At 34.4% G+C, this 72,089-nt stretch overlaps 1 long non-coding RNA gene across 3 annotated transcripts; it reads right to left on the minus strand.

Moving 5' to 3' along the window:
* Positions 1 to 7,053: 7,053 nt before the first annotated feature.
* On the minus strand, positions 7,054 to 59,137 carry LOC118250585 (uncharacterized). 3 transcript variants are annotated; one of them, XR_004779493.2, is made up of 8 exons: positions 59,048 to 59,137; positions 57,764 to 57,823; positions 44,526 to 44,602; positions 43,979 to 44,044; positions 34,848 to 34,916; positions 34,216 to 34,296; positions 8,997 to 9,052; positions 7,054 to 7,439 (listed from the first exon to the last, which is right to left on the minus strand). It is a non-coding gene; the product is annotated as an uncharacterized LOC118250585 (long non-coding RNA). The 3 variants fall into 3 exon arrangements; XR_004779495.2 differs by having other exon boundaries at positions 34,209 to 34,296; XR_004779494.2 differs by having other exon boundaries at positions 34,166 to 34,296.
* Positions 59,138 to 72,089: the final 12,952 nt, after the last annotated feature.

The following is a 72,089-nucleotide window of genomic DNA, read 5'->3' on the forward strand; positions in this document are numbered from 1 at the left end:
GTTTCAGTGCCATCTAAAAGAACTAACTGTAGGACAAATTGGAATAAAAAGGAGCCTTTGATTTTTCAACCTTTTCTTTGATGTGTCATTGTTGGTTAGTAGCAACTGGATTTATTCTGTACAGTGCTCCTTATTGTCTCTCAGGTATGCAAATCTTTAATTGTTTCAATTAAATTTCTAAGTGGCCATTTAAAAATTGTTTCCAGGACTCACCCATATCTGAAGATGATTGTCTTGCATGCCTCTGATGCCATAATTCTTTTCTTTGAACTGTCCTCCCCCCGCCTCCCCCAGCCACGAAATCAAGCTATATTTCTTTTATTTATAGACAATGGTAAAAGGATTAAAATAAAAATGTTAAGAATTGCCCTCTCAATTTGTACACTCTTCATTCTACACAGAATCATGCCTTGATGCCTTTTTTTTTGGAAAAGATATTCTTCTATGAACCATCTTTGTTCAAAGGAAGTGTTCTAGAATGCTGAAAAGTTTTTTTTAATAGTGCTGAGACTGCCATTTCCTAAGTAGTCAGCAAAATGATGTAAGTTAGTATCTCTGTGCAGCAGATTCTCTGAAATGTCCTAAGTAAATTAATCCCATTGAAACTTTCAGTCTTGATCAACCATATCAATCGATATTATTTATCAATCTATATTTTAGGGTATGTCTATTCTACAGTTAGTGTACTTCTGCTAATTTAATTAAAATACAAATTTAAAGAGCATTAAATTCCTCTATGGATGTCTCTTCCTTTCCCTTCCCTCAAAGTGATGAAGCTAAAGTCACGTGTCTTTTGAATGAGAAGGAGATATTAAGTATATTTTATATTCACATATTTAATTGCTTATTTTTCTTTAGAATAGAAAACCTGTAGTTTTAAGTTCTGAAATTTGAATCATATTATGACTTTTATGACTAGCCATTTTGCTATCATTTTCAATTAGAAAGTGCTTCTAAGCAATATTCTTTCTTTCATCAATTTTGCTCCCAAGGTATATCAAGGCAGTATTAGCATTCTTACTTCACGTTGACAAAGTATTGTTCTACTCTTCCTTCTTCAACTCATTTCTTTGTGTCTATTATTTTTTTTCATATCAAAAAGAAAGTAACATTCAAACAATTATGAGATTAGAGAAATGTGGAGTAGAATGGCACAATTAAAAATTGCATCAGGGAAGTATTTAGAAGGAAAGAAAAATTGAGGCAATTGAAATACAAATCCGAAGCACAGACAATAAAAAGACAGATATTCAATCAAATATTGCTTTTATTATGTTAACCTTGAAATGTAGGCTTTCATTATAAAATAATACATTTAGCATAGAGTGACTGGTCTGAAAGTAAGCTGACTACATTACTTAAAACATTTCAGTGAGCCTTTTTTTTTCTTTTTTTTTTTTCCATTTATTTTTTCCAAAAAAATGAATCTGTCTTAAACATATTTCTCACTTGTGGCAGGAGAGTTTCTTTGGATCCATACATAGATCTGAAAAATATAATGAATTGGAAGAGTGAGTGAAGATATGAATGATTTTTCTTATGGAAATAATGAACAGAGCTGTGTACAAACAGAGATAGAACAGAGAGGGAGCAAAAAGAAAAGAACAATACCATCACTATTTTGCTGGGGTATATGATATTGGATAGATAATTCTAGAAATCTGTTGCCTCATATTATATTTGGAAATAGTCTTATTTCTATGAAATAAGTAACATTATTTTGTGTTTAAACAATTTTATTTATATATATATATTTACTTTTTCTCTCCCTTTGTCCTTTAATTTCAGTAGTGCTCCATGAAATGGTCAGTATAATTTAAGCATTGTTGCTTTTCCAAAACAGGTTGCTGATTTTTGTATATATTTTCAGAAACTAAATAAGCTTTATGAGCAGAAACAAAATGTGGCTGAGACTAAGCCCAGTAAAATACTTTTCAAGTCCGTCACCAATATAAAGGAATAATTTGGATGAAGAAATGCATATGTAACATTCCTCAAAATATTACTCATTGTTTCAGACTCTCAATGCACTAGATTAGTCTTTTTAATTTTTTCTCTATTTGGTCTTTATATGTTTGCAAAACTAATCAGTTATCTTAGATCAGTGTGTTCTCAGGAATAAAGAACTTTTTTCTCCATTCTTCATCTGTGTTTTCTATATATTCCATATAACAGAAGGATGGAGAAAATTCCTCCATTTCAGAAGCATATCACATTTTAATAATCACATAGACATCTAAAAAGGTTACACATGAGGAAAAAGCCATCAAAGTTACCTCAGCAGTTTCCACTGATGTTGTGGAGACACTTCCTCCACAAAGATGTTTCATGGATTGTTCACGTACTGCTGTCCCTGTGGTTTTTGTCCTCTCACCCTCCTAGTTCTTCTTTTCTGGCCCAAGCCAGTGTGCCTTTTGCTAAATTCCAGATAGTATTTCATATAATTCAAGTTGTTCATATGGAAAACTGGGGGAATAATGCTCCTAAGAATCCATGGTTTTCTTTATCTGATCAAGCACAGATAATTTTAAGTTTGATTGAAATTTAAGGTGAAAGCAGTAGTAACAAGAAACTAAGAATCAGTTTTCAGGAGTGAGTGTAGAATTTTGCCCAGCTAATAATTTATATAACCAGTTATATTTTGTGGCAACTCTATAGAAATGAATTCTAGGCAGAGATCTTTAGTTAATCTAATTCAATTGAAACAAAGCATTTTATCTATGTAAGACTAATACCATTTGATGAAAATAAGTTATCTAGTTCTGATAACTCATACATACATTAATGATAAATTTAGGATGCACTGACTATAAGAGCTTTTAAAACTGAATAGAATCAAATAAACTCATTTTATTCCAAAACTCTCCTGTAATTGTTCAGGTTAGAACATTGAATGAAATCTCTTCCTTTTCCTGTCTATGTATTATTCATGAAGGCCTAAACCTGGCCCTCTGTGACCATGAAGACTACTTTTTTAAAATTCTAATGTAATCCTACCCTTATGTGCTGAATTATGGAGCCATCAGATCAGCACCCATGGAGTGAGGAATTTCAGATGATTAGAATTCTTAATGATTAGCTCCACAGTATAAGTTCTACATTGCCTCATTTGTATGGAAAAATTCCCCTGATGCTCAGCAGATGCCCTACTGTTGTATTTTAATGAACTGAATTTTAACTCCACATCATTTTAAAAAATCCATCTCAACCCTCATCAAGAATTTTTAATGGAAAATGAAAAGGATGCTGACAAAAATTTCACCATTCTTGTCTGACTCCAAGAAGAATTGCCTCAATCAAGTAACAAGAATTATATTAAGGTAACAGACACATGTGACTTGTTTACAGTTGGAAAAAATGATATATCTCCAATTATTTTGGACACCATCAAAACAATTTTCTGCCACAAAATGCCTCTTTAGTGAACCTTTTCTTTAAAAGTCATAGATTTTACATGATTTGATTTTTCCTTCAAACAAACAAACAAAACCAACAAAAAACAATGTTGCATTTCCATAACAAAAAGGTTTTTATTTATAAATTATTTTTCTATTAAAAATACATATATATGTGTAATATGTATAAAATGTAAGGTGATTATACACATACACACAAGGTTTTATATGTATACATATAATTTATATATATGCACATTATATATATAAAATTTAATTTATATATTTTTTGTTTCATATATATCCTATGCATATGAAATATACAAAGGTTTTAACTGATATAAAAACTTTCTTGTTCCCATTTCAGTTTTGTTAACTTTTTTTTTTTTTTTAACATTTGTTTAAGATTTGTACAAACAATAAAAAAACAACACTAAAAGTAAGTTAAGTTTTCCTTTAAAGAAACGTCATTTGCTGACTGGATCTGCTTGGCGTCATTTATATCCATGCAAATATAGAGCTAGTTGATTTGCTTCAATGAATAATATAATTGACTAATGCAATTGAGAACAAAATTTTGTACCCTAACCTTCCTAGAAGTCAGTTTAATTTTCCAGTGTTAGCAGTTTTATGGTCCAGGTATACTTTAACAGTTAGAAATATTCAATTAATTGTATTTAAGTGACTGTGATTATACTACTTAGTTTCATTCAATTATCATTCCTTCCACAGTTATTTTTTTTCCTCTCTCTCTCTTTTCAAGATGTAATCTATCCAGAAAGTACTGCTGCACCTATTGACTTACAGATCATGTAGGCTATCCAATGTTAGGGCTCATAATCAGGTTTGGTGTTCAATGTTTATAGAGGAAGCAATCATTTGCTGCTATAAATAAATGCTAAATTAGGCATTCCTTTCTGTCCATGAGACATATGCTTTTGTCCAGTCTGCATATTTTTTTCTATGACAAGATCATGACGTAACACCATTAAGAGAGTGTAAAAATAAATGTGTTTTGCATAACTTGATTTTCTAGTATTCAACACCTTAGAACAATCATGAAGCAAAATATTCAATGGGAGAAAGTTAACAAACAACATTTAAAATGAACTAGCTGAAAATTAGAACTTGTCACAGAAAATCAGTTGACCCTTTGAAATTATTGTGTTAACTGTTCCAAAATGAAATTAAATAAGTCTTCATGCGGAATGTCCATTGTGACTCCTGAAAGTTAAGAATATCTTATAAAATACTGGGATGTCTTTATGCAGGTGTTTCCAGATATACCAAGGGCTCTATTTGTTGTTTACTATGGTGGTTTGAGCCCTGCTAGTAATTAAGCCCCCACACAGCTGTTCACTCACTTCACCCCCCAATGGGATGGAAAAGGGAATCAGAAGAGCAAAAGCTGAAAAAATGTGGGTTGAGATAAAGACAGTTGAATATATTAGCAGAAATATGAGTGCACACAAAGCAAAATACGGTATTCATTCACTTCTTTCCATTGGCAGCCAGATGTTTACCCACTACCCGGAAAGCAGGACTCCATCACATGTAACTTTTATATGGAAAGTCATAGAATCATAGAATCATAGAATATCCCGAGTTGGAAGGGACCCATAAGGATCATCAAGTCCAACTCCTGGCACCACACAGGTCTGCCCAAAAGTTTAGACCATGTGACTAAGTGCACAGTCCAATCTCTTCTTAAATTCAGACAGGCTTGGTGCAGTGACTACTTCACTGGGGAGCCTGTTCCAGTGTGCGACCACCCTCTCGGTGAAGAACCTCTTCCTGATGTCTAGCCTAAACTTCCCCTGCCTCAGCTTGACACCGTTCCCATGGGTCCTGTCACTGGTGATAACAAAGAAGAGGTCATCTGCCCCTCCACTCCCTCTCGCAAGGAAGTTGTAGACTGCGATGAGGTCCCCCCTCAGCCTCCTCTTCTCCAGGCTGAACAGGCCCAGTGATCTCAGCCGCTCCTCATACGTCTTCCCCTCTAGGCCCTTCACCATCTTTGTTGCCCTCCTCTGGACACTCTCCAACAGTTTAATGTCCTTTTTGTACTGTGGTGCCCAGAACTGCACACAGTACTCGAGGTGAGGCTGCACCAGTGCAGAGTAGAGCGGGACAATCACTTCCCTCGATCGACTAGCAATGCAAAGTCAAATAAATAACCCTTATTATGGAGGAAGGAAATAACCTTCCTCTTCCTTTCCCTGGGCTTTTTTTTTGTTGCTGTTGAATGCAATGTCATATAACTATGGGATATCCCTTCAGGTTAGCTGTCCCAGATGTTTCACCCCAGCTTGCACACACACCAACCTTCTCACTGGGGTGGACAGTGTGAGAAACAGAGAAGACCTTGATATTGTGCAAGAGTTGTTCAGCAATAGATAAAAAACTGATGTGTTATCAACATTCTTTAAATCACAGATCTTTACATCACAACCATACAGGCTGCTATGAAGAAGATTAACTTCATCTCAGCCAAACCCATGAACATATAGAATTTCTTGAGATGTTCCAATGGGCCTCCAGATACCATTATGGGATAGTATCAGTATCCCTGAGGTCCTGTTTCATAACTTCTAATACAGTCTATATGTCCTGGCCACCCCAGGGCATATCAGATGGTTCTAGACAATTCTGTAGGTCTAGCTACACCCTAAACTCAGAATAGTTGAGTGAGTCACAACCCTTGTCAATGAAACCAAGGGAACCTGGAAGACATGTTGGCTCACTGGTTTGCTGATGTTTACTTTAAGATGACTTTCTTTGACAGACCTAACTATATCTCCATTTATCACAGCAAGAGACTAAACATTTGATTCACATAAAGACACCTAAAATCAAGATACCTAAGTTTTGGCTTTTTAATGAGATATGAGTCTCCTCCAGAAGTTTAACGCATGCTACTAGAAATGACACCAGTGACAAGCTGAATTGAACATGAAAAAGAATATATCACAGTATAGAATAATTTACAGAAGGGAGCAGACATAATGAGGGAGAATGTGGTACTTACACAAACTAAAGGTATAAAAACTTTAAGCATGTAAACAAAAAGACCAGACTTATTTTCATTGTTTTATTAACAAGACAATAAATTAGTCTCCTAAAAGTTACTGCTGATGCTTTTCCCATTTCCTCAAATCTTTTCAAATTGATTGAGCATCCCAAACACTGTTCAGAACCAGGAATGTCATAAATTACAGTGCTTATTTTTAAAGGAATCAGGAATCATTCCTCTAAGGAACAGAAAACTGTATATGTTCACATACAGGAAAAAAAGCTAAAAAAATAATTGCAAGTTTGCATTAATATGCACTTAAAAATATTTCATCACTCTGGATCCTATTTTATCTTTTTAGTGTTGATTTCTTCTTCTTTATTCACATTAATTTATTTACTTCTTGTTTCATTACCATTTGTCATTACAAATGATTTAGCTGTCTCTGTCCATTTCCTTGTGTTTAATTATTTGTGGGTTTAATTAAATTAAATTAAATTAATTAATTTTAATTTTAATTTTGTTTAATTTTATTTTATTTTATTTTATTTTATTTTATTTTATTTTATTTTATTTTCTAATTTTGGTTTGTTAAATATATGTACTTCTGGTCACATATATCTTTCATAGTATTGTTTCTCTTTTTTTTTTTCTGTTTAGCCTACTCTTCATTGTAGATTCCCCTGCCTCCCTCTCCCTCCCCATTTCTCTCCTTGTGTGTCTTCACTTGTCTATCTTTCATTCTTTATCACCTACAGTTCATATGCACATGCATAGATAGTTTCTCTCTCTCTCTCTCTCTCTCTCTTTTTTTTTTTCTTTTTTTCCCTGTCAAGGGCTCTATCTCCTTTCTTTCCATTTTGCTTTATCTCAGACACATTTTCTTGTGATTGCTGATTTCATTAAAGAATGGAGGATGTTGAATGTATTCTTGTTCCAATGACCCCTTTTCAGGCTTGCACAGGCTGAACACGTAATTGATTCATGTCTTAGTCCTGAATTCAAGCTCCTGTGGAACAGCTAGCTGAGATCTGAAACATAAGGAGGTAACATTTGCAGATAGCCTATTTTAATAGACATTTTGAAATATTTTTCATGATTTTGTACGGGACGACATGTTCATCAAAGTTGTACAACTTAATATCTTTAAGTTATTTGTTTAATGTCCTTAAGACATTAAGACACAGGATAGCCAAATCTGTATTACTTTGTCAAAGGAACCCTTTTAAAAAGATCAAATGTCTGAACACTGTGGAAGACTAGTTTCACTTTTACTTTTAAAAGATAAGATCAAGCATCTGCCAAAATACATTATTCACAATGAAACATTTCACTGATTCTGTACTGTAGATACCTTGAGGCCTATATCTTCTGGCAGTATTACTGCAGCAGCAAAGCTGCCAAGAGGGAAGGGTTATTTACAATCAGTGGGAACAACTCTTCTCTGATGCTGGGCAGGTTTTTGAAACTTAGCTTGTATATTGGAAAATTGAGAGAATTCCCCTGTATGTTTTATCTCAAAGGACAGCAGGGAGTTTCAGTGAATATTTTTCTTTCTTTGATTTTGCTATCCAGGTACCTCTGGTGACATGACCTGTTTCTTTTATCCTCCTTTCTTAAAAACAAATAAATAAATAAATAAAACCCACTTCTCTCTTCTACAATTTATCATCTTTTTATTAAGCATAAGTTTGCCTTCTTGCTTTTCAGTGTAGTGAAAATTCAGTGAGATGAGATGAGATAGGTATCAAAGTATGCTTAACCTTCTAAGTTGAATTTTATTTTTGGTTATGATGGATTTCCAAAATTGAAATGTTATATATACATTAAAAAAAATAGTTTCCTCCTATTCTTATCAGCTGCATGAGGTGTTATCTAAGATACAAAGATTACTTCTTGCCAGAAGTAATACAGAGCAAGATATTTCCTTTCAATCTTAGGTACTTTGAAGGAATACAATCTAAGACAAGTTTGAGTATAACTTAACCTCTCAAAAAATATGAAAACCAGGAGTTTGTACAAAACCTTATGTCTAGAGACTGTAAAAATGTAGCAACCCAAAATTCTTAATCCCTTTGGGAAGGTCCAGGTGTTGAATCCTATCCCTTCTCTGCAAGTCTTGCAGATCTAGAATTCTCTGTTCATAGTGCTGAGGTCACTCCTCTAAAATTGTAGTGTTCTGAAATTTGTTTTCTGGTATTTTATTTCCACTTGCAGTCATCAAATATTGTTTTTCCAACAAGCAAAGCCTCAGTGTACTTGTTATTTTGATGTCAGTTACACAGAAGCCAGAAGGCTTGGTATTTCTTACACTTAGCAGCATCAATGAGATAGCGTGGAGTTAAGAGGCTCTAGACTAAGAATATATTATTTTCTCCAATTAAAAACTACCCAGGGAGCTGGGTTAGACAAGGGAAATAAGAATTTCAAAGGAATTTGAATAAGATAGAAAAGTAAATAAATGTCAATTTCTTCTCACTAATTAACAAAATTATTCAATTTTCAGCCATAAATACTAATTAACATATGTACCATTTATAATCTGTGTTTGCGTACATAACAAAGTATGTAATAATCATAGTTCTCACCTGAGATAAAACATCAAGTTTAGGAGTGGCAAGCATGAGACAGTCTTCTTTGTTCTCTGTAGGGCCAGGGGAGATATGAAGGTATGCAGTAAATCATTCCAGCCTAAAACAACTATCTAAGACAAAAATAGCTGCTTCCTACAGATCTTTTAAAAAAGTTTATGATTATGAAAAGTTTAGATTGTCGAGGAGTCTAAATAGATTAGTTTATAGTAATCCCTAAACTTTAAATAGCTGGAGCTAGCTAGGAAGCCTCTCAGTTGGGACTAACAGATGGAAGTGAGTGCTGCTATCAAAGGCAGAAAGTTTAGAGAATATTTCACATTTCTGGCTATCATATCTCTTTGTATATTTAGCAGATTTGGCATCAAATATAGTTCAAGTGACTATTTCTTTTTATAGCGAATAGCATAGCATAGCATAGCATAGCATAGCATAGCATAGAATAGAATAGAATAGAATAGAATAGTTCAATCAGAAGGGAACTACAAATATCATCGAGTCCAACTGCTTTACCACTCCAGGACTAACCAAAAGTTAAAACATTATGATTAAGAGCACTATCCAAATGCCTCTTGAACACTGACAGACATAGGACATCAACCACCTCTCTAGGAAGTCTGTTCCAGTATTTGACCACCCTCACAGTAAAACAATTTTTCCTAATATCCAGTCTGAACATCCCCTGGTGCAGCTTTGTGCCATTCCCAGGTGTCCTATCACTGGTTACAAGGGAGAAAAGACTGGCACTTCCTTCTTCACCTCCCCTTCTCAGGAAGTTGTAGACAGTAATGAGATCACTTCTTGGCCTACTTTTCTCAAGACTAGACAGCCCAAGTGTCCTCAGCCTCTCCTCGGAGGACATGCCTTCCAGCTATTTTACCCTTGCCCTCCTCTAGATGCATTCAAGTATCTTATTATCCTTTTTATATTGTGAAAGCACCACTCCTGTTGTTTTTTGCTAAAATTAGACATACATATAAATAAAAGAAACAGTAGTTCCTTTCTGGCAAACCACATAATAACTGGTGGTGGTGAATAGCATCTCTGAATAACAACTTGTCTTTATCACTCTAATCCATCCAATAAGTCTAAGGTCTTGAGTTAGTCAAACTTTATAAAGAGAAGACTATACAAAGAGAAGATAAAATTATTCAAAGGAAGCACTAATTTTTCATTAACGTTGGGCATATAACTTATCAAAGTTTAATTAAGTATATTTTAAATATTTGCCTAATGGAATCCAAGTATCTCTGTTCTGATGGGACAAAAATATTGCATTAATATCACAAAAATATTGCATTAAAAATATATCTCAGAGCAGTTTTCAGAATTATTGTTATTAATATATACTTGTGCACATGGCTGTTGTAGACTCTCAGTTAAAAAATGCTGCCTAGAAATCACTAGAGTAATTTATTTCTAATTTATTTTAAGCCTCAATTAACAACAGAAAAAGTTATGATATTGATGATGATATTAATGATATTGATGATATTGAAAATGATATTTTTTTCTTAATCGTAAAGGGATAACATGAGAAATAGAAGGCACTGCTTAAATACTATTGCTTTTCCTTGCATGAGATTTTCATTGTAGTTGAGAACTTGCTTATCTGTTTCTATATGTTGATTATATTTAAGGATGAAGCCAACATTTCTTCCAGTTTCTATACCAGCATATCTCCCTTAGCATTTTTATGTGATTGTACAAAACATGGACACTTTCAATTCTGATTATTTTTATCTTTAAGAAAATAGAAGATAACATAAGTTTTCACAAAGAGTGAACATAACTATGATGGAGATATCTTGTGAATGTCTGAAGCTTGGTAGGATGTCTAACTAATACAGAATATAGCATTAATATTCCTGAGATATCTACATATGATTTTTTTTTTTTTTCAAACACTGATGTACTCCTTATGCTTTTATAAAATAATATCTCTCTTTCAGGTAGCAATATTTGCCTTTAAAAATGAAAAATATAACCACAGTATAATTTTTTGAATCAATAACATCTCAATGTTGATCACAGACCTAAGTGTGTTTTCAGTAGTGTCCAGTGATGGATTTCTTTTTGTTGTTGTTGTTGAAATCATTTTTAAAAATATTTTTTATTTTCATATTAGTTTTTTTCAATAAACATTTAAAATGTTTAATATTAATTTAAAATGGCTGACTGTTTTTTTATAGGATTCTGAGTGCATTTCATAGAAATAACACAGTATCAACATTTTATAGGTATCCTAGAATCTTACATTACAGTTTAAATTGTGCTCAGGAATGCAATTTTCCTTGCATGAAGGTTGCCGGGCAACAGCACTCACAAAATTTTTATTGACGAGAAACGTAGCTCTGTGTGGTCTCAGGAAGAACAATATATTTTCATTTTTATGTTTATAAGAAAGTAAACATTAACTTTAATCCCCTTGCATACAGATATAATAGTAAGAAAAAACTGACTGGTATTTTATTATACTTCCTTCACTTAAGCTACATTGCTTTTTTTTCATAGCAGTGCTTCAAGACACTTACTAATGCAGGGAGGTGTTGGTATCAGGAAAATGCACCTTAAATTTATGATCAAAATTAATTGTATGTTTGACCACTTTGTAAAATTTGACCTTTTAAAATGCTTTGGTTTTCTGGTGTGGGGAAAGAAAAAAAGCAATTTTGGATTAGAATATGTGACTATAGCTAAAATATAGTTATCTATGATAGAAAGCCATATTTAAAATGTGTAGGTAAAACCACATCCACACATATAGCTTTTACATCTAAAGTTTTATGGTCTGAGTGAAAAATATGAAGAAAAGCATATGCAGAATCCTCTGAGAAACATAAAACAAGGCAACTATATTCCATTTTGTATAAGTTTCCAGAGGAAAACAAAAACAAAAGCAAAAAATAAAATTATATTTTTTTATGAAGTTCATACTGATTATCTCATGAGTGAAGAGTTATTTCAAATTAATTTGAAGAAGGTTAGCTTGAAGAAGGCATAGGAATACAACAGTAAATTCAGGCATATGTAGAATGAGTGTAATTAAAAAAGAAATAAATGGAAATATTTTTAGAGATGTAATGGAGATTATACTTTTAATACTGTTTGATATTAGAGAAGAAAATTAAACAGAAAATATGATAGGTAAATAGCAAGCTAAATACAAAACTTTTGCATCTGGTTAGATAAAAATGATTCTTAATGCATTAGAGCCACAGATGACTTACAAGAATAAGTTTTACATTTCTGTATGGGTATTTCAAAGGTTGCATGAAATGAAGTTTCTCTTCTGATCCATATCAATTTGTAAAGGTAGGCAATTCAGCTCACTTCATGAACTATATTCTTATGAAGCATAACAAAATCCTATTTACCAGTAAAATCCATTTAAATTAAAATCAAAGTGTAATCTTCGTACGAATCACTACTTGTACCATAATGATGAAATGAGATCAGATACCTATGCTGTACATTTCTGTATCCTGATTATTTTTTACTCAGAAGAAATTATCCACAGTGCAAAAGCTTCAGGAAGGTCACAGAACGTGTGTTTTTTTGTTTGTTTGTTTTTCCTCTGCCAAACTATTCAAGCAATAAACTATACTAGGCACCATTTGACAAGTTGCTTGTGTACCCGGTTAGTGAGACAAATATAGCTCCCTCCTTCAGAGAGAGAAATTACCTTTGTTCCTTTACTTAAATATCTCTTTAAAATAATTTTAGAAAAAGAATAAATATCTTTATTTCTTTATTAAGACTTTGTGTTAGTACTATCCAACAAGAAATAATTCCATCCCCTGGTATTACCTGATTTTTCAGAGGTATTGGGAACTTCAGGTAAATGAACAGGAGCTGAAAATCTTTCTGAAAATCAGATCAGACCCAAAACTACCTGTGGTCAGTTACCTTTTACCTGGTTACCTTTTTGGTTATGCTTCTCTTTTAACTTGAAGTGACTCCTAATAAATATTTGTCCAGGTGGTTTATAATGGGATATTTTCTGTAATAGGTTCGCTCTTGTGGTAAAATTTTAACAAAACTTCAGTTCTGTTTCTCCAAAACATTTAAGCACATGCTTACTATTGAAATCTTTGATCAAGAAAAACATTCACATGCTTGGTTTTACAAATATGCTTTTTTTGTTGTTGTTATTAAAAAATTAAATGTGTATTAGACAATCATTTTTCTACTAAAAATGAAGTACAAAAAAAATTACTTTCATTTAAACATTTTCAATTAAATAGGATGCATAGTTCTAGATAGACAAGCACATATAGCAATACAAAATTGTTCATGATGAGAATCACAGAATCACAGAGTCACAAAATGGTTGAGGTTGGAAGGGACCTCTGGAGATCATTTAGTCCAAACCCCACTGCCAAGCAGGGGCACCTACAGTATCGCATCTAGGATCGCATCTAGGATCGCACAGGATCGCATCTAGGCAGGTTTCGAAGGAGACGCCACAGCCTCTCTGGGCAACCTGTTCCAGTGCTCTGCTACCCTCACAGTAAAGTGCCCTTTCATATTCAGCTGAAATTTCCTGTGCTTTAGTTTGTTGCTTCTCATTGTGCTGGCCACAATCAAAAAGAGTCTGTCCCCATCGTCTTGACACCCTCCCTTCAGATATTTATACGCATTGATAAGTGAGAACATATTTAGAGGTATTTTAAGGGATCAAAATTTTTGGAATAAAGCAGCTAGAATATATTTGATTCAAGATTATAAATGTTTGTTTTAAGAAGAATGAAAGTACTCTGCTTTATAATAAGACAGTAAAAGCAGAGTAAACAACTCAGTTGTGTGATGCTTGATATTGATAAATATTGAGGTTTGTTAGATGAAAAAATGTGCTGTTTCCACCCACACCCCTCAGTTAAACATTTGCATCAAATTTTCAAATTCCTATGATGTTTTAGACATTTTTTTTTAATGATAAGAAGGTGCTATGTTTATTCTAAGCTATAAAAAGCTGTGGTGTTTTTTTTTTTTTTTTTTTTTTTAACTACAAATAAAAGAAAAATCTTGCTACCTAAGGAAAAGTATTACATAATGGCAAATATATAATCATTCCATTGCTTGGAATTGCAAAGATGTTTAGGGGTTGAACCTGCATGTCAAGCTAAATTTCAGAAGACCAAATACCAGCTAAAATAAAGCTTTTATTGACTTCCATATGTTGCACTTTCATATAGATTTCTTGTGGGGTATATCACTGTAAAAGGTCTTAATTGTTAATTGATTTAATTTAGGAAGTCAATTACCTTTTTTTTTTTTAATAGAACCAAATTAAAGAGTCCAAACAACATATTTGTTTAGATCTACTTACTTACATAGAGCCTTTTGGAAGCTTCTTATCATTCTAACAAGGGATAATCCATCATAAGATAATTTTTCAGCAGCAAACCCCCTTCTCTTGAAACTGAAAGTTCATTGAGATTTTTGCCTGGGCCACTGTAAGTTGTAAGTAGAATAATGTCAGAAGAGATTCGACTGATTCTGTCACTTCCTACTGAAGCAGCCATTGAACATTGTTCCTTGAGACATCTCACTGACTACAATGTTAGGAAAAAAAATAAATAAAAATTAGATCTTGCAAAGTGGAAGTTCCACATCGGTGGAACAAAGAAAGTAAAAAAAAAAATAATAAAAAAAAAATATTTGTGTGAATATCAAAATATATTAATTTAGAATTTTAACTTTCCTGATTTTTATACCTAAACTGTGAAAGCTCTTAGTTTTGCAATAACTAATATACACTGTTTACAGTATAACCCTGCCTAAGTGAACCCCACGTATATTGGTAAATTAAGTGTTGGTTTTGAGGCTTGTTTATACATTCTGTTACATATTGTATTAAGTGGGCAAATAGTTTTACATCTCAACAGAATGTATTTTTCCTTATGGTACTTCTACTTGCATGTGGTTGAGGAATACATTCTTTGTCTGTGTCTGCTTCCAGTTTGGGTATCACTATAGTCCCATCATATTTGAAAATAATAGGACTAGAGACTGAAATTTTCTGTAACTTTTAATTGTTAACAAAATATTAACGGATGTGATGATTTAATCATGATTTCTTGTAAAGGAAACAATTGTTTTATGAACATAAAATGGTATGGTTAGTTGTACTGTCAAATATTTAAATAGGTATAATATCTATTTGTGCTTATTTAGTATTTCAGAAAACTGAAAATTAAGTGAACAAGTCAAAAAAAAAATGCATTGATCACTATTTGAATAAACATAACTGCACTTATTTGCAAACAGGCCTTCTCCTAGAAAAATATAAAGTACCTTATGTGACACAGAAATGAACTGAATCTGACCCGATTCAAGTTTCACATGAAATATATGAAATATATCAGTAAGGAAAATGTCAGAACTTTTATTTTATTTTCATATGCACAGTAAAACACATGCAGTATTCTTTGTTTTGTGAATCAAGTCATTTCAAGGAATTCAGTCAAGGCAAGAAAATGTCAGCCCAGTGCATTTTGTTCGAGTGCACAGAACTTTTATGATGGTACCATCCATTTTCTCATCAGTCTACAGATAAAATAAGGCAGTCACCAACTTGTCTATTTAATACTCAAACTACTAGGAGAAATTCATGTGTTGTATTAGCTGTGGGTCATGCCAGAAGTTCATAATTGCAATAAACACTTTACAACAATAAACAGTTTGAGAAAACAGCAACAACAACTCAATTTGCAGCAATTAAACAGTGAAATAAAAAAGTGAGAGAAAACATTTAGACATTAGAATATTGTTAGGAATTGGTGAATTATTAGTAGAGTGATTTTTATATTTTATTTTTAACCTTATTTGAATGAAGTATGTTCTACTGACTCTGAATGCTTTAGGAGTGGGGAAATACCTCTCCTCCCCTCAAAAAGTATCCATCCAACAGAGCCCATGTTTTGGCAGACACACTGCCAAAACACTAAGAACTGAATGTCTCTAGAGAGATTATTCTTACCAAATTCTCTCCACAAATTATCAAAGAGATATTAATGAACACCCCAGACTTTCAGGTGGAAAGACGTAAACAAATTAATCTCCCCCTTCAAAAGTTGTGTTCTCCCCTCTTGAGACAAAAGAATAATTGAGGCTGGGCAGGATCTCAGTCTCCAATCCAACCTCTTGCTTTAAAGCTGGGCTAGCTCTGACATCAGAGCAGTTTGCTTAGAGCTTTGGTTGGCTAGATCTTTACAGCCTCCAGGGATGAAGATTACACAATATCTTTAGGCAACCTAGCAAAAACCTTTTTCTGATATTGAGTCAGATCATCTCCTGTTTCAGTTTATGATAATTATTTTGTGGCCCCTACAGTGTGCTTCAGTAATGAGTTTGGCCCTCTTCTCAGTCATGTCGTCTCAGGTACTGGGAGGCATGGAAAAATATACTGACTCTTCCATTGCTACTAAATACATACCCAAAACAGTCCCAATTATTGCAACCTTTGGTCTGCAACAAAAGTATAGTTGCAGTTTGTGCAAGACTTCATACAGTGATGCTTTGCTGCAGGGAGCAGCAGAAGCATACTAGGATGGGAATAGGCATGTCTGCAACACAGAGCAGGCCAGGGCCAGGCGCCTGAGTTTAAATGTAGGCCCCAAGGCTTGTCACAACTTTTCCTCACACAGCTTTTTTCTCAGTGGCTTTTTGTGTGTGTGCGCGCGCGCATGCGTGTGTGTGTGTGTACGTACTTCTTTGTACCTTAGAAGGTATAAAGAAGGTACAAAGAAAGTACGTTCACCTTACCTGTGAAGAAAAAATGTATTCAGCTGAGTGATGTGTATTGAGTATCTTAGACGTTGTAAGATAAACAAGTTGTTTACTGATACAAGGTGTACATCAAGGTACAGATTATTTACATTTATTTCACAAACAAGTCTGCAGTGGAGAAAATTGTTTTCACCTGGTTTTGCAAACTGGGGCAGAAAATCAATTATGTTGGTTATGCTTTGTGTGAATGGGCTCCCACAACTACAGCAGTTAAGCAGCCAGATACCAGTTGAATAAAGGAACCTTTTCATTACCGTTAAAATGCAGGCTGAATTGCATTTCGAAGATTCTAATACAGACTAATTTAAATCACTCCTTGGCAGTTTGTGTCGGAATAAAGAAGTATGCTGTTTCAATGACTGATAAATTTAAGTATTTGATAAGGCCTTTCATTTAATGTCCCAACCAATACGTCTTTCCATTAATCACCTAAGAATAAATGCTCCTTTTTGATTTATTACCACTTAAAAGTTATTACTTGCGTTACTAAAGAGTGGCAACCTGCAAAAATGGAATACCAGTTCTTTCTCAGTGATTTCTTATTCCAACTCTCTTTTATTCTGTGGATGTTAAGCAATCCAGAGAGCATGCAGTCAAAACCGTTTTTTATCTATTTTTTTCTGCTAAACCGTATTTACTTTTTGTCATGTCACAAGAATCACGTTTTGCCATAATCTCTAGTTTGATGGTGAACTCAGTTTTACTTTGAAGTGTGTTTAAAGTGGGAAGAGGGGAATAAGAGATTGTGCAAGCTGATTTTAACATGTTTCACGTTTAATAGAGTTTTTAAATTAAATGTTCTGAAAGATAAGTAAATCCTATGTGCATTTTTTGGAATTGTGAAACAATACATTTTCTAGACTGGCCCTTGGAGAGAGTTAGTTGACTAATTTTTTAACCCTACATAGGAAGAATTACAGTTTTTGTTCTCCTTCTAGAGGTATTTTTATGTAAAATGGAACGCTAGTTCAAGTTTTAATTTTCTCAGACTACTATTGTTTTTGAAAAAAAATAATTATGAACTTTAAAGGAAATGCAACCAAAGATTCCTTCCTTTCTTTTTATGGTCACATAACCAACTGCTTGATTTGCCTCTTGGGATCTCTTCAATTTATAGCTCCTTTAATTTTGGTAAGTCCTGGTTAAACAGGAAATTCTGCCTTCTTGTAATCACTGTGGAGCCTCAGTAAGTGAGGTGAAAAATTATATATAGTATTGTCATTGTTAATAAATGATAGAAGTATGATAAAATGATAAAAAGAAAAACTAGTTATGACAATCAGGGCTAGACTTACATTCTGAAAAACAAATGGGCTTTGTTCTAAGAATTTGTTCTTTTTTTGTATCCTGAAAGAAGCTTTTAGTCAATACTCTGCTGATAGCATTACTCAGCAACAACTGAAACATTGGTGTGTTATTAACATTATTTTCGCCCTAAATCCAAAACACAGTACCATATCAGCTACTATGAAGAGAATTAACTCTGGCCCAGCTGAAACCATGACAGTAGTCAAATGAGAAATCCAATTTTTTAAGGCGTAAAGTTTGAGAGATGGTTGTTTAACAGTGGATTACTTGTGCCTTGGTTACTGTCTCTATAGAGTAATATAATTGGTGAATTATAATTCATACTGAAAAAATTTACAGCAGCAAGGTTTTCAGATGTTTTCTGTATATAAAAGGACAGTATATGTGACAATTTTTCACAGTTTTCTTAAAAATTCGTTTGAAGGAAAAAGCTGATCCACTCTTTTATATTTTAAAGATACTGAGACTTCCATTCTATTTGAAATCACACTTAACTGCACACCCAAAGAAGTGGAAGATCAATATATGAAAAGTATTCTTTGAAAGCTTAGCAGTAAGATAGTACTTCATAGGCAGCTTCAGTATGCTTTTTATTTCACACACATTTTCATCATCGACCAGAAAAATCCCATTTGAATTAAGCCAGGCAAATCCTGCTGTTCAAACTCTTTTTCATTAATCCTAACCTGCAGATAAATATACAAAAGGGCTCAGTCTTGGAGACTGCAGAAAGGATTACTATAGCCAGTTGTCCTCATCTTTTGGAGGGTTGGCATGTGGTGGAAAGAGCTCTGCCCACTGCTTTTAAACAGTCAACTTTGCTGGGAATTTTTCTCAAACTCCTAATTATCTTGGATTCCATCACAAGGAAAATGTATTGTAGGGAAATATGTGTATGTAGCATGTAGAGAATATTTAAAGCAATAAGTAGGAAGTGAGACAGAGGGAGAATACAGGGATATTCTAGCAGTTTTGCCTTGAATCAAAGACAGGTGGAAGGGTGGAAGGATAATAAATGCTTACCTAAAAAAAAAAAAAAAAAGATCGAGATCAACAATTTCTTAAATTCTAATCTCCAACAGACTTCTACCTACATAGTCTCCAATGTCACATTTGCTTAGAGCAGAGGCTCAGAGGGTGAGCTATACTGACTTGTACCTTCCTTCTGCACTTCAGCACAGCAAACAAGTTGCTGTAATTTAGTTTTATGCAGGGATGTTCAGGACTAACAAAAAAGTTTCCTGATAGTCTTCCTAAGCAAAAACCCTCCTATTTCCAAAATAATGATCAAGAAGTGCATAGTCATTTCCTAGAATATGTTCCTTCTTCAGCTAGTTACCATTTTCAAGCTGATTTACAGAAATATGTGTTCATTAAGTCAGATGTTAGTTCTACTTTTTTAAATTAATATATTTAATATTTTTTTTTCACTCTAAGAAACCTGAAGGTAGAAAGAAAATATGTATGGCTTAGATATTTACAGAAACATACTTTGTCTGTGAATAATTTTTCACTCACAGGAAACACAGTTGTTTTTTAATAGTGCATTAATAAGTTCCTTTTATCTTAGTTTAGTTTAATTTAGTCGAGTTTTTACTCTTCTACACTGTAGTATTACTTAATCATAGTGAATTGTGCAAATGGGACTTGAGCAATCAGGAGTTTATTAAGTCTACAACCCTAGACATTTTTATGAACTTTTCAGGTAGCTTTACCACTTTTTTTTTTTTTTTCACATATGATATTTTCAGCTTTTACTGGAAAGTTAGAGTGATAATTAATGGATAAAACCTAAATTTAGAGAGATTTTATGTTATTTCATCTATTTATATGAAATCTGATCTTATATTTCTGTTAATTTCAGCAGATCTAACCATGTGAGCAAGCAGGTCACAGCCATTGTCTTAAATGCTATTGAACATAGAGCTAAGAAAAAATAAAAGTCAATTTAATTGGCTATAATCAGAGTTTATCTTTAAATCTGTATGCAGAAAGGATCTATATGTATTGTTGCACAAATAATTTTACTTTTATCATTTCCTATTTTGAATGTTCTTACTTAGCAGTCTAAGTCTTTAATAAGTTTTTGTATTTAATAATGGAATTCATTAAAATTCATTCAGTTTTTTGAAAACAGATTCAGTGAGTTTAAAAGTCTAATCATTTACACTGAAGAATGAAATGACTACATTGTCTTGAGATTAGCCCTACAGAATATATTTATTATTATAGGACCAGTGAATTGACTTGATAAATTATGTTGAAAATCACCTTAATATGTAAATATATAGTACATACTTGAAAATACAGTAGAATGATGGAGCATTTCATCATTTATTATAGGAATTGATAGCATGTGCCAAAGGCAAGCAACGAATGGGCTAAATATATTCTAAGTAAACTACGTGAGATTTGCTTCTCCTCAAAAGCATATGGAAATTACTGTTTGCAAAGAGAAAATAGTCTTTTTTTTTTTTTTTCTGTGAAAGTAATCAAAATTTAACTGAGAAGTCTGTCATATTCATGATCACAATTATTGTATATTTGGTATTTGCTCCATTAACAGGAGAAGGTAAAGTGTATTGTAAAGAAATATGTATAGATTTATTTTCAAATGAAACTTGTCCAAATTCCCATGAGCATTTAGTAAAAATTAGAAAAAAAGTAAAATTGACTTTTCTGGGGAAGAGTAAACAAACTGAATTTATTCTGTACAAAAAAAAATATATATATATATATATATGATTTTTTTTTTCACTTGAGAATATGACAGTATAAAATAATGCTTTACTTATTTCAAAAGAATCACAGAATCACAGAATCCTGTAGATTGGAAGAGACCTCCAAGATCATCTAGTCCAACCTCTGACCTAACACTAACAAGTCCTCCACTAAACCATATTACTAAGCTCGACATCTAAACGTCTTTTAAAGACCTCCAGGGATGGCGACTCAACCACTTCCCTGGGCAGCCTATTCCAATGCCTAACAACCCTTTCAGTAAAGAAGTTCTTCCTAATATCCAACCTAAACCTCCCCTGGTGCAACTTTAGCCCATTCCCACCCATCCTGTCACCAGGCACATGGGAGAATAGACCAACCCCCACCTCTCTACAGCCTCCTTTAAGGTACCTGTAGAGTGTGATAAGGTCGCTCCTGAGCCTCCTCTTCTCCAGGCTGAACAACCCCAGTTCCCTCAGCCACTCCTCATAAGACTTGTTCTCCAGACCCCTCACCAGCTTCGTTGACCTTCTCTGGACTTGCTCGAGCACCTCCATGTCCTTCTTGTAGCGATGGGCCCAAAACTGAACACAGTACTTGAGATGCGGCCTCACCAGAGCCGAGTAAAGGGGGACAATCACTTCCCTAGCTCTGCTGGCCACACTGTTTCTTATGCAAGCCAGGATGCTGTTGGCTTTCTTGGCCACCTGAGCATGCTGCTGGCTCATATTCAGCTGACTATCAACCAATACTCCCAGGTCCTTCTCTGCCAGGCAGCTTTCTAACAACTCATCTCCCAGCCTGTAGCGCTGCTTGGGGTTGTTGCGCCCCAGGTGCAGGACCCGGCACTTGGCCTTGTTGAACCTCATACAGTTGGCCTCAGCCCATCGGTCCAGCCTATCCAGATCCTCCTGCAGAGCCTTCCTACCCTCAAGCAGATCGACACACGCACCTAACTTGGTGTCATCTACAAACTTACTGAGGGTGCACTCAATCCCCTCATCCAGGTCATCGATAAAGATATTAAAGAGAACTGGCCCTAGTACTGAGCCCTGGGGGACTCCACTAATGACCAGCCTCCAGCTGGATTTAACTCCCTTCACCACGACTCTTTGGGCCTGGCTACCCAGCCAGTTTCTAACCTAGCGAAGTGTACGCCAGTCCAAGCCAAGAGCAGCCAGTTTCTTGAGGAGAATGCTGTGGGAAACGGTGTCAAAAGCCTTACTGAAGTCAAGGTAGACCACATCCACAGCCTTCCCCTAATCCACCAGGCACGTCACTTTGTCATAGAAGGAGATCAGGCATCTCAATTAATTGTATAGAACTTATTATTATAATATTGTTTAGTACTTACCTAGCAAATTTTCCATGAATTCAGTTTGACATCAGATCATAATGGTTATTTTTATTAGATTCTTGCTGTGCTCTGTGTATCTATGCATGTATGAGTGTGTTATATACATAGAAGACTTTCTGAAGCTAGAGTTATGAGGGGTATGCCCCAGTACTAGTCCACCCCATAGAATACTGTGTATGGCCCTGAGGCACTGAAATATATTCTCCCAAAGGAGTTGAGTTTTGAAGGCATTTCTTCCCATTGTTCTCTTTGACAGTGTGATATTTCTGAGCTTCTCAGCAAAGACCTAGAAAAAAAATAGGAAGGAAAAGAAGGAAAGACCTAGAAATACATATATATATTCACAAAACAAAAATAACTACTTTTAGTATTTTTCTGCAGATTATCAGAAAGAAGATGCATATTTAACTGTATTTATTTCAGCTGTATGTCATGGTCTTGGACTTTCTTTTAAAGATAGAAAACCACTGTCAAATGAACCAGTTTCCTACCCTGGAAATAGAGATCTGGCATTATCCATGTACTAACCACCAGAGAGTTTGCTAGGCTGCCAAATGTTAATTAAATGTAAATATAATCATTCAAATTCTTTTGCCTGTTTTTATCCGGTGTTTGTGACTAAGATGTTGGAAGGCAATTTTATTGACTCTGGCCCTTACTTTATACTCACAAAAAATAAATTAGATTCTCTTTGTGACTATAGTTGGAGGACATGAAAAGTGCTAAACTGAAAGAAAAATCTGAACACGTTTCATTCTTGCTTACTAAAAAAAAAAAACAACCAACCAACCAAACAAACCAAAAAAACCCACACACCTATAAGTAATTCTGAAACAATTCTATTCCACCACCAGGAAAAAAGGGTTGGGGAGTCTTCTATAATCGCATGACAAGATCAATATTGATACAGTATTAAAAGAAGCTCATAAAAGCAATAATCCTTTTATATAGCTTTAAAGGTGTCTTGGAGATTAAAACCACTATATTTTGCTGTGCTTACTCAGGACTTTTTCCACATTAGGCAGCCTTAAATAGATAACACTCCCTGAGGATGAAATTGAATGATTTTTCTCTTTTTCTTTGCAGTGTCTGTACAGGAAGGAAAGCTTTAAGTATTTGAATGATATACAGCTCTCCCAACACAGATTTCCAATACATACATACATATACATTTAACTTTGTTGGTGGTTATCTTTTAATGTATATATAAGCTGAAGACTAAGGACAGTAATAATTTGGGGGGTTTATAAGAAAAATCTAAAGTCTACTATGCACTTCACAAAACTATTGTGGGTTATTTACAAATCTCTGTGGTCATTTTCTCACGATGTTATGATTTAGTTACAGCTTCCATATACAGATTATAGATATTTAAGAAAGCTATATTTTCACTTACAGCAGAAAAAAAAAAACAACACACACACAAAAAAAACTGTGAGGTAACTTTGAGTATATCTGTAGATTGTAAAGACAGTTTATCACCATGGAATAGGGAAATAGTTCAGAATTTCAAATTTGCTTGTTTGTTTGTTTTTATAAATAGTCCTTAAATTCACATCTTTTATTATTAATTATTATTATTATTTATTTATTTATTTATTTATTTCACTCAAAAGATAGTAAAATAAATTGAATAGTTTTATATAAGTACTCCTAAAATGAAACACACACACATAAAGTTTGGCACTGGAGTTGCAGTTTTTCCTTGTTGACTACAGAAAATTATGCAATTCCTAATGCCTCCTACATGCTTAACTCAGCTACAGTCATTGTGAATTCTTTAAAAGCATTCATCTCATTTGTAGTTTGATCTACACTCTAGTGTAGATCAACTGATTACTGAGCATGTAACTGATGCAAGGCATGGAAACATTTTTACAGTAAAAAAAAACAACTAACAAACACAAAAGTGCACTTTAAAAATAGGGTACAAAAGAATTCCCAATAATTTTTTCTTTAATAATTTATTTTTAAAAATAATTTAACAATTTTAAATTTTTCAGTGAGGTTTACATGGACACTGAAGTGACCAGTGAATTTTCAAATGTTGCATCTTTGAATTCTTTTATTTTCTTTCTTTTCTCTCTTTTCTTTATTAAGAATTTACATTCCAGAGAGACCTATATGGAAAAACTTGGTTCAACCTATTGCAAAATATATGTGGGAATTTCTCTTGAAGAAAAAAAAAATTAAAAATAAAGGCTACATTTTCTGCAGAAAATGAGCATGTTCTTTCAAATGATTAATTTCTCTTAAGACTCGAAGTAACAAAGAAATCATTACATTCTTTAGTAAATTGTTCCAGTTGTTTGATCACTCCCACTCTTTAAAAGTTGACACATTACTATTAGCCTGAGTAAATTTTTGTTTAAATTTTAAACTTTACTTTTGTGTTTACTTTTCTCCTAGATTAAGAAACTGCATAGTTTCAGAAATCTCATTTCTCATTTATATACACAAAAGTAGATCAGAAATCACTTTCACTTCATTTATGAAAAAGTGAAAATCACTTTTCACTTCATATTGGTAGGGAGGATTTTGGCAAATTCTTTCCATTTCTAACCCTGAAAAGGTTAGAAGACAGTACATTCTAGGTATTGGATACAAAAAAAGAAAGTGGCATTTCTCTTTGGTGTTTAAGATCTTTAGATATATCTGGTTTTTCTCAGATTCCTTAAAAAAAAAAAAAACAAAAAAAAAAAAAGGATTTTCAAAAAGAAGAAATATCGTTTATATAAATCAAGTTTACTGAGGAAAAGAGTCTAATTACTTGTAGTCTGCTCCAGAATTATTTTGGTCCTATTCTATGACTGATTTCATTGTTACTTACACACTAATGGAGGCTGGCTTGACGGTTTTTGAAAACTTAGTTGTGTTATATTCTAAACACAGGTTTAAAACACCTGGTTGTTTTTGCTAGGAAAAAAAAAAAAAAAGTGGATTTGCTTTTTGTTAACAATAGTCAAAATAAGATGTTTCAGAAAGAAGACGAAAAGACCTATAGACCTCATATATTTGTGTATTATATAAGTTTGCATAGTAAGATGACATTAGGAAGGAAAAGGAAAGGAAAATTTAGATTTAGAGGATTCAACATTTCACTTAATGAACCTGGGAAGAAATGAAAAATGAAATAAAAATCATTGCACAAGAAGAAAGGTGGAACAATCATGATAGGACTGTACCTTGTGGTGTATAACAGGGTGAATTGTACCAGGGTCAAAACCTGCTCCACTAACATTTATAGCAAATTTCCCATTAACATCATTAGAATGTGGATTTCAATCTATATGTTTTCATTCTTTCACAGAATCCAAAGACTGAACTAGAATCCATTTGACATACCTCATCCTCCCTAAGGTAACCTAAAGACATTAACATCTGTAGAGTAACATGAAAACAGGTGGTACAATACCGTATCTTAGTTAATATACTGTTTTATAGAACATATGTCCAGTCAGGGGTTCACAGCTCTGTATAGTTGTTATAAGCCATGAATTTCACAAGAAGAGATCAGTACTAGGCTAATCACACAACTTTCTCAACAGTTTGTGATATCTTCAAAATATTTTACTATCACCAGCCCCCTTCATCTCAACATACCAGAACATGGTTTCATTTTCAAATAAGAGAGCAAAGATGGGCATCCTTTTTCTTAGTGACAAAAAGGTATAAAATGAAAGTGATATACTAGTCAAAGCATTAATGGGAAAGGTAAGCAAGAGAAGTACAGGAGGAGAAATGACTCATAGATTAGAGTAGAAAATAAATAGAGAGGAATGTTTATATCTTCACCTTTTCTCTTTGTCTGGCAATACCAAATTGCTGTTCCTTGTGTAAGTGATACCTTGCAATGCATAATCTGACAAACTATTTCTAAAATAGCTAGTTTTTAAAACATCACATAGTTCTTTTATTTTATGGAATCAATAATTAATGAAATTGCTGAATTTGATAGTCAATATCCAAGCCAAAGCTTCAGCTACTTGCGTCTAAAGGGTGCAGAATATCTCCCAAAAGCTGTGGTTGGAGTTTGGGCAAATCTCACTAGTTCTGTAGAAGAGATGAATTGCAGTGCCTCCATTAAGCAAAACCAAAATAAAATTGTAGGATAATCTCTTCTGATCCTAGGCACTACTCACTCATAACTTTGAAATGCTGACATATTCTATAATTCTTGAGTTTCTTTTACTTTATTTACTTTTACTTTATTCTTTCTGCTCCACCAGAAACTTTTCCCCTTCCCCTTCCCCTTCCCCTTCCCCTTCCCCTTCCCCTTCCCCTTCCCCTTCCCCTTCCCCTTCCCCTTCCCCTTCCCCTTCTTCTGCAGAATTTAAGGCAAAAAGGGACAATGGCACTTTTGATGCCTATTACATCTCGTCGTAGACACACATGCATGCTTATTGTCAGCTTGTGAGAGACAGGGTTTCTCAGAGAAACTTTGACCACAGTTCTTCAAAGACAATTGGTGTTGATAGGCAGCCTGAACTCAAGCTAGCTTCCAGACTCTGCAGACAGCTCTCTTCTTATCTGTGGCCGACCACATACCATGGGATGGGTGTGCAAAAGTGGATTGCCACTCTATCCGAACTTTCATTAGAGTAAAATATGGACAGCTAAGTGGATAAATTGACCATTAGCCAATTTCTTATAAAGAGCCAGATACTAGAATGGATTTTCTTCCAAGCTCAGTAAAGTGTGCTACTCAAAGGATAGCCAAATCTATGCCAAATCTATGCTTCAGAGTTTTGCTGGTTTGTAAGTCATGACTGTAAAAATAAATAAATAAATAAAATAAAATTACATTTCTAACCAATGTAAGGATGAGAGAAAGGCACAAAGCAAAACAATATGTATATACACATTTTTACAATTTCACTTATCTCATTTGCAAAAGCTATTTACTAAGTCATCTATAATGAAAATATGACAACAGAGGGACGGAGAAGCTTTTATCTGTAGACTTTTATCTACTAAGAGACTACGTTCTTCCAGAATTATCTTTGTGTGATTGAAGACATTGAGAACATGATTAGCAAATAATTTTAGGAGCACGAATTAGATAAAATATGAACTCTACATTTAAGAACTATTTAAAACTTGTTTTAAGATCTAAATGTACTTTTCTCTTTATAATACATCTCCCAAAACAAAAAGCCTTTATGCAGATACATGAAGGGGTGTAAATACATCACTGCAAAATTTGTTAATTTTTAACATAGGTAAGTGAGAATGCATTCTGCTATCTCCTCCTCCCTCCCTGAGAAGGTTTTATTTCTCTCATTTTGAGAGCAATTTTTAAAGATGCCAACTAGATTCATAAAATACTAGCTAGCAGTCTTTGAATCCCAGAGTGATCATCTGTATCATCTACAATAAAATAAATGAAATTTACTAGATTGGAGATTACACATTTTATACATAATTTTCCTCTTCTTAGTTTTTCTTTCTTCCATTTTTTTTTCCTTTTGAAAATTCATAGCCCATTAAGAAATGCTTACAATTTATTTTCTTTCATTTACATAGCTGGATACATTGCATGAGCAAGAGGGATGTATTTTGCCAAGAAAGGGTACTGTGTAATATTGATGACATTGATGGGAATACAGCTCCTTTACACTTAGTAATATATTCTATTTTTCCTTTCTGGACACTTTCTTAAAACATAGAATTATCATGCAATTGGATCTTTTGTCAGTGTGTCTCTCCTGACCAGGAACCTCTTTTTCCATTCCTGCTCTTGATTAATCATCACTTGTAAGGAAATGGACTTTTGCTCTATAAAAATAGTGAGCAAAAGTAATTTTACAAATGAAATGTACTGTAATTCAGCATTTATTTTATATCAAGAAAAGGCTAATAAAAAGCTACATGGCCCTTTTCTATTTCCTATAAGCTACTGAAATCTGAAATTATGCTTTTTTTTTTTTTTAATTGTCATAAAAAATGAAAAACATCAAATTACTTTTATAAAATGATTAGGCCAATGCCAAGGCCCTTGTGAAGCTAACAAAAACCTTCACCGATTTCTCAGTACAGAAATTTCTATCCATATTATAGAAAACATGAAACCACTGGTCTTTAAGTACTAAAATACTAGTTTAGAAAGCCTAATTTGTTGTAAATCAGACTAAATTAGAGCTTAAAATAAGAACATTGCTACCTTGCACTTCACACAACAATGCTGCATCCTAAAAGCATGTAAGCCATCGCAAGATTTAGAGCTCAGCTCAATCAGGGACAACAAAATTAGAAATAAATAGAGAAGAATCAATACAAAGTGTTGTCTGGCATAATGAAACAGTCCTTAGGTAGAAAATCTATTTTATTTCTCTCTCAGCAGCTGCACTCTTTGACAATCTCTGACCCTGCCCAGTACACAGTAAGGTTATTTATTTTACTGGGAAAAAAAATGTGGAGCTACATCTCTTACATTACAGAAATACTATTTTGTTGATCAGTAAAGTGGTTAAACAATTTAGGTTTGTTGTTGTTGTTAAAGATACTTGTATTAACACTGCTGTTACTTCATACTGTATTAAGAATTACTTTGTACATTATGCTGTTGTTTTAACAATCAATGCTTAGCAGAAATTGTTATCTACCAGACTTTTATGCAACATCAAAATTTGTGCCAGGTATTGTTAACCCCTTCTAATGACAGAATTCAAAATGTTCCTCTTACGACTGAACATTCAGTATTGGGCGTGTAACACTCAGTGGTTCTTTCTTTCCTTTCTTTTTTATTTATTCCAAGGACTAAGGAGTGACTGTCTATGTGGGATATTTAATTTAGAAAAGTGCATCACTCTTGCCTCTTTGTGACTCTCTTTCAGTACCTTCCTAGGTGCTGAAAATTCTGCTTCTGCACTTACCCACAAGTAGCTTAATCTATAGCTAGGGCTACAGTCCACAATTTCAAATCTATTTTTATGGGTATTAGGGTGTTCTTAACAGCTTAAGGTATTCTTTATGGGCTGAACTTGAAAGTCTTTCCAGAGTGCTACTGACTGGCCCTGTACCTGACTGTCAGAAATTGTTCAAATTTGTGGGGATGCTTCTCTCCCTTTTGTATAGCATACTAATGTGAAAAGCTTTCTTCAATTTCCTCTCCTGCCAGAAGGCCATTAAAACTTAACCCAGTCAAGAGGATCATATTTGCGAAACTGTGCTAAATTTAAGCACCCTCCATCATAAAATAACAGAATGGTTGAAGTTGGATGGGACCTCTGGATGTCATCTAGCCCAACTCTAGTCCTGATCAAGCAGGGTGACCTAGAGAATGTTGGTCAGGACCATGCTCAGATGGCTTTTGAAGATCTACTAGGACGGAGATGTCATAGCCTCTCTGGGCAACTTTTGCCAGTGCTCAGTCACCCTCAAAACAAAAAAACTGTTTCCCGATGTTCAGACGGAATCTCCTGTGCTCCGGTTTGTGCCCGTTGCCTCTTGTTCTGTCACTGGGCACCATTGGAAGATGTCTCCATCCTCACTGTATTCTTGTTTCAGGTATTTGTATAAGTTGATGGGTTCCCCCCAAGCCTTCTCTTTTCTCAGAATCAGCAGTCCCATCTCTCTCAGCCTTTCCTTGTAGGAGAGGTGCCTAATCCTTTTTTTTTTTTTCTGGTCCCTTCATCATCATCACGGCTGTACAGAAGTCCAGTGTGTCCATGTCTTTTGTACTGGGGAGCCCCAGACTGGACACAGTACACCCTATGTAGCCTCACCAGTGCTGAATAGAGGGGAAAGATCTCTTTGGATGGCAGTACAACCCTCTAGTCCATCAGTGACTCCCTCCAGTTTTGTGTCATCAGCAAGTATGTTGAGGGTACCCTTGGCTCCACCATTGAAATCATAAATGAAGATGTTAAACGGGAGTGGATCCAGTATTGACCCCTGGGGTCTCTCACTCCTAGTTTCTGTCCTCCAATAAAAGATACGGGAAAGGAGGGATGGGGCATGGGACATTCATTATTCGTGCCACTGATCACCACCGTCAGGACCTTGCCATTCAGCCAGTTTTTGATCCACCTCACTGTCTTCCGAACCCAGCCCATACATCTACAACTTGTCTGTGAGGATCTTATGGAAGAGAGAATGAAAGAACTTACTGAAGTCCAGGTAGACAATATCCACTGCTCTCCCCTCATCCATCAGAGCGGTCATTTTATTATAGAAGCTTACCAGGTCAGTCAGGCATGAAGAGATTCTTGTACCTCATGCTGTTCAGGACTAGCTGTTCCTTCACCTTCTCAAGGATTGAGACGAGGCTAATGGTATCCCTTGTAGCAGGTTTGGCTGGGATTGGGTTAACTTTACTCATAGTAGTCCATATAGTTCTGTGCTTTGCATTTACGGCTAGAACAATGTTGATAATGCACAAATGTTTTGGCTATTGCTGAGCTGTGTTCATACAGTGTCAAGGCTGTATCTCTGCTCCCTCTCCTCCCCAGGGTCCACAAGACTAGAAGTGAGCAAGAAGCTGGGAGGGGATGTAGCTGAGACAGTTGACCCAAACTGACCACAGGGGTATTCCACACTATATGATATCATGCTTAGCAATAAAAACTAAGAGAAAGGAGGGGTGGGGGCATTCATTATTGCTTGGGTTCTGAAGTAACCTCCTCCTGCAGAGGAGGGGGAGTAAGAGAATGGTTTGATGAGCACCTGGTGGCCAGCCAAGGTTAACCCATCATATCTCTCTAGGTCCTTATCTCACAAGAGTCATCCTTCTTGTGGGAACTACCAAAAACTACAGTACTCTGGGACAAGGAGTATTACACAAATACAAGTGTGTATTCCTGAAGGAAAAAGGCTCTCCTGCCTAGTGCTTATTCTTGTATGATGAATCATGAATTTTTGCCTCCAGCTGCTGGTATTTTTCATTTCTGGAGAATTATGCAGGGACTGGGTTCCAGATTTAGGCTGTAGCTATTTACGGAAGGAACAGTTTCATATTCTTCTTGGTACAAGTGGCCAACTTCACCCAATGGGAGAGAGCACACTCACTTCTGTAGGTCCTAGAAGACCTCTAGCACAGTGGAAGACCTGCATCCCTTCTCTTCCAACAAATATATATGCACTTAGACAGATATTCAACATAAACTACATAACGATTGTATAAGAAAATAAGGTCAGGGACACTTTATGCACTGAATGCTGTAACTGCAGTGCAATAGACTTAGTTTTGCATTGTCTTCTTCCCAGTTTAAGTCATTTCTTACTCTAGTTTTGTTTTGTTTGGTTTTGTTTCCCCCCTAATATGGAGTAGCTTTGTCTTTAAATTTCAAATCCCATGAGGTGGAAGGAATTGGGCTTAGGTTTCTTGAGTTACTGTGAGCACCTTAACCTCTACAGGGTTGTAGACAATGGGAGAATAGTAAAATAGGAACAAAGGAAGAAATACAACTAAAATCTAAAATGTCCATCTAAGAATGGGCACAAGTTACTTAAGTTTCCAGATGCACAAAAGCACTCTGTGTTTACAAAAAAAGCACATTGCACAACAGAATTCAGAGTTGAAAATATGTCCCATTTCCTTTTGTCTAGCTCTAGAAACTTCATAGTATATTCTGTATCCTATGACACCTTGTTCAAAATGGGGGCTCTTTTGGATTCTGTTCAGAACTGTCTTAACTCCAGACATTTCATAGCTCATTTACCTGGATAAGATGCATTTTCAATAAAGTTCCAAGGACAAGATATTTGAAAATAGGATGTTGCATCACTACTACATTGATTCATTATTCCCTTTCTTAGATTTAGTTCATGGAGCTTAAAGAAATCTTTAAGTGTTAACATTTATTGCTCAGAGCTGCCATAATAACCATATTATGAAATCTGCTTGCAGAGGTTAAAAGAAGTCCTTCTTTATTTTTAACTCTTTCCTCTAGTCTTGAGCCAGCAGTAAGGCACATTGGTCAGTCAAATTTCCCTGACTACCACCAATATCTGAAATAAAAGCAAGAATACCTATTTTAAGGTTCTGCAACATAATAATTGATCTTTCTCCTGCTGGAGCAGTTTGAATCTCTTATTACTTCAAAAGTGACTATATTAATATTTAGGTTGCTATTGTTAGAACTCTAGAATATGTTAAGAATTTGCTAGATTGGCAGTATTAAAGAATCTAATGAGTCATACAAGTTAAAGTTTCTTAGAGGGAATTCAGGATGAGTATGAATCGAGCACTATTGCTATAGGTTTTCATTTCTTAGTATACACCAATGCTATCCTGAACTTTGCAAATACGATCTTCTAGGATTCAACTACAAAAGTAGATGATAAATTTACATCACTGACTGTAAAAGACAGTTTTTCTATGCTTGTTCTAATCTTTTGAGCTATATTTCAATGAAAGTGCTTGCATTAAGTAGTTCATATTTGCTAAAAAATCCACAATAGAGTTAGTCTAGGAAATGGGAAATGATTTTACCAAAAGCATCATCACAGAAAATATTTATGCAAAGTTCTAATGTGGTCCAATATTTATTATTAATAATAATAATAATAATAATAATAATAATAATAATAATTCTATTAGTTTATCTAAGAAATCTGTATACATTTTTAATCCTTACTGAAAATATGCAAATCTGAAAGCAATAATATCTAATAATTTTAGTATTAGGTATTAAAAGCAGAAAGTACTATGGCCAGCAAGGTAGAATTTATTTATTCTGCTCTTTGCAAAGTCATAAAAACAAAACAAAACAAAACAAAACAAAACAAAAAAACAGAAGAAAGAATGAATAATTACTGTTTCAGCTATAGAATTGTGATGAAATAATACTACTGTAACACCTCAGCTGTGGGTGAGAATGGAAACCATCTGCTTAATTTTCATTCTCTTAGCAAACCCCCTTTTTCATTCTCTTAGCAAACCCCTCTTTCTCAGCTATTCAGAAACAGGTCAGGTTTCTGGTATCCTTGTATTTATTATGTATGTATTATATAAATTTGGGTATGTATTATGTATGTATTATATAAATTTGGGTTTTCCAGCCATGCTTCCTACAAAGAAAGTTTTTCTATTACCAACTCTCATAATATAAAAAATATATTTTTTGAAGTGAGTGGTATCAACTGGTATCAACTAAGATGGAGAGTTCTCCATCAATCAAAAATATTCTGCACCTGTTTTCAGAAACAGGTACTTTCTCTGACATCTAAGCCACCATCTGCTAAGAAATTTTATCTGTCTGTCTTGCTGCTTGTACATTTATCTTCCTTCCATGCAAATAACAATAAGCAACATTTCTCAGGATTATTTCATAAATCTGCTACTAGAATTTATGAATCTAAAATGTTAAAATACTGCCTTATATTTTTTATTTTATATATCCAAATGTATCTATGGATATAACAAGAATTCTAGTGATATAACAGGTGATTAAAATGTGTTGTTAAAGCAGTATATTTCTACCAAATACTGTTTTTTCTCCTTCTTTGTGGTTCATTGTTCATCTTTCCTGTCTCAACAGATGAAGTTTTCTGTTGTCTGAAAATTGCAGAGTTTGGGGTAAATATGAGTTTTCTCATCTTTAATTTCAGGATTTTTTAACATATAGCTTCAATTTAATTGATCTTTTACTCCATTTGATTTCTGTATATCTATACATATATTTTGCTTTAATATATTTGATAGAAATTCATTCCATTTTTTTTCCAAGTGAATCAGGGTTTATATCCATTCAATGAAAGGATGTGACTCAGTTTGGTCTGGCTAAGGAATATTATATCTATCTATCTATCTATCTATCTATCTATCATCTATCTACCCACCTACCTACCTACCTACCTACCTACCTATCTACCTACCTACCTATTTACCTATCTATCTCAGTTTCTGTATTTACAATTTTTAGAATGATAATAATTTCTCTCTGTGACCAGAACTTAATGTTGGTATCCATACTTTTGGGTAGCTGACAGTTACAAAAAATACTTGCCCTTCACATTCCAAATGCACTTAATGACAACTTACTATAAATTTTCTTTCTGAATGAAGATACTGAGGATTTACTCACTGCTCACATTTATAGGTGTTCTAATGAAGGACAGAACAATGGAAGCCATCGAACTAATGATGTGTTATCACCTGGTAACATGAGAAACCTGTAACATTTTTAATAGAAGAGACTAGATTAATGCCGTTTCAACCACGAAGAGTTGGGAATCAATTTCAATGCTAATCAGTGGTTTAAAGAATAGATTAGTAATGCAGTAAATGCCATTAACCTTTCAAACACTGACACTACATGAAGCTTCCCACAGCGGTATGAAACACTGTGCAGCTGTGATCCAAGAAAATACAATACAAAAAATGTATCAAAGACATTCTCAGTCTATTTTATGGCAAAATAATGCTCTGAACAAGTCTTACTTAAAAAGTAAAAACAAAGCAAAACCTTTTCTTTTAACAACAAAAATATTATCTCTAACAAAAAGTTTATTTTTGAGTTTGAGTTTTCTGAAATATGATTTTTTTTATTATTTTTTTGCAAATTACATAATTTTACTGGCATTACGTTTGCTTTCCAAAATGTGATGGGATTTTTACACCTTCATAGCAAATTGGTGTATTAGAAAATGTGTGTGATCCTTTTAGAAATGCTGTGCCTACATGATCATTGAAAGATGTAACAGGTTATTATGAGTTTTCTCACCTGTGTCAATAGAGATGGTCCAATCAGTACAGAAAGGTACCATAAACACAGTGCTCCCCTTAATGATACCTGCAAGAGTGAAAAACACATTTTTCAACATGACATCAAGACAAAAAAATATATCCTCTCACATGAGACCCAAAGGCCACTGATACTGAGAAAAATGGGTTGCCTACTGTAACAGTCTCCAATACTGACTCTTTACACCACTGGAAAAGAGAGGGGTCTAAATAGTGATCACAACCAACTCAGAACTTTCTTACAGTCTTAAAATATTTCGTCTTATATGTGACTTGTTCAAGTATATAGAAAAGCAGGCAAATAGCAGTGTTATTTTTTAAATAACTCTCCTTGGCAGTATAATACATGTCAGAATTCACAGTGTTTTCTATTGTGCTCATTAAACATGGTTTAAAATATTAGATATTATTAAATAATTTTAATATTAAATATACTTAAATATTATATTGGCATTAGCATTTTCACCTATCATCTTATTTTTAATCCTCCAAATTATGTAAATTATTTTGCAACTTACATTCTATATGTAAGAAATAGTTCTGTGACCTTGTAGAAGAAAATAGAAACTTTAATTCTCCTCATATAAGTGTATAGACCTTGAGAATAGAAACCTTTATTTCTCCTATGCTTTTTAATGTTCAATCAGAATAGTGAGATGATGATGCATATTGCACAAGCTGTTTTAGTCCTGGTATTCCATCATTTTGAAAGCATTGTTGATACAATCAATGATGATAAATGATTCATCTCACTTAATTGGGCTGAGGAAAAAGTGAGATACTTCCAACAAAACTATTTTAAAAGGATTTAACGCTTAGATTTTTCTAGCCTTCTTCATTTTTACATATGTTAGCATTTCTTCCAATCTTTATCCCCATTAAGGCAGACATATTAATATGTCAAAGAGAAAAAAAAAATGTCGCTCAAGTGCAGATTGCATTAAGTGAAAGAATACAGAATTTAGGTAAATATGCACCACAGTTTTATCATCTGCAAATAGATACAAAATTTAGGTTGTCTGTCTTCCAGCTGTGATTTCAATTACATTAAAAAATCACTGAATATGTAATATTATATATATATATATGTAACATAATTTACTAGGTACTTATTACTTCTTCACAGTTATTATTGATTTGAATTGGAGATATTACACACTAAAAACATTATATTTTATACATATTCTTAAAAAACTCCAGACCATGAGAAAGACCCATGTGGGAGCACAGGAAAAGTGTGAGGAAGAGAGTGGCAGAAACAAAGCGCTATTAACTGATCAGAATACACACTCCCCCGAGCTACTTGGGATGGGGGAGGAGGTAGAAAAGTTGGAAATGAAGTTGAGCCTGGGAAGCAGGGTGGGTAGGTGTTTTTAGTTTTGTTTTTGATTCTATAATTATATAATTTTATAATAATTGTATAATATTCTATAATATTTTTTGTTTTAAATTACTATAATTTGCAAATTAAATTATTTTTCTCCAAGTTGAGTCTGTTTTGCCCATGATCATATTGATCAAAATGAGCCATCTCCCTGTCCTTATATCTACCTATGAGCTTTTTCATCAGATTTTCTCTCCTGCCCATATGAGGAGAGGGAGAGAGAGAGTGGCTTGAGAGAGAGGTGGGCATCTGGCAACTAGCCAAGGTTAACCCACCACACACAGACAGGAAATCAGGGAATAATGAAACAGGGAGGACACCAGGATGCATAATAACATACAAATGACTGAAAAGAATAGTAGTAATTCAGAACAATAGGAGGCTGAACACCATGTGGAATTTAAGATTCATAAAAACAGAAATAATGTTAAATTTGGGTTTTCCAGCCATGCTTCCTACAAAGAAAGTTTTTCTATTACCAACTCTCATAATATAAAAAATATATTTTTTGAAGTGAGTGGTATCAACTGGTATCAACTAAGATGGAGAGTTCTCCATCAATCAAAAATATTCTGCACCTAACAGGCATTCAGCACATTGTCAAATGACAGAACAATGCATTTCAAGGATTTCAAGGGAAGAGCTGATGTGCTTTTTTTTTTTTTTTTTTAAAACATGTTAGGTAGATAAACTACCAGAAGAATTTTTGAAGTGAGTAGCTACTGAAATAATGATGAAAAAATTAGCCAGAGGATGGACAAAAGGAATATTTATGTTCTTTGTATGTAGGAATTCTGACAAATTATGACATTGTTCCCACTCAGTATCGTACATGACAGAATTATAGAACCATAGAATGGCCTGGGTACAATTGCCACAAAAATCTAGTTTCAAGGAGAAACATAAGATCAAAATAAGAATACTCCTTACATCATTAAAAAAGTCAGTGTACATCATTAATCATGTGTTTTCATTTCCATTTCCAAAGTTTGCACTTCTTGCAGGCATAGCCAACTTCAAATGATACTGTAGATATAATAACTTTAATATATCGAATGAATACAATATAGGTATTCACAGTCACCGGAGAAAATATATTTCCCCTGGAATGGTCATCTTTTAATTGGCCTCATAAGTAAAGAATAAGATGTACTTTTTTACAGACAGAAAAACAATCCCATCAAAATTGGAGATATTAAACGGGAAGTGAAAATATGGAATATCCATGAACTTCAAAAAAGTTACATATACCTATTTTGATGTTATAATCGGATGCAATCACTGTTAAAAGTAAAAATAAAATGGTAGTAGCGTTAAAAAGTCAGTCATCTGAGATCATGTATCTTCAGCTTCTGTGAAAGAAATTGTGAAGACAATTTTTTCAAAAGCTTATTTGAAAGAAATTGTAAAGGACATAGAATTGCTAACTCTCTAACTGAGATTTTTGAAAATAAAATAAATAAAGTGAAAAGTATGGTGAATTGAAATAGATAAAATTTCCCTGAGTATATGATATTTCATTCCATTGAAACATATATATTCTTGGCAAAGAGTGTGATTGATTAATATTGCTTATTTACTAACTTTGGACAGAATTGTCTTTATTAATTATGTTGAAAAAAGACATAGCCCAAGATGTTGGTTGAAATACCGAGTTCAATGCAGAGTAATAAATAGTAAGAGTAATAACAATAATAGCAAGGAACAATACAAATAGTGTTGTAAGGTAAATCTGTTTTCTTCAGATACGTTATGTCAGGTTATTAAAACAGTGTAAATAAGGAGGCAAGATCATCCAGAACAGGATGGAAAAATTCCTTTTTAAATATATGTAATTAACTTGGATACCATTTTCCCAGACATGCCCTTCATGATCTCCTCCATTATTTGTCCTGGTCTTTAAAGGCTGGATATTTGTTTGTTTGTTTGTTTGTTTGTTTATTTTATTTTTCCTGCTTCGTTCTTTTTGGTCCATTAAACTTGTTTTGGAGCCAGAATATAGAGGTGGGGAATCCTTAATGTCTCATAGACAGAAAATGAAGTTAAAAAAAAAAATCTAATCTGTGGCCAAAGCTTTGTCCCATGATTTTTCCCAAGGAAGTAAACACAGTTTTTAAAGTACAATCCTAAAACAATGCTATCTATGTCCTCACAACATGGAATAACTAATTATTTTGAAAACCAGCATTAGTTTGTATGTTGGCTTATAGTCAAGGTTTATTTATATAATATTATATTATATAAATATATTTATATAATGCAAATAAATATGCAGTATATATGATAAGTATATACAGTATATAGGGTGAGAAAAATAACCTGTTCCAGTGTTACATGAATGTGCTATCTGTAAATGCATGGATGTTAAAAGATGCACACAGTTGTTTTCTAAAGAAAAGAATACTTGGAGATAATGAAATGCTGAGGTAAACAAGTCACTCTCAAAATGAACTACCAGTGATGTTTTTCTTGTTCTAAGGTTCTTTATTTCTACCTATATTACTTAAATAAAAGTAAAGTGCTTGATTACTCACTAGTTTATGAAAGCACCCCTCTTCATACCATCTAGGTCACTTCACAGAGCTGGTAAACTACTGGCCCACATAATAGAACCTTTTATAGAACCATTTATTTATTTATTTATTTATTTCCCACAGTACTTCATGAGAGCAATGTTTTTTTCTTGCCTTTTATTTGCAGATGATAAGTCTGTTTAGAAATTTCTGCTAGGAATCTCACTGAGTTGCAATGAAGTGTTCACACTGGAATATTCCAGACGTTCACATTCTAAATGGGGACAGTCACTTCTGATGATTCCTTTAAGAATATCCCTTTAGCTGATGTATTTACAGAATCAAACATAGTGTTATGCTACAGACTAGCTATTCTGCCATCTCTTCTATGTGATTATTTTGGCAGAGCAGTATTATATGATTTTTTATTAGATTCAAACCATTTTTCTCAATTTCTGAATGAGCATCATGACCATTGATTATACAAACATCTGAAAAAGCAAGCAAGTTGCTGGCTTATAATTGTTTATTCTGTTAGCATATGTTGTATAAATATTTTCTTAACTCTTCCTATTGAAAAAAAAAGTATTACTGTCTTGAAGTCTTTACAAAGTCACTGACATTTTTTATTTCTCTGATAGGAATTGAGAGAAAAAAGATGGAGGCACAACAAAATGAAAGAAAGAATTTTGTGAGACAAATTATTCTCTCCCCAGTGCTCCGTGTATTTGGAATTCATATGGATAATGCATATTGAAGACTTTCAGTTACAAACAGTTTAGTTAACATTCCTTTTCCACAGACTAATTCCTGAATCCATCAGTCAGCAATACAATTTGCACTGTCATGAGCTTTAGAAATAATGGAAAATCTTCTGTGGTTTACTTTTAAATCATTTTTGACATACACCTACTATGGATTTACAATAATTTATCTTTGGTGCTGAATAAGCCTCTTTTTTTTTTTTCTTTCACACGTAACCACACCACTATTGTGAGCCTTAATACTTAATACAATACTGTATCTCTTCCATTTAAATCAGAATTTACATTATAACTTTCATACTTAAACTAGTTAACACTAAATAGTCATTTCATCAGAAACAGTGTTCCACTGGAGCTGAAAAAATTATTTTTTGTTGGAATGAAGTTCTGATGGTTTTCCTTTCCTCCAGGAAGGATATGTTACTACAACTTATCAACTAAATCGTTGCCAAAACATATAATTCTGAAGTGCTAAGATCAACGTATTTTAGTATTATGTGCCAATTATTCTTAATAAAGAAATAAATAATTTTCTTGAAAATACATTCTGAAAAGTTTAGCACAATCTGACTGATATTTAGGAATTTTGCAGCAAGAAATTAAACAGTTTGTTTCAAATGTGAAAGTTATTTTTATTTTATTTAGCTCAAATCATTATTCCATAACACTTTTGCTTTACAGTAAAGTCAACACGATGTGTTCTAATCAAATGGCTTTTTATTAAGAAATGAAAAGTTGTTCTATACTTAAGTACTTAACACCTATAATAATAATTTCTTGAATATTTGCCTTGTTACTTTACACAATATCAAGTGGGTGAATTCTAGCACTTACACATGTCTCTGATGATGCCATAGTGTGGAAGTTCCTCATCTTAATTAACTACAGAAACAAAGTCTCCAGGAAACAGAAATCTATACAGCATTCCTGTCAGCTCTAAAACAGCTGTCCTTAGTGGAATAGAAACATACATATTTAATGTAGAAACATATAGCATTAGGTGACATTTTTGTGGCAGTTGTGATTTTATACTAATTTTCAGCACAATGGAATATGCAACATTTCAACTGGAATATACCCAGCTAAAAGCTAATTTTATTTGATTCTTTCCACTTTTTTTTTTTTCAAAATCCATGCTGTTTCCCAGATTAGCATTAGCAAACAAAGAAAAATAGTCCAGTACACAAGGATTTTATCAATACTAAAGATCAGATCAGTTCAGTTATTTTACCTTGCCACTTCTGCATGGCAGTTCTGTGCTACATACAAAAGCTATTATATCCACTGCATCAGCAGAGGGATAAGAGATATTGAGATCTAAGTACCTTGGCCTGCCTAACTAGCCTAGCCTAGCCCCTGTCTGCCAAATTGTGTGTATTTGGCAGCATCCACTTTAACTCTAAATAATTATAGGTATTTCTTAGCTGATTTGGCTGTATGGTGTATACTTTGAGCATTCACTGGAAGGTACCTGGGAAAGTAGACTACCAGAATTAGTGAGATTTAACCATAAAAAATATTCTTGCAATATTAAAGAAGATTCCATGTTCCAGACCATATTTCTAGCTGGCTCAACAAGCTTGAATTTACATTAACTCAAATTCTGTGCCAAATGATGTCAGCATGGATATAAGGAATGTTACATCTCATATGTGACTAAGCTTCTGGCATCTGTATGTGGATACTTCAAGGTAGCATGAAGAGGACCTATATGTTCAGTGGTCTGCCACACACATACAACTGACACAGACTCACCATGACACTGATTGCACATCCTAAGTATTTTTATTGCTCAAAACCATTCAGAACATGCAAACTTCCCACCCAGGAGTTTTTCTCTTCTGTTTTAACATAAAATAATCCAACGGAAGCTCTCATCTATATTAAGGTTTAGGCTAGGTCATTTTCCATTAAATAGCACTCCTCCACAGATGACATATTAGAGATGACCAGTTTACAATATTTGGAACTGTGAGCTTTATATAACTAAAAAGCCTGAAATGTTACTTTACAATATGAAATACTTGCAAGTACTGTTAGAGGAAAACACCTCTGTTCACAGTGCTCTGAAATCATAACTGTTAAAGTATCTCATCAATAAATAACTGTCTTTCAAAATCACTTGACTTAGAACTCCGTACTATATTTTAGGTCTCAGAAAGTCTAACTCTGCAGAATGAAGAATATTAATAACAGCAATCAAAATATGGAAACTGAGCCAATAAAAAATATTTCAATAATTCTAAAGTTTTTTGTTTGTTTGTTTGTTTGTTTTCCTATGAAATATGGTTTCTAAATAGAAAGCAACTATGTGGTCTCATACAAATGGCTTTATTCATATTTTTGTGGTTTATATAATATACCATGTTTCTATCACTGCTGCAAAGGAAAAATCATTCTACAGTACTATACCATCTACTACTTTCTGTTTGTCTTCAGCTTGGGCTGTCTATCCTGTTCTCTGTTCAATTCATTAATCTATAGATTTGTTTCTGGCATAGAACTGAGACAAAGTTGCATTCTACTAAGGCTCGGTAAATCTAAAGGAGATAATATATCCTGGAACTTCCAGATGCCCTACTGTGCATCTTTACCAATGGGTGGTTGCCTCTTCTATTTCAAACTGATATGAAGTACATAGAGGAACAGATCTTGGTGATCATAAATACATATGCAGTGAAGAAGGTGGAAAGTTTCCTTTATTTTCCTTTGTCTCCTGTGCTAACCATCAACACAAATATTACATAGAAACAAATTTCTGTGAAAAAAAATAAAAAACAGTGTGTCTATATTTATACTTCAATTTTAGACTTTCTGGTCACTCACATTTTTAAAAGTAGGACAGAGCTAGAAACATATACAACTCTAAGTGCTAAAAATGAGTCAATGGTGGTTTACATGACAATAGTGTGATTTCAAGATTTCTCACTCAAAGCTAGATGTGAGAGCAGTAAAAACTAGCAATTCACAGAAATGAAAAATCAATTTTAAATGTGCAAAGTTTTCACACACATACATACTGGATCCAACTTTATCTTGGATCATCATATTGCCCATATTGAAGGCTGGTATTGTAGTCTTTAACATGCAAATCTGTTTTTTGCAGCATATCCACAGTACATAGTTTGCTAATTTTACTTCCAGTGTAAAAACACTGATACTTTTTGCTAAAGAACAAGTTCTTCATATTAAAAATTCTAAGTAAGTTCTTCCTTGATTTTCTTAATTTTCTTTTTAAAATATAAATGACTAGCTCAACTATAACGTGTGTTTGACAGAAATAATTTGAAAGTAATTATACAGAGCCAAGCATTTAGACTCATGGGTAATTTGAATGCAGCTTCTTTCACCCTTTATAATTATGTACTTCTGGTGTTGTGATATTGAATTAACATTATCCTTTAAAAAATGCAGAGAAAGATGTAACTGTTCAAAATTCAGTTCGTATTGTAAGACTTCAAGTTGTCATTGTACAGAAGAGGAACATGGAAAAAAGAAAGCCCTTCTGTGAAGTCCACTTGCATTTCCAATAGGGGTTTATAGTTCTCAAAACAGGTATACGATTGTTTTCTTCTGTCATAAAAACAACCACACTGGTTCAAGATAGAACTGTATAGACTGTGTGTATACAGGCATACCCGATAACTATGACCTTAAAATAAATAATCTTATTTTGCCTTATTTGATTCTCTTTCTGGTCTTTCATTAGTGGAGTGAATGAGCTAACACATAAATGGATTTTAAACCTAGCTGCATTATTAAAAATGCAGAAATGTTTTAAGATCATTAGAATTGTTCTGGATTTGTATTAGTTAAATGAGAACATGTTCTCTTATGTTAAAAATGAGCTTACAGCAATATCTCTTCTTTGTTTGAACTCTACTGATAGATAAAGGTCCAGTTTCCTATCTAATCTTGTTAACCAAGACAACATAGCTTCTTTTGGTACTATTCATTTTGTAGTGATCATCTGTTGCTGTAATTGGAAAGTTACAAATACTGACATTTCAAGAAGTATTTGACTTTTTTGACCTTCGGTTCCAGATCAGATCAGAGGTTAATATAGCATCATGAGATCTCCTGATGTAGCTAATGTTACCAGGCTACATTTCAGTTTTCGTTCCATTTTTAAGAGGTTGTGACTTTTTCCAGGCATTAGGATGAAAGTGGATATGGTCAAAGACAAGTATTTTATATGATTTAGATGGCCAGTGAAGAAAAAAAAAAAGTGGTCAACAGTTAAGCACGTGGAGATGAACAGAGTGCTTTCATCAGTGATGAAACTTTACATTTCAGCAGAAGCAACAAAGCAAAAGCATCATACCAGAATTCGGAAAATTTGCAAAATCATCTTCCACTACTGGACAAAAAATACAAGCACAGATTCATGCTATTGAAAATACTCATAATGTATTGATAGTTCAGTTCCAATCATTAAAAATAAACTTACAGTTTTGGAAGAAGTGTTCAGTCAATTGTTCCCACTGGCCACTGGCTTTAAAACCAGACTTGTTACCTGGGAAAAAAAAAAAGAAAAAAAAAGAAAAAAAGAAAAAAACAATTTATTCAAGTAAATTATAAACATTTGACTTCAGGTCACAATAAAACTATAGACAGGTGAAAACCATATCCTCTTGTTACTTTATCTGCTGCTCCCTATGTCTGCAGTGGATGAATGTAACCTTCCTTTGGCAAGATGCTTTTGTTGATAGTTCAACTTCTTGCTGTGGCAAATGCCAAATTTTTGTTGTTATCCAATCCAGTAAAAAGGAATTTAAAATAAATCTTTATCTCTGTGGTTTTTTTGCTTGTTGTCTAATTTGAAGATGGTACAGTATGTTCATATCATCTTTGTGATAATCTTTTCTGTTTTCCCTTCAGAAAATTTTCTACATGCTGGTGAACTTGTAAAATTCAAATGTGTGTTGGCAGCAGCTTCAGTCTTTCAGAATGTAAATAACGATTCTCTCACCTTGGAAAATTTGTCCTATACTTACCATTTAACATTCTTTTCCTAAACAGTTGTGCATTCTTAGTCCATACTTTTGTGTATTACTTGTCCTTTCTGCAGTACCTATGAAGACCCCGAATAAATGTTCTTAAGCAATAATGTATTTTGTAGCAAATAATTTCTGAGAAGACTATAATTTAAATTATACAACACAATGTTTAGAGAAACTGCTAGAACTCTTATGTTTAGTAACAGTACTTTCTAATATTGAGTTGGACTGTTGGAAGTTCACAGAAAAAAGCTACTCTTTTCAGAGAATGGCAGAATGGAAAGAACACAGAAGGATTAGTATAATGTTTGAAGAATATATTGTAAGCTCTTCAAAAAGTGTCATCTTCATTGCAAGGTGTTTATTATATTCAGCCACTTTGGTAATAGAATGAAGCAATTCAGTAAATAGAAAACACACGGTAGATTTTACTCTGAAGGTAGAAATTATTGGCATGTTGATTCAGACATTAGCATGTAGTGGACACAGTTGAAATTGCTGTCCATCACAAATTACTGTTTATGTTACTGTGTCACACTATACCGTCTATGTTATTGAACAAATGCACTACGGTTGTTTCTGTCACGGGTAGCAGAGGGCATTTAAGGTCATAGTTGCCAGCTCTCTGCAGTAAAAACAGAATGGCTCAGGAATGTAAATGCATGAAACAAATAGGTCAGAGGCATGTAATATATCTCAATTTGTTTTTCTCTGGAATGCCCTAGCAATGCATGTATTAATCTCCTGCAATATAAATGAATATCCTAATCATTACTGTTTCTGAACCTGGCAGTTGTTCATGGTAAAGTAAAACTTTGAATAATTACATTAGGTTTTCTTATACTGTTGTTTATTCAAGGACTTGAAAACCTTCCACCATTTTTAAATTTGGAATTAATTACCCATAAGGCATACGAAAAATTGAAGCAGTTTTAATAATGGTGCCTATCACTGAATAGTAACCTGAAATGAAATAATTTTCTTTATCAGTGAAGATATACAGAACAGATCGTCAAACTCCTATTCTAATTTTTGGCAAATAAGGAATACTATTCTGTCCCAGGAGTTTGCTTTGGTATCATATTAAAACTGTTATTACTGCTATTTTAAGTGACTAATTAACAGTTTAGAGTTCCACATTTACTTTCCTTTTGATTTTTTTTTTCTATTTGGAATGTACTCATGACAGGAAGTGAAGCAAGCATTAAATGTAATCCCTAGAAGTGAAGTATACAATACTGAATGATTTCTCTTATCTAATGGTTCCAACTAGAAAAGGTAATAGATAAAATCCTATTTCAGTTCACCTCCGTAGGCCCTAGGGTTCATCAATATACTTCACAGTCATTTTATCTTTTATATTATTTAAGACAGTAGAAGGGTTTTATTGGGTGATTTCTTCTGAAAATGAGTGACGGGCAAACAAAAAATTCCTAATACCTTTGTTTGTCAATCTTTATTTGGTTTCTGATCTTTACAAAAATGTTATGACATTAAACAGGATGTTCTAAAGAAATTATAAAGAGGTGCTCATTTATTGTACAGTTCTGTTGCGGTTTAACCCAGCAGGCAGCTATGCACCACACAGCTGTTTGCTCACTCCTCCCTCTCCCCCACAGTTGGATGGGGGAAGAGAATAATAATTAAACAAACAAACAAACAACAACAACAACAACAACAACAAATTTGGGTTGAGATAAAGACAATTTATTAAGACAGAATAGGAAGGGAAAATAGTAATGACAAAAAAATATACAAAGTGATGCACAACACCACTTTGAAGAATATAATCTAAGCTCTTCAAAAAGTGTCATCTTGATTGCAAGGTGTGGTGAGCAGAGCGGTCTGCTCACCACCTGCAGACCAATAACCCAGCCGGACCCTGAGCAGCAGCCACCCTTTCCCAGCCAGTTTTATTGTTTAGCATGACACCATATGGACATCTTTTTGACCAATTTGGGCCAGCTGTCCTGTCTGTACCCCCTCCCAGCTTCTGGTGCATCCCCAGCCTCCTCACTGGCAAGACATAATGAGAAGGTATGTCCTTGGCTCTGTGTAAGCACTTCTCTGCAACAACTAAAACATCAATGTGTTATCAATATCATTTTCATCCTAAATCCAAAACACAGCAACATACCAGCTACTAGGAAGAAAATTAACCCTGTCACAGCTGAAACCAGGACAACTTCTCAAATCAAACTACTTTGAGGGATGAATGGGCCCAAACTCTATTCTTCTCTGGTGGATCAGCCTTGGCAAACACCAAAAATCCCATCCAGCTGCTCACTCTCTCCCTCTCCTCAGCAGGGCAAAAGGAGAAAATAAGCTGAGAAAGCTCCCAGGTTGACATAAAGGCTGGGAGACTGCTTACCAATTACACTACAAGCAAAACAGACCTAGAGAAAAATGTTTTAATTTAGTGTCAGTTAAAATAGATTCAGATAGTGAGTGACAAACAAAGGCAAATATTAAGACAACACCTTTTTTCCCCCCTCTCCCAGACTCAACTTCACTGCTGTACTCCAAGCTCCCCTACTTGTCCTCTCTAAGTGGTGCAATGGGGAGGGGTACAGTTATAGTCAGTACATAATGGCTTATCTCTGTAGCTCCTTCCCTCTTACTTTTCCCCTACTCCAGTATGTACTCTCCCCAGGGACCACAGTTCTTTCAGTAAATGTCCACCTGCTCGAGTGTAAGTTCTTCACGGGCTCCTGCTCTGGTACCTGCAGTACCCCTCCTCTTCCTTTTCCTCCTCCTCTGGCCTTGATGTTCCCTCTGCTGTTTCTCACTCTTTTTGTTTCTTCCTCCTCTCTGTCTGGTATTTTGTTTGTTTGTTTATTTGTTTGTTTCTCCCCTTTCTTAAATACACTTTCCCTAAGGAGTGGCGGCTGCTGGGCTCAGCCATGCCTGGCAGTGGGGTGGTTGGAGCCAGCTGGAACTGGCTCTGTCTGGCTGGGGCAGCCCTGGACTTTCATCACTACAGCCACCCCTGCAGCCTCTAGGACGGCACCCTTATCTTTATAAACATTAATTAAATGGTGTAGAGAGTACAGCACAGCCTTTAGTGTCTCAGGCATCACCGCAACAAAAGTTTATAACTATATGACTATAATATTAACATTGTTTCATTTCCACAGTATTTTCTTTCTACTGATGCAAAGGACAAATAAATATAGGCCTCGTGTTTCCTTCCCCTCCCCCTCCCGCCCCCCTTTTTTAAAATTCCTTCAATAATAATAAATAAACAACAACAACAAGATGAAGACAACGAAGATGAAGAAGAAGAAGAAGAAGAAGACAAAGAAGAAGAAGAAGAAGAAGAAGAAGAAGAAGAAGAAGACAAAGAAGACGAAGACGAAGGCAAAGAAGAAGACGAAGAAGAAGATTAGTTTTGAGGTTATCTTGCTGGCAACAGTGAAATGACTGTACTGGTAAAAGCACAAAACACCAAACCAATAAAATCACCATTTAAAATAGTTACAGTGACAGTCTTTGCATATTTCTTCAACCCTTATATTGAAAACTAGTATATATGAAACACATTGAAAATGCTGTTTCTGCCTTTCTGAAACTTGTGATGAGTGATCATGCCTAACAGTCACCTTAAAATTAAAGTTTTATTCTAGCTTCCTGTGTACAAGAGCGTTAAAGTTATTTCCAATAAATGTTCAAAGAATAACTCTCAGCTAAGTTGGCAGGTTATTCCCTACATGAAACAATCCGTTACCCCTCAGCAAGAGCCATACATCCTACTTACAGAGTAGAGACATCATTATGTTGTCTCACCAAATTTAATATAAAATACCACCATCAACAACAAAAACAACCATCTTTGTCTCAGACGCTTTGGTGTGTTTTCCCTTCACTTGACAGGTAAATCATAACAAACAGACTGCAGTGTTCCTTCTTTCTCCAGCACTTTACCACATTTGGGGAATTATGGATTGTTTCCATCACAAGGAAAAGTCAAATATGGTGTTTCTTTTATGCAATCAGATGGTACAAAATCTTATTTCTATAAACACAACAGGAAGCATAGAAAAAACAGTGGGATTTTCTTAGTGCCAAAGTCTTTTTTTTCTGAGAGCACTTAGTCCACCTGTTATTTCAGAGCTTGTCATTGCTTGAGCTAGCTGGTAGTGCTTGTGGTTTTTCACACCATCACAGAATCATCTAGGTTGGAAGAGACCTCCAAGATCATCTAGTCCAACCTCTGACCTAACACTAACAAGTCCTCCACTAAACCGTATCACTAAGCTCTACATCTAAACGTCTTTTAAAGACCTCCAGGGATGGTGACTCAACCACTTCCCTGGGCAGCCCATTCCAATGCCTAACAACCCTTTCGGTAGAGAAGTTCTTCCTAATATCCAACCTTAACCTCCCTTGGCACAACTTTAGCCCATTTCCCGTCATCCTATCACCAGGCACATGGGAGAACAGACCAATCCCCACCTCACTACAGCCTCCTTTAAGGTACTTATAGAGAGCAATAAGGTCGCCCCTGAGCCTTCTCTTCTCCAGGCTGAACAACCCCAGCTCTCTCAGCTGCTCCTCGTAATGCTTGTTCTCAAGACCCCTCATCAGCTTTGTTGCCCTTCTCTGGGCTTGCTTGAGCACCTCAATGTCCTTCTTGTAGCGAGGGGCCCAAAACTGAACACAGTACTCGAAGTGCAGCCTCACCAGAGCCGAGTAAAGGGGGACACTTTTATTTCACTGCTTCTCTTCTTTTAGTCTTTATAGGTGTTTTATCTTCCTATTTGTATGGAACTTCAAATTTTCACAAATCAGCATCCGGTGAAATTCCTTTTATCTACATTTGTCTACCATATACACATTTTGTTTAGGAAAGGTGAATGGACAATTGTCTCAGGTTAAGGGCATTATTTATTTCAGTTATTTGATCCCACAAAAGTTGAAAAAGAACTTATATTCTCTTTTGCAATAATAACAATAATAATAATAATAATAATAATAATGCAGTATAAAGGTATGCATTTGAAAGCAAATTGAAAATCTAGATTTTTTTTTTCTCCTGTAGTCTGTAATGACATTCTTCCTTAATGAAATCTGTGGACTTTCATCTGACAGATGAACATTTATGAAACATTTATGAATATGACAGCATGGATCTACTGTATAAGAAATTACAACTTCATAAAAATTCAATTGTAATTGCATTTACTTTCAAATTATAATCATATTAATGTCACCTAGTTTTGCATTATTGACAGTTACATTTCTTTTTAATAGAAGCAGCTCCAGACTACTAATTGTTCAGTAAGCTTTAGAATATAACTACAAACCCCTTTATTAAGTTGATGTGTAAATTAATTTTCAGGATTAATTTGTGAGTTTTTGCCACAAGACATGCAATATGACCTTATACTTTGCCAATAATGACCTTGCAGTTTGCAAGTGAAAGGATGCTAATGCAATGATTGTGTTGGCAAAATAACAATACACAGTAAAATGAAAGCACATTTCAGATTTCAATATTATTTTTTTAAGAAAAGTACTGTTAAAAAAAGTTTTTTTTTTTTTTTTTTTTTTTATATATGTATGTATATACTAAGATATGAGCAGAACCTTTAAAAAATATTAAAGTTTTTTCAGTATCTGCCCTACTGAAGAGAAGTGAGGGGTGTTGGCTAAGATCCAAGGTACAGAACTCATGCTGCAGAGGAGAAAGGAGCAAGGTAAATAATGAAAAAAGTAATGTAAAAGATACCTATTATATAAAAGAAACATCTGATATACTGTACCAGACTAGATAAAAGACATGTTTTCCCTTTGTTTTTAAGCTTTATTTTTGTTTCTCTTAGAAAGATACTTCAAATGAAAACATATTTAGGCTTTTGGCAGAGGCTAGGTTTATCAGCATCAGTTCATCAACTGATGAATCAGAAGCAATTTAGCCAAAAAAGCACAGCTAGATTTTGTAGATCTTACCAATGAAGGCATCTAAACATCACTCAGGATGAAAACCTGAACTCACTAAGGAAGAATTTTGCCTTTAATGCAGTGAGAGCAAGGACAGTTCTTTCAAAAGTTGAGGAAATTAACTACTACCACTGAGCTTTTTTGAAAATTCTGTAATTCTTCTATATAATGAACAATGAACCTCACACTCAAAATGCAGGGAAAATGAGCAAATCAAAATATCATAGAATCTTATAAGAATGATAGACAGAAGAAAAATAATAAAAGTAATAAAAACTTGAGGCACACTAGGGCACATACTCTAAAGATTTTTTTTCTTTCAGTGTTAGTCACTGTTTTCACCTTATTCCCGTGAGATTTTATTTTAAGCTTCCATCAAGTAATACAAAACCAGCAGAAAGGCTTGAGGGCTGTCATAAACACTATTCATAAAAGTTAAGGAAAAAAGATTTAGTTTACAACACGCAAAGAATATCTGGTTACTTGTACAGTCCATTTAGGAGAGTTTTCTTCTTGTTTGTTTACTTAGGGGAAATATTAAAAGAAGAAAGTTTTAAATCACTTAAACTACTAGTTCTGTGGATGTTTGTTCTGTTACATTTTATATTTGTGTTTATTACTTCCTTTAATCGGCAGCTTCCTTGAAATTGCTGAGGGAAAAAGTTAGTGAAGTACTTGCTTGTCAACAATTCGTGCATATGCCTGTCTTCAGGCTTTCTGGTAGTTTTGACATGGCTGACCGTACAGTTCTCCTTAACTCATTTTCTAGGGTTACTGATTTTTTTTCTTTATCAATTGTTTACTCTCTGTTAATTGTCTTCAGACATTTCTATGCTTCTTCTTGTTTGTTCAATGTTAGTGTTTACCAGGAGTATCTTTGAACTAAAATTTACTCACATTTTCCTTAAGTATTAAAAATTATTTTGGGGAAAATCATTATGTCTAACATTATGTCAATTACTTGTAAACAAAGTGTATGACAAAAATGTTCTTCCAACATTCATTTCAAAATGATTTTTTTCCATTTTATGTAGTACTTAGATTAATTTTGTGTTTTCTTGAACTAAGTATATAATGGCATATTATGTAAATATAGTAATAAAAGTATGTATTACTTTTTAGAGGCTGTTTAAAAAGTCAGAAGGTGATAGGTATTTCCTACTTATATTTCTTATTTTTCCATGCATAAGGTGATATTTGCTTATAAGAAAACAGACTAATAATTTCAAGTAAATGTGCCAAACAGTTTAATAATTTTGGTGAAAATTTTTCAAAACCATTACTTACCTCTTCTCTTATGCTTCCTATAGTAACATTTGAACTCATTTAAAATGAATATATTCTTTTTTCTCTATGCAGCATTTTATTTATGTTCTTGCTAACATAGTAGTGTGCATACCTTGTGTAAAATAGAATATATCTAGACTTTTGTTGGTGCCATATTTTCAAAAAGTTATTACTGCGCTGCTATATATGCACTTTTTTGTTGTTGTTGTTGTTGTTCTTTCCAACTGTAAACTCCAATTCTTAAATAAAACTTTAGTGCCAGAAGGTAAAAGACAGACGTTATTATCTGGTTTCTGGACTAGAAACCGAAAGACATTTGCGAGTCAGAGTGGAATGGTATGTGTTTTTTGACGTGTGACACCTAATATGGATTACCTAAGACTGTCAACAGTTTATAGGCAATTTTTAAACTGTTTTCTAGTTATAACAGTCATTTCACAAATGATAGCATATTCAGTTTTTTTTTTTTTTTTTTTTTTTTTTTAAGGATATTTCAGGAACATTTGATTGTAAAGTGTAAATATATTGTTATTAGTTGCCTCACCTCTGTAATTGGTTATGTTTACTTCTCTAGGAAAGTAGAAAGTTTGTGCACTTTGATGGGGCACAGAATTGACAAAGGCAGCATCAAATTTTTCACATCAATATTTCTATAGTGATAAAGCCAAATTTCATATTTCTTGTACTAAAGTTTTATCATCTTATATGAGTCACTATGTAGTAGGTACTATTTTTAGAGAAAACATAGTGGAAAGGATTGTAGAAAGAACAGATAATTTTATATCTTGTTTCTATTATATATTTAATAGAGTCAGAAATAAGAATCAGGAGTCGATTCTGCTTTATGCTTTGCTTTATAAAATACTAAAATAATCACAAAAACTGTAAAATAATTACTGTCAATCTCTTCTGCATAAGCTGTTTTCACAGGAGGCTACAGTTAGCAAACTTCGTTGGGTTTGAACCTAGCACTCCTAAAATCAATGACAAAACACTCAGTGATTGCAGCTGGGCCAGGGTTTCATTCTCTTTTAAGTACCTGAAGGGTAAATACAGTCAGAGCAATACATGTCAAATTCTTGGTAGCTCTTATGCTTCTGCCTGTCATAGGATTGTATGAATTGCCCATTGGATTTGACTGTTCATCCAGCTTGTTAAATACACTTTTTAATATATATATATATATATTTTTTTTCCTTGAACAAACACATACATGGAAATTTATTTCTTAATTCTGTACAGTTACGTGCTGCTGTATAGTACAATTTTCCATACACAAATGCTTGCATGACTTATAGTCAATATCTTCTCATTTACTCTATCAAGTTCCGTACGCAGATTTCTGAACCCTCCTGCAATTTGTAGTTTTTATGATGTTGTTATTAAAAATGAATGGTATATTGTAAAAAAAGGCATTTTCTCAATTCTAAATTTATTTGCTAATACACTACAAATTCTAGAAGTTGTAAGAATTTTTAGATTTCTGGAGTGTACCTCTGAACTTCATCCTAGTAACTGCATGAAATTAAAGAAGACAGGCCAAAAATGTCTGTTATTAATAAAATATATTTATAGAACCGAATTTCTATTATGTGAATAGCAGGAATCTAATAGGACCAAGACACATAGAAATCAAGATGCTGGTTGGAAGGCACTTTTAAAGATCATCAGGTTTGTTCTTCAGCTCAAAGGATGACTACTACCAAAAGTAGTTCTAGACAGCCATGGATAGCATTGGCTAGGTGATTCCTGAGTTTATTTTGCTTCCTGTCTGGGAAACCCTTGCTACTACTACACCATCTTCATAGCAAAAACATTATTCTGATGTCCAGCCTGAAACTCCCAAGCCACAAAGATAAGTTGTTGTCCCCATCATTCACCAGCACTGAGGAGAACTTGGTTCCTTTATTTCTGGTTGTAGGCTGATACTACTTCTTTTGTCTCCTCTTCCATTCATGTAAGAAATCCATCTCCCTCAACCAGCTCTCTGAAGCTATGCTTCAAGGTCATGCACTAAAGGTGAGTGACCCTCTTCAACCAAACCCTCCTCCAGTTTATTCACATCACTTACAAACTTATGAACTAGGGGGGCACAGACTGGTTCCAGTGTTCCAAGTGCAGCCTTGCCACTGCTATATAGAAGGGAACAGAAACTCCCTTGGACTGCTGATACAAATCTAATGGATACAATTTTCTCAATTTTCTTTTCTTTTTTTTCTGCCTTTTTTTTTTTCCCACCCCCACCCCCGCAATGAATGTGAAAATTCACATATCCACATCTGAATACTAGCCATTGGCTCTATTGAGTCCAATGGCAGACCTTAGCCAGTCAGCCCAGAGTCTGTACTGAAACATGTTTTTTCTGATCTGTATGCAAAAGTGAAAATATGAAATATGAAATTTGTGAGGCTTCTGCTTGTCATCATGTATACTCTAGACTAAAGCTCTAAACTCATGTCAGCCACCCCCCTAATTTAATGTCGTTGTAAATTTGGTGGGAGTGCACTCTGTTTTGTCATCTAAATTGTTGATGAGAATGTTGAAAAATAAGGACGCTGGTACTGATCTGGGACATCCTCCACCTATTACAGGCCACCAGCAAGATATTAAAGCATTGACCAACACCTTTTGAGCCCAGTCAAGCCAATTATGAGCCTGTCTAACACTCAGGTATTCCAGCTCAGATTTAATCAGTTTACAGTTGAAAATGTTGTGGGACACAGTGTCAAAAGGCTTTAAAAAGTCAAAGTATAGAACGCGTAGAACAGATTACTTTTTTGCCCTAAGTATGCCTGTAAATGTATTCCAAAAGAACATACTCCATTCCAATGACTGAGATGAGATTGGCCAACCCACAGTTCTCCATTTTCCCCTTCTCATCTTTCTTGATGATGGGTGTAATGTGAAGGATTTTTCACAGGCAACACACAGCAGATACCTCCAATGTCTCTTGCTAGGTTTAGCTTATGATGGGCTTTGTTCTTTAATTTCTCTATATTTGAGAAATGCTTCTACTTCTCTTTTGTTGCCTGTCATTTCCATCTTTTGTATGCTCTTTTTTGTGTTTTAGTTCAAGAGGTATTAACATATGTGCAAAAAAGTAGGTCATAGTTAAGATGAATAAGTACTATGGCAGAATAAAACCTTATCAAGTTTAAAGTATAAATTGTGTGAAAAATTTGGTGAGATAGAATTCTGGAGTTCTGAGGAGTATTTTTGAAAAGAAATCAATGTATTACAGATACACTGGTATATTTTTCAGCCCTGTATATTTTTTATTATTATTTTTTTATTTTTTGGCAGGTTTCAGTTAACAACAAAACTCGACCCCAGATGATAGCTTACAAAAGCATATAGTCAAAACAGACCCTCTGTATGCAGCTGACTTAAAAAAATAATAATAATAAAATCAGACCACTGTTTATTTCAAGCACAGAGCTTTTTAACCTATTCTGTGTGGAAGCAAGGAGACTACCACTTTGCTTGTCTGTACTGTTACAAAGAGTGATCTCCTGTGTTGCCAAGCTCACTGTGCTGCCTCTGTCTGGCACCAAAGCACTATCTTTTGCTGCCATGTAGCCTGCACTATGTGATAAAGTGTAGTTCTCTGCCTTGCTGATTATCAGCTCTGGTATAGAAAGTGCTCCCTTGTGCTGCAGTATTCCATTTTGAAGTCCTATTCTGTCCTGCTTGTCTCCCTTCTCAAATGCTCATCAGAATCAAATTATAGTTTACTGCTTCAACTAAGATTTTGAATGTGGTATTCAGTCTGTAAACATATTATTGGTTTTAGTTTTGTGTGTATGCATGTGATTTTTGGAATGGGATATGGAAAGAAGTAGAACGGTAAAATGATACTCTAATTTTATTTATAAAATTGAAAACATATTGCAAACAGTTGTATCAGAGGGTAATCAGAGAATAGAAATAATATTTTTTTATTATCTGATCTTTTTTGAGTGAAATGCATATTGAAATTAAAAAATGTAATCAGAAGAGTCTTGCCCACAAAATAAATAAATAAATAAATAAATAGGCAATAGAATATAACTTTTAGGTTCTTTTTCTAAGTAGAATCCACTATCCTAATTTAGTCAACTAAGTTCCATATATAATGAAAAGTTACATGCCAAAAAGTAGAGATCGGCTTGGAAGAATCCCATGGGATATTGTCATGGAGGAAGAGGTAACCAGGAGAACTGGTTGATATTCAAGGATCACCTCCTCCTCCAAGCTCAAGAAATGTCCATCCCAACAAGTACAAAATCAAACTAGATGACCCAGGATGAGTACAGTGTTTGATCATTGGGCAGGGTTACAAAAGCCAAGGCCAACCTGAAGTTGAAATTGGCAAGGGATTCTAACAGAACAGAAAGTATATAAACCACAAAAAGAAGGCTAGGGAAAACATTCACCCATGGTTGAAAGGACATGAGAAAGGCAGAGGTAGTCTATGCTTTCTTTGCCTTGGTTTTTACCGGTGAAGTCAACCTTCAGGAATCCCAGACCTGTAAGACCAGAGCAATGAAGACCTACCCTCAGGGGAGGAAGACTGGGCTACAGAGAGCATAAACAAACTGGAAATACGTAAGTCCATGGGGACATATGAATTGCATCTAGTAGTGTAGCTAAGGGAGCTGTCTGAGACTTCAGACACTATCGCCCATCCTCACAGAGAAGGCAAAAAATTACAGGTTAGGTAATTGGACAGACAGGTGGATTTAAAACTGGCTGAACATCGGTACCCAGAGAATGGCAATCAGTGGCACAAAGTCCAGCTGGAAGCATGTCACTAGCACTTTACCACAGCGGCTGATAGTGGGATCAATACTGTTCTATATCTTCATTACTGAAATACAGAGCCACAGAACCATAGAATGGTTTGGACTGGAAGGGACCTTAATGGTCATCTAATTCCAACCTCCCAAAATTCCGTGAAATGGAATTTGATCATCTCACATGACTCAGACCTGTTTGAATTATCTTTTTGACTTTTTTTTTTAATTTTTATAATAAGAGCTATAAGTTTCACTTTTTCAGTATATGAAATGTAGAGTAGTAATATTAAGCTATCATTGGTTAAGTAATTATTTGTTTTTCTTAAACTGAAAAAAAAAATATTTATGCCTTTTTTTTTTTCTCTCCCAAATTTTCTAATTTCTAGAATTCCCTTTAATGAGGGGCTATACTACTGGGGAAAAAAAAAAAAAAAATATATATATATATATATATATATGGTTCTAACTTAAAGATTGGAATAAATTATGATTGATATACTTTGTGTCACCAAACAGCTGAAAAACAACCTCTTCCCACAGCTCTATTCTTCTTCCTTCTCTTCTACGCTTATGTGATCAGTATACTACTTTTGGTTTTAACTTGCCTGAGGATGACTTGGATATCAGTTCTTCAAACAACTATGTATGTGTGTAATTCCATAGGTAAACAAACATAATGAAGTACTTACATGTTGCAAATCAAACACATGCACAGCTGTTTGCAGGATCAAATAGAATAGCACAGTCCTCAGTATCCAGTTATCTAGTTTGTCCTAGCACTTCAGTCTTTGTGAAACCTAGAGGCCTTTTTCTTTTTTTTTTTTTTTTTATTTCAGTTATATGTGGAGGATATATTTGCTTTCTTTGGGTTTCACAAAACTTCTTTTATAATTTTTTTTCCTCAAATCTCCTTTTGTAGATTGTGTCGGGTGGAAATTAATTTATTTTATGCTTCCTTGACAGAATGACTGATTAGTGAATGGTGAATTAGAATTAGTGAATGACTATTAGAAAGACTAATGAGCCAAAATTAGTGCTTAATGATGCAATATATATATTATCCATTACATATATTGTCCATATATATATATATTGTCCATTTTACTTTTCTAGCTTTTCTTTGAAAAGTCACATTCACCCAATGCATTTTTCTCTGCTTTTCAGCAGTCTGCCACTGATAATGATGCTGCAGGTCTGATTAATAAAATGGCCATTAATTAGACTTACGTGAGTTGTTGTGACATATGAAATGTAAAGGCTGCACAAGGTTCTCATCACAATTCTCCCCTGAAAAGCAGTAGCAAAATAATAAGATTCGTAGTTGCGGTGTGAGAATATCTCTGTTGGTAGAACAAGGCATAATCTTTTTTTTAATTAGGGGAACAGTTGACTAATCTGTCCAGTGCCCAAGTGGCATTGCTATTTAATAAAAGTTCTCATTTTGTTAGGGTGTACATTATAGAAGTTCCTGGTGGGAGAAATGGGATGAAGAACTGCTTTACTTCTGACTCACTAATTTAAATAAGGCATAGTCTTCTTAGTTAGTTACATCTCTACAACATAACTCGCTCTTGCGTGTGGCAAAGTCTGTAATACTTAGGAATATTAACACTGAAATTAGTATAAAATACTAGCTTGTAGAGTTTTACATTATGTCTTCATACTTCTAGACAGAGGTTTTAGTCTCAGTTGCTGGTATCTGCAAAACATGGGAAACCTATAATGCAAGATTTTGGAGGGATATAACAAGGAAGAGTCTAAGGATCTGTATGCTTAAGAACCTGTGATTCTCCAAATGACTGTCACTGCTTTGACTGTATCTCGCAATGAAGTTGATTCAGAGGTAAGATAGACAGAATCCCATATTCCAGCTGGAACAGGTTCTATATGTAACTGTTTTGTACAGCTGGATAACTTAGATGAAAGATTGTTGTTTTTTTTTTCATACCAACTGTTCTCAGGATTAGTGTTAATAACCATATAGTAGCTTTCTGTTTATGAAAGCACTAGTATAAAAAAGATATGACAACAAAAATAAAAAATAGTAGCAACTCAACTCACTTCACCCAAGATGCAAACAGTTGCTATTCAGAGCAGTTCACAGCTGCGTCCCTTTAAAATTCTCTGAACTGCAAGAAATCCAAAATCAAAATGTAGCAACAGCTGGGCTTTATTGCTGAGCCAGATTTCCCTAGAGTTTTAGTAGTACAAACAAATTATTTTAGTGGTATATTATAGCCTAATTAGTTTAGTCTTCTTAAATGAGCTTTTGTGGATATCCCTCTCAGTTTTTTTTTTTTCCTATGAAATGCATTCCCCCCAAACTGATCTTTCTTTCCCTTTGTTCAAATTCCTAGCTTCAGTCAGTTTGTCTTTGTAGAAAATACAGTATTAAGACTTCCCTGCCTGCTTGAGCAAATATATTCATACTGTTTGTTTTGCTAAATAGTCTTATGACTTAGAGAAACTGGTGAGAAATAGTGACAAATTGAAAGAGAGAAAAAAGCTTACCTAGAAAGGGGAAAACAAAGCCTTGTCACATGAGATGACAGCCACTGAATGTTATGGCTGTTCCCTATTTTCCTTCAACTCCTCCTCCTCCTAATCCCGCCCCTCCGAGTTTTTAAAGGTTACTGGAAGAAGAAATAGAAACATGAACTAATTGCGAAGAACAGAAAGTATCCAAAAATCTTGGCTAATTCCAGTGATAACCTACAAATGGAAGCCTTTAAAGTACACTTACTATTCTGACAACTGCTCTTCTCCTCTCTGAGAAATGGTCTCTCACTTAAATGAAGATAAACAGAGAGCGTATGATATTGATTTTATTATAGCTTGTTGGAAGGTCTGTGGTGTAGGTAATATTGTGGCGTTGCTATGTGATCAAATAACTACAGAGCAAGAACATTCATTGTCACTTCTATTTCCTTGGTTTACTGTTGTTTTTATCTCTGCGGTATCTCTAATACTCATACTAATTCACTTTTCTCTTCCCACTTAAGCCAGCATTATAAACATATCTAATTGTTTATGTTTAAGTAAAGGATCAGATTGAAGTACTGTTTTGCTATTATGAATGACATTATTCTTATATTCAGAAGCAGATTTGATGTCAGCATTGAGGAGGGGAAAGCATCAGTTCATGCTTGTCTACAATGCTGCAAAAATGTAGTAATGCAGATTGTAAATGATGGTTGTATCAAAATTATATGAATTCTTACAGACGTGGTATACTCAGTTGTTTTCTGCAACTTCAATGGAAGGATAAAAACTTTCCTGCCTCCCTACACCATCCTTGGTCTTGGACTTGGCAAGAGCATAAAAAAAAATATCCAGGTTAAGTGGTTCCTTTTAAATATATGCACACATTCTTGTCTTGGCTATATACTTAGTTAGAATCATTTAACTATCAAAAAAATTAGCCATAGACAAGATCTGTATCTAAAAAGTCAGAAATGGTGAAATCATTTTCTAAATGTGGAAGTTTTGTGTGACATATATTTGAATGAACTTTTTTACACCAGTTCTGTCATGTGTCCTCAGTGTAGCTAATGACACAGTGAAACAAAAGGTTTAAATAAACTTCTGCGCTTTCATGTCGATGATGAAGGTCAGGCTTATTGTGCATAACTTAGTAGTCTTAAAATAACTCCAAACCTCTCAATTAATTATATTTTCAAAACGACTTCTCTGGCAGGTGAAAACAAAATCTTTCAGAAGTGTTTGACCTTGCTGTAGAGCCCTAAAACAAGCCCACTGAAATAGAAGAATAACACATTCATTGGTCAGATGCTTTGAGTCAAAGTGAACATGATATTCAAGAAGACAATTATTTTCTTATTTTATAGTTTTATTTTTTTACTTTTAAAACATGTACCCCTAGTATCACAAATGCTAAATTTAGTTTATGCACTGATAGAACTTACATGATGTAGAATGTAGGTGAAATGTAGTTGTTCATTGTGGCAGAACATTTTTGTATATTCTTAATAGTACACACATATCTAAAGTATTGTACTGAAAACCTTATGCTGCCTTTATAATTATATTTGACAATTTTTGGTGAAAAAAAAAAAAGCTAACGATAACAGTAAACCAAGTCACTAACAATATAAAAAACTAATTAATGTAAAAACAGACATTTTATCTTACCATGAATATTGACTTAATTTGAGTTAGATTATTTTCTCCTTTCTTTTATTTTTCCTTCCAGCTAAAATCCTAATCTAAATGTTACCTTTGAACAAAGAATAAGTACTAGCAGTTATTATTGCCAACATACATAAATATAAGTTGCACCAGGGGAGGTTCAGGTTGGAAATTAGGAGACATTTCTTCTCAGAAAGAGCAGTCAGGTGTTGGAATGGGTTGCCCAGGGAGGTGGTGGAGTCACCGTCCCTGGGGGTGTTCAAGGAAAGGTTGGATATGGTGCTTAGGGACATGGTTTAGTGGGTGACATTGGTGGTAGGGGGATGATCTTGGAGGTCTTTTCCAACCTTGATAATTCTAGGATTCTAGGATTTTAGGATTCTAAGTCAGCATTTCTAATCACAGTTAATCAAATAGAATACAATATGTATCATATCTTAAATATGCTGTACAATCTTTGATTCATAGTAAAATGTAAAATATGGACCAAAAAAAAATTTGAAATTCATTGTTAGCTAAAAGCCTATTTCCTTTATTTCTGTTTGTAAAACCCATTTGTAAATAGGTTACAAACCCATGCCTACATGTATGAGTTAGTTATGGAAAGTCAAAACACCCTTTAGATTAAGTTACAAACAAAAATACATGCTCTAAGGAGTTGTTTGTATTGTTTTGTTTTGTTTTTTTCCCTAGAAGTTTTTTAACTGTGGGACTGAATGCAGAAGTAAAATTTAAGTAAAGAGAAAATGAAGAATAAGAAAAAAAATCTCATCAGTTGATGAAACCCAGCATAAATTCTGTTGTCTGCTGTTTTGTGCTGAAATGAACCATCTGACAATTTTGGTTAACATGAGATATTCTATTTTCATTTAAATCTCAAGGTATCTTATGTCTCTTGGGATTTACTTCTAAGGTACAACTGCACTGTGAATTTCCTTCAGTAGAAAAGTATGTGAGCAACAAAGTTTTTTCTTCAAATGCAAAAGTTTACTAAAGTTTGAACAAGTAGCTATTTTTAAGGAGGAAAGTGGCTGTGGAGAAAATGTTTATCTCTGTGATTACATGTGATCTAATTAGATGCATTTGAACCTGAGTGACAATATTAATAGGCTATTTAATTTCAAATACTTATTGTAGTTCTTAATTACCCAAAGCAGTCATTTGCAAATCATTCAAATGTATGAATGTAATCTACCTATAAGAAACTGTTCAATCTAAAATGCTCTGCATTCCTATTTATTTTATAGGTACTAAGTGAATTGATTAAGTTAAGAAAGCTGACGTGGGCTGGAAAAAGATTAGCAGTGTTAATGGCATTGATATCCCAGATACATTAGCTCTCAGGTGAAACGAGATCTCCCACGTAAAGTGTGCTATATTAACTGGAAGTTAAAAAATAAAAATAAAAATAAAAGTTGCTTTAAAATAATAATAATCTAAGCTATTAAATGCATCAAGAATAAAGGGACTCGACTTGCTCTTATTTCATTGTGTGAAATGTTTCATAATAATGAATGCTAATAAAATGAATATAATCACATATGGAACCTCATTGAAATTTATTGTAAATACAGTGTATTTATCCTTAAATATTTCAAATAGAACATCATAAGAATAAAACAGCTTCCCCCACGCCTTTTTTTTTTTTTTCCTGATAACAAGGTGCTTGAGAGTTAAAAAGAAGAGTAATTTCTATTTTGGTTTAAAAGGGAATGGTCAAACTTCTCCATATAAGGTTGCTTACTGTTCATTGCTTTCATCCATGCACTCTCTGCAGGCCTTCAAAATTACAGTAAAAATCTTCCAGATAGATATTCTAGGAAGTAGACAGAGAGAAGGAAGGTGCCCAAAAGGAAGGAAGGAGAAATACATATAGAATGAACACATATAGTTAGCTGTGCAGGTATTGCCATTTGTCTACTGGCAAATAAAGTAGGTACCTGCAGGATACAGAAGATATGTGTTGAAAGGAAAAGAATGACTTGTACCGAACCTTTCTTTAGTTTTGCTTCCTGCACAGATCATGCGTGCAAGTGTTGCATATGGTTCAAAAAGATTAAAGCTGTTGACTTGAAGACCAAGGTAATAGACCTAAGCAGATGTACTTTGGAGAACGTGAAAAGCTCTGAGTGGCAGCACACCACTTGGCTGGATCTTTAGATCCTGTGGTCTCAGAATGAGATGTGGAAGAATTTGTAAGAGGTTATGGTCTCTGGTACTGCTTCAAGGTCCACATCCCTCAACTTTGCAAAAGATCCTCAAAATGGAGTATAAATATCAGGAAGAACTTTGCCCAGTTCCCATCAACCACCTCAGAGACAACAGCAAGATCAGATTGGGGTAGATTGATCTTATTTAGAAGGCAAAGCTATTAGTTGAGAGTTTAGTTACAAAAATGCTTTTCTCCCTTTGCCTCCATTTTTATAGAAGCATCAAATCATGCAGCTTATTGTACACTGAAGGTGTGCAGCAGTGGCGTATTCTTGATGATGAGACTTTCCCAGTCTATGCAAAACTGTGAGTGTCATGGAGTACAGGAAGCCCAGTGTGAAGAGACAGTTTCATTTCCAATTTCAGCAAACAGCCTGGAGATGGGATCAGCTGTGAATGGTATTCCTCAAGAAGTGTCAGTGAGGTTGCTCTGCCTCATTTAGCAGCACGAAAGAGAGGTCCATTACGTAATTGATCACTGCAAAATGGAGATGTGGATGAACTTCTGCACCAGGAGGAATTCTAGGGGAAATTTCTGCTGAATACTGTGAAGGCAACTGCTGTGCTCTGCTCAACTCTTGTAAGACACAAGTTGAGCCATTCTGTGATCTGGATGAGTAGAACACAGCAAGGAAAAGGCCACAGTAGACATGAGATAACCTTTCAACCAAGCAAGATAGGTTCATTTCCTCCTCTTCCACCCCCTCCATCTCCCCACTCCCACTCCCTTTTGTGTAGAATCTTCATTTTCCACATGCAGTTGCCCCATTGGCTACTAAATCTGATCTGCAGCATGATGCTAATGAAAAATCTGAGAAAGTACAAACAAAATATGTGTGTGAAGAATTAGTTCCTTTTTAAATATACAACCAATTTCTTTGTGAAAGAACCAATTTTGTTGTCACCAGTGAGGAGGAAAGTGCCATATTAATTTATTTCATAGTAAAAAGAACACTGGGAGAATAAAATAAGCTTTGCTCTATGCTACATTTAATGAGTGTATGTGCAAGTTTTATCAGGGTAAATGTGCTCTTTGTTTTTATTCTCCTTATGTTTCCCCACATTTTTTAAAGAGAATTCCATTATGGGTAAATTTAGTACTTAAAATGTGGTTGTTGGGGGAAAAATTATATAGTCAAACTGACATCTGTCAAAACTTTTTTTTTTTTTTTTGGTTAAAGTGCAATGAACATTTAAAATCAATAATTAGGCAGAAAGTATTTTTCATCTCTTAAAGAGGGATGGGGTTTCTCATCAAGAAATTATTTTATACTAATATATACCCTATACATTTTAAATGATTTTACATGGAATCACTGGATTATTTGGAGAGTATATGTGTGCCCAAATAACCCTGCAAACAGTATGTAAAAGCTGTCTGTAGACTGAATTTAATTTAGTTTTTTAATTTTGAGTTTTCTAAAGTGAGGTGATGCCTTTTTCAGATAGTGACTTACTATAGCACAACAAATAACTAAAACATAGCTGAGACATTTGGTAGACTCTCTGATGTTATCAGAAGTGTGAATGGCCTGGTTTTTATGCAAGTCAATGAATCAAAATGTATCTAGGTGCAGCAGCAGCGATGTCATTAATAGTTCTGATGATCAGTAAAGGAAGTGTTAGCAACTGTTTAAAACAGAAGAAGCTGTGCAAGTCTCAGAGGGAGACTGATCACCAAATAATTCATTAGTTATTTTCTAGAATCCCCAAAGTACAAATGAGCTAATTTAGTTTGATATCCTTCATGGAAATGAGTAACAGGCCTGCTTAAATTATTACTGTTTCAAATCCAATGTACTTAGTTATACATCAAAGAACTTGACCACCTCATTCATTTAAAAGGCATAGTCTGTCACCACAGGAAAGGACTTTGCTGTGAACTGAGTAACAAATGTTTCACCAAGATTCAGTAGATCAGTGCTGCAGAAGGAATAATGCACATGCACAATGTAGGCTTTCAGGAAGTTGGGGCTTACACAGCTGAAAGATTTAACCCAGATAACCAAGGAAAACAAAGAGTTAGGTAGGCAACCACAGTGGTACCTATAGCATTTCAGTCACACTAAACTGTCTCCACAAAATGTTTTGCATTTTAATCATATATATATGATTTATATTATATATATTCATCAAAATCTCTCTCCTCCCTTCTACATCCACGTATAGTTTCTCCTCTTCATATTTTTCTTATTTGAGCCTTTACTAAGATCTGCTTCAGATACAGCATAATTTTATTCATGACCACTCTAAGATTTTCTCTAAATTATTTCCACATGTCATTTGCTCTTTTAAATATTGGCATATGTAACCATCCTCCAAAACGTCTCTGGTATGCCAAGATTACAAACTTAACACTAACATTCCAGAGAGGCTTAAAAATCTCTAAATCATATGGACTTCCTAATTCCAGAAATGTTTAGCTTACTTAGCTAAGGAATCTTGTATGGTAGTAAATAATTTTTATACCAGCTTTATTCTATTTCTTCTTGTAATCATGAATCTTGTTTTGTGCAAGTTAAAAAATTAAAAAAAAAAAAAGTTTTATTATTGTGTTTATTATTAGCTTCATTATTTTAAAAAAAGTTTTATTATTTATATTACTTTAAAATAACTTAGTACTATGAATGATGAGATCAATGTGGTTAATTGTGGTGATATTTTTGTTGTTTAGTTGTTTGATGGGAAATCTATTCCTTTGAACTGAAGTTCTTGTACAGCCTTTCAAAGGACTTTTCATCCATACAGTCATATATTGTGCTTTTTGTTGTCGTCTGTTTGTTTAATCTGACTGCAGATAAATTGTTTGGATTTAAAAATAATTTTCCAAATATTAATATATTCTTTATGCTAGGAGGATATACATTACTGTACCTTTGTGCAATGCAGTTCGTTATGCCCACAGAGACTGTAGATATGAAAATGCATTTGTGTGTTAAACAAGGTGCAGTAATGCATCTTCACATTCGTTGCTGATATGAGTGACATTTTCTTTTGTCATGACAAGTGTATAGGAAGGCTGTGCTTTTGTATTTCTGTGATGTTTTTCTAATGACGACTAAAACAGAGAAACTGAAATAAAATTTATTTAGCTTTATTTTGCTACTGTTCTTTTTTTGTCTTAAATGATAACTCTTTGTGTTCTCTGTGAAGGCAGCCTGACACTTTATCTTTGAAATGCATGTCTCTAAAATACGTTAAAATCAAATTCAGGTGTACAGTAGATAGGGAAATGTGTTAAATGTTAGACACAATAGACAAGGTTTTATTTGTCCAGATTTCTTTTGAAATGCAGCCACTGCCACCCCCCTTTTAATAATATAATCTGTTGAAAAATATGGACAATATGGAGATAAAATAACAGAAGAAACTAGGATTCATAATCCTGAATTATTGACTTTGAGCAAATTATTAGATGGTTATCAGCAGTGATCTAAGCACCCAAAGATATCTGATCACCTGGCCACTATTTTCATTAGTGGTAGACAGTTTCTCATGCCCCAGGATTGGTATCTTCTAGATAAATGTGCTATATATTCATGATACGAGCTGTTTTATCAAGATGCATTTACTTTTTCCTCAGTTTTTAAGATTAATACCCAAGTTCTAAATATAAAATGAAACACGAAAAAGAATAATACCTGAAACCTTTTGAATAAAAGTCTGATTTTATTTTATTTTTATATATATATATATATATTAATGGGTAATGTATCATCCTTTTTCATTCTTCTGTTTTGATGGGGCACCTGGAAACAAGTTGTGAACCTTTCTATCTTTTTCTTTACATTCTACTTTAAAAATATCCTTATAAAATATTAGTAAAATAACATAAAATGAGATGTTTTCCCCTGATATCTTATTTGTAGGATAATCTTAATATTATATAATTATTAAATTTCAATAGAACAAATAACATCCTATGATCCTTTCCCTTATTTTTCTTTATAAATATTTATATATGTATATATCTTAAATTCAGGATGTTCAGGGCAGGTTTATCAGTGTTTTTTTTTCACTGCAAAACCATTTACAGGTACCTCAGAGCTCAGCACAAGCTTTTCACACAAATTTAAAGATTTGGACATGTTTGAATGTGCTCTGAATCCTGCAGTTTACTCCTGCAGTAGGCATGGTATTTATATTCCATGATTGCCCCTGCTCATTTCTTAGGACATTGTTTCTGTAGATAAACATTTATTTGTATTGTAGTAGTGTCTAAAAGAGCTGATCCATTTAGTTGGAATTATGTCACAGGGGGGTTGTTTTATTTTATTTTCCTCCAATATCCTAATCAGATGCTCTCTATTTACATATAGCTGCTGAGATTTCAGTCTGTGTAGCACAAGCTTTATGGATTTTAAGATAGATACATTAAATTTGCCTTACACTTTTGAAATTAGAGGTGATATATGTGTGCGAAGTGACACCCTGTTCTCTGTAATGCAAATGATAACTGAGGGAAACAAATATATAATTAGAAGGTTGAAATTTGAACGATCTTTTGTCACTGACTGCTTAAATTTTAGGAGTGCATGTGCATCCTTATCATCTAGCCAGTGGAGGAGAGAAGACAATGGAAGCCAGAACAAGATATGTTTTGTTTATCAGATGCAAACTATTGGGAGATTTTTTGTTTAATGATTTGCTACACCTATAATTTAATTGAAACAAGATCTTTTAAATCACTAAGATTCTTTTTTTTAATTATTATTATTTTTTAATATCAGTGTTTAATCACTTTCAAGAAAAATCAAGGGTTTTGTTTGTTTGTTTGTTTGTTTTTAATACCAACCACTAAAATGTATTATGGACTTGCATTATTGTTTATTTTATTTTATTTTATTATTTTATTTTATTTTATTTTATTTTATTTTATTTTATTTTTATGTGATGTATGCAGATTTAAATAGAATTATCAAAAGAAGCAACAAGAACAAAAAACAGTTTGGGAATGATTATGAAACTTGAAGTATGAAATAAAAATTCCAGCTGGGAAGAAACCTGGAAACATTCAACAGCGACAGCAGAGTTGGGTGAAGGAAGGGTGGATGTGTTTGGTGTTTATTTATTTATTTATTTATTTATTACCATTTGAATTTCAACAGTAAGAGATCATAACTACTCTTTCAATTCCCATTTTTATCTTTTTCACATTAAATATAGGAGCATGTATATTAGTGTTTTGGAGCAAATAACCTATGTGCTCCCTGTTCCTATGTTTGCATAACTGGGTGATGTCAGAGAGCATAATCTGATTTCCTTTTGGTTGAAACAAATAAATGAAAGGCTTGCTTTAGGAATGTGTGTAATACAGTCCAATTTCATATTCAATACATGGAACAAGAGTAGATATCATGGAAATTATACCTCCTACGTTTTGCGGATCTTATATTTCCAGTCTTCACATCTTGGTGATAGTAGGTATAGTCAACTTCTCATACAGCAAGTATGTTATTGTATGTGTTCTTCCATGTATATACCTGTTCATAAAGTATTTAAGCTTTACATAGATTTGTAAGAAAATTTGCAGTCTGGAACAGGGATCATGTGACAAGCTTTAAGGCTAAGATGGAAGCAAGGAAATTGTGTCTGCCGTTGTCAGATAGTGATTGATAATTCTGTATAAGGCAGAATTATGGGAAGCGTATCCTCATTCAGAATTTCAAGTTAGGAATTCCTGTATTGTGTTGAGTTTTCCTCATATCTTCTACTTATCTGGGGCCATCTTAAATAATTAAATGGTCTTTGGGACATGATTGTTCCATTGCATTCTGTTAGTGTACAACTTTAGTAAGGAAAGAAAACTAGAGAACCTATCTACCTGTATATTTTGTGTAGTAAAAAAAAAAATCTTACTGTTTAATATTGTATGTTCCAGTATGGAAACGTTTGCTTTTCTCAAAGGCACAATGAAGAAGGCTTGAAAGTGGGAATTTTATGAACAGTAAAAAAGGAGAATGAACATCAGCTTTTCAGAGCCTACACTTGCTATCTTTTTCTTCTTACTAAGTCTCAATTGCCAGAGGCTGCACCTCAAGTACTGTGTTCGCTTTGGGGCCCCTCAGTACAAGAAAGACATCGAGGCCCTGGAACATATCCAGAGAAGGGCTATGAAACTGGTGAAGGGCCTGAGACACAAATCCTATAAGGAGCAACTGAGGGAACTCGGGTTGTTTAGTCTGGGGAAGAGGAGGCTCTGAGGAGACTTTATTGCTCTCTACAACTACCTGAAAGGAAGTTGTGGGGAGCTGGGGGTTGGCCTCTTCTCGCAGATAAGTAGTGATAGGACTAGAGGGAATGGCCTCAATTTGCGCCAGAGGAGGTTTAAGTGAGAAATTAGGAGACATTTCTTCTGAGAAAGAATAGTCAGGCTTTGGAATGGGTTGCCCAGGGAAGTGGTAGAGTCACTGGTTGGGATGTTCAAGGAAAGGTTGGACATGGTGCTTAGGGACATGGTTTAATGGGCGACACTGGTCGTAGGGTCATGGTTGGACCAGATGATCTTGAAGGTCTTTTCCAACCTTAATGATTCCATGATTCTACTGAGAAGCATATAAAGTGGTAGACTGAAGTTGGAAGAGAGCTCTTCAGCTGATGGTAGCCTAAAATCATTCCAAGTTCTAAGGGCACATTCCTGTCTTTAAAAAAATTCTCATACTGAAGTTGTCATGTTAGGCCCAAATAGCACACCAATGTATAAATTTCCTCATCAAATTTATGTACTTCTATCTTGGATATCATCTTTTCCACGTTACAAGTTGTTAGTGTAGAAAGACTACTGGCAGGAGAGCAGAATATGTAGTCTCTGTACATTTGATTAAAGTGACCTCATAGTGGAGGCTCACTTAGAATCATAGAATCATTAAGATTGGAAAAGACCTCCAAGATCATCTGGTCCAACCATACCCCTATCACCAATATTACCGACTAAACCATGTCCCTGAGTACCACATCCAACCTGTCCTTAAACACCCCCAGGGACGGTGACTCCACCACATCCCTGGGCAGCCCGTTCCAATGCCTGACTACTGTTTCTGAGAATAATTGTCTCCTAATTTCCAACCTGAACCTCCCCTAGTGCAACTTGAGGCCATTCCCTCTAGTCCTATTGCTCGTTATCTGTGAGAAGAGGCCAACACCCAGCTCCCCACAGCTTCCTTTCAGGTAGTTGTAGAGAGCAATAAAGTCTCCCCAGAGCCTCCTCTTCCACAGACTAAACAATCCCAGTTCTCTCAGCCGCTCCTCATAGGACTTATGTGCCAGACCCTTCTCCAGCTTCATAGCTTGACATGCTCCAAGGCTTTGATGTCTTTCTTGTAGTGATGGGCCCAGAAGTGTACACAGTACTGGAGTGTGGCTTCACCAGACTTGATCTTCTATTATGAAATCTTAGGGTCAGCAAAAATATTTTTAAAGCATTTTACTTTCAACTAGACCTAATCCTCTAAGAATATAAGAAAGAAAAACTAGCAACAAACTATGGCCTAAAGCCATGAAGTCACTAACAGAATGTGACATCTATATCAAGATCGAACAGTGAAGAAATGTATGATGCAGCTAAAATTATACAAGAGTTCAATCCACAATAATGAAAAAGCTACTTAAAAAGTTTACTAAATGTTTATATACATGCACATGCTGGTATTATTATTATGTGTGTGCTTGTGTGCACATATACAGAAAAAATAAACTTTTATCTAAATTGAGTTAATTTACTCATTGAGAATTACTGGTTGGAGGAGAACTGTAGTTCTCAAAATTTAGCCACATATACATCTTTCAGTATACCCTATTATATATAGTTTTCTTGTATGCTTTAGATTGCTGCCAGTGTAACTTTGAAGTCACACTACTGTTTAAGTTTAAAAGCTAAATAGGACCAGTGTATAACTTTGCCTCCTAGAAATTAATTTTCCTAAAGTTCTGACATATATAAATGTGGAGATACAGTAAGGTCAAAGTATTCTTAAAACAGTTAAAATTCCTGTTATCCTGGTAGGTATCTCTTCACAGAGTTACAATATGCTCTATGCTCACCTTTTTTAACTTCTGTCCATAACATCCATAACACTTGATGCTGGTGTCTTTTGATGTTTTGTAACATCAAAATTGTTTTCTCCTTCCTTCCTTCCTTCCTTCCTTCCTTCCTAACTTCCTAACTTCCTAACTTCCTAACTTCCTAACTTCCTTCCTCCCTCCCTCCCTCCCTCCCTCCCTCCATTCCTCCCTTCCTCCCTTCCTTCCTCCCTCCCTCCCTCCCTTCCTGCCTTCCTGCCAAACCAAGCCTCCTAGAAATTGATTTTTTTGTTGTTGCGGATTCAAACCATTTAATATGCATAAATTGCACCTTGTAAAATAATGATACTATTAGAAATGACAAATTATTTTTTTTTCTGTTGTTGTTCAAGCTTGTAGATTTTCATGAATGGAAGCTGAGATACTGGTGTGCCTATTTGACACAAATTACTGAGGCTCTAAGCCACTGGTTGTTCCATGAAGTAGCAAAAGAAAGAGGGGAGATGTGAGTGATACTTACTCTAAAATTTATAAATAGCACACACAAACCAAACGTGTCTTTAAGGCTAGAAGGTGACTTTCAGCACTGAAGTTTTCCATTAAGCTTTACCCTACTGAGGAGGAGGGATGACTTTGGGAATCTTACAGCTGGGCTGTCGCACAGTGAGGTCTTGTGGGGTAATGATTTTTCAAGGCAGTTTCTCTGTCTTCAGCAGCAGATATTGTACCTTTGTGAGCAGAAGAGAAAAGTAATTAAATCTACCCCCATTTTAGAAAGAATTTTTAGATAATCTTAACAAAAATCTTAACAAAACTAGAAAACATTTTAACAGAAAAAAGATCACTGGCACTATGAACTGAGGATTCTGGTGGTTCCTAAACAAAGTGGAAATCACAGAATAGCCAAGATTGGAAGGGACTTCTGGAGGTCATCTGGTCCAAACCCGCTGCCCAAGCAGTGACATGTAGGGCAGCTTGCCCAGGACCATGTCCTTTTGAAGATCTCCAGGGAAGGAGACTCCACAGCCTCTCTGGGCAACCTTTTCCAGTGCTCAGTCACCCTCACAATAAAGAAGTTCTTTACCTCCAGCATTTTATTTTGTGCCTGTTGCATCTTATCCTGTCACTGGGCACCACTGAAAAGAGCCTGGCCCTGTCTTCTTTGCACCCACAC

Source organism: Cygnus atratus, chromosome 1 (genome assembly GCF_013377495.2).
Source record: "Cygnus atratus isolate AKBS03 ecotype Queensland, Australia chromosome 1, CAtr_DNAZoo_HiC_assembly, whole genome shotgun sequence".
Lineage (NCBI taxonomy): Eukaryota > Metazoa > Chordata > Aves > Anseriformes > Anatidae > Cygnus > Cygnus atratus.